The following is a 72,089-nucleotide window of genomic DNA, read 5'->3' on the forward strand; positions in this document are numbered from 1 at the left end:
GAAATCCCGCCATTTCCCGTAACCCCGGACTCGGTCCGTATAATCAAAAGTATACAAAGAAAGTACCCAGGGAGTAAACTCATTTCCCGAACGATTTTTTAAATTATATTTTCACCACTAAAACGCATGAGACTTGTAGTTTTCAAAAATGTTTTCATTTTTGATGAGACGCTGAATGAAAGAAGTTTAATCGCCGGCAAACGAAAACCTGCGATTTCCCGTAATTCCCGGACTCGGCCCGTATAGTCAAAAGTATAATAAGAAAGTACCCAGGGTGTAAACTCATTTCCAGAAAGATTTTTTAAATTATTATTTCACCACTAAAGCCCATGAGACTTGTAGTTTTTAAAAATGTTTTCATTTTTGATGAGACGCTGAATAAAAGAAGTTTAATCGCCGGCAAACGAAAACCCGCCATTTCCCGTAAACCCTGGACTCGGCCCGTATAATCAAAAGTATACAAAGAAAGTACCCAGGGAGTAAACTTATTTCCCTAACGAATTTTTAAATTATTTTTTCACCACTAAAACGCATGAGACTTGTAGTTTTCAAAAATGTTTTCATTTTTGATGAGACGCTGAATAAAAGAACTTTAATCGCCGGCAAACGAAAACCTGCGATTTCCCGTAAATTCCGGACTCGGCCCGTATAGTCAAAAGTATACAAAGAAAATACCCAGGGAGTTAACTCATTTCCCGAACGATTTTTTAAATTATATTTTCACCACTGAAACGCATGAGACTTGTAGTTTTCAAAAATGTTTTCATTTTTGATGAGACGCTGAATGAAAGAAGTTTAATCGTCGGCAAACGAAAACCTGCGATTTCCCGTAAATCCCGGACTCGGCCCGTATAGTCAAAAGTATAATAAGAAAGTACCCAGGGTGTAAACTCATTTCCCGAACGATTTTTTAAATTATTATTTCACCACTAAAGCCCATGAGACTTGTAGTTTTTAAAAATGTTTTCATTTTTGATGAGACGCTGAATAAAAGAAGTTTAATCGCCGGCAAACGAAAACCTGCGATTTCCCGTAAATCCCGGACTCGGCCCGTATAGTCAAAAGTATACAAAGAAAGTACCCAGGGTGTAAACTCATTTCCCGAACGATTTTTTAAACTATTTTTTCACCACTAAAACGCATGAGACTTGTAGTTTTCAAAAATGTTTTCATTTTTGATGAGACGCTGAATAAAAGAAGTTTAATCGCCGGCAAACGAAAACCTGTGATTTCCCGTAAATCCCGTACTCGGCCCGTATAGTCAAAAGTATACAAAGAAAGTATCCAGGGTGTAAACTCATTTCCCGAACGATTTTTTAAATTATTATTTCACCACTAAAACGCATGAGACTTGTAGTTTTCAAAAATATTTTCATATTTGATGGGACGCTGAATAAAAGAAGTTTATTCGCCGGCAAACGAAAATCCGCGATTTCCCGTAAATCCCGCACTCGGCCCGTATAGTAAAAAGCATACAAAGAAAGTACCCAGGGAGTAAACTCATTTCCCGAACGATTTTTTAAATTATTTTTTCACCACTAAAACGCATGAGACTTGTAGTTTTCAAAAATGTTTTCATTTTTGATGAGACGCTTAATGAAAGAGGTTTAATCGCCGGCAAAGGAAATCCCGCCATTTCCCGTAACCCCGGACTCGGTCCGTATAATCAAAAGTATACAAAGAAAGTACCCAGGGAGTAAACTCATTTCCCGAACGATTTTTTAAATTATATTTTCACCACTAAAACGCATGAGACTTGTAGTTTTCAAAAATGTTTTCATTTTTGATGAGACGCTGAATGAAAGAAGTTTAATCGCCGGCAAACGAAAACCTGCGATTTCCCGTAATTCCCGGACTCGGCCCGTATAGTCAAAAGTATAATAAGAAAGTACCCAGGGTGTAAACTCATTTCCAGAAAGATTTTTTAAATTATTATTTCACCACTAAAACGCATGAGACTTGTAGTTTTCGAAAATGTTTTCATTTTTGATGAGACGCTGAATGAAAGAAGTTTAATCGCCGGCAAACGAAAACCTGCGATTTCCCGTAAATTCCGGACTCGGCCCGTATAGTCAAAAGTATACAAAGAAAGTACCCAGGGAGTAAACTCATTTCCCGAACGATTTTTTATATTATTTTTTTACCACTAAACGCATGAGACTTGTAGTTTTCAAAAATATTTTCATATTTGATGGGACGCTGAATAAAAGAAGTTTATTCGCCGGCAAACGAAAATCCGCGATTTCCCGTAAATCCCGCACTCGGCCCGTATAGTAAAAAGCATACAAAGAAAGTACCCAGGGAGTAAACTCATTTCCCGAACGATTTTTTAAATTATTTTTTCACCACTAAAACGCATGAGACTTGTAGTTTTCAAAAATGTTTTCATTTTTGATGAGACGCTTAATGAAAGAGGTTTAATCGCCGGCAAAGGAAATCCCGCCATTTCCCGTAACCCCGGACTCGGTCCGTATAATCAAAAGTATACAAAGAAAGTACCCAGGGAGTAAACTCATTTCCCGAACGATTTTTTAAATTATATTTTCACCACTAAAACGCATGAGACTTGTAGTTTTCAAAAATGTTTTCATTTTTGATGAGACGCTGAATGAAAGAAGTTTAATCGCCGGCAAACGAAAACCTGCGATTTCCCGTAATTCCCGGACTCGGCCCGTATAGTCAAAAGTATAATAAGAAAGTACCCAGGGTGTAAACTCATTTCCAGAAAGATTTTTTAAATTATTATTTCACCACTAAAACGCATGAGACTTGTAGTTTTCGAAAATGTTTTCATTTTTGATGAGACGCTGAATGAAAGAAGTTTAATCGCCGGCAAACGAAAACCTGCGATTTCCCGTAAATTCCGGACTCGGCCCGTATAGTCAAAAGTATACAAAGAAAGTACCCAGGGAGTAAACTCATTTCCCGAACGATTTTTTATATTATTTTTTTACCACTAAACGCATGAGACTTGTAGTTTTCAAAAATATTTTCATATTTGATGGGACGCTGAATAAAAGAAGTTTATTCGCCGGCAAACGAAAATCCGCGATTTCCCGTAAATCCCGCACTCGGCCCGTATAGTAAAAAGCATACAAAGAAAGTACCCAGGGAGTAAACTCATTTCCCGAACGATTTTTTAAATTATTTTTTCACCACTAAAACGCATGAGACTTGTAGTTTTCAAAAATGTTTTCATTTTTGATGAGACGCTTAATGAAAGAGGTTTAATCGCCGGCAAAGGAAATCCCGCCATTTCCCGTAACCCCGGACTCGGTCCGTATAATCAAAAGTATACAAAGAAAGTACCCAGGGAGTAAACTCATTTCCCGAACGATTTTTTAAATTATATTTTCACCACTAAAACGCATGAGACTTGTAGTTTTCAAAAATGTTTTCATTTTTGATGAGACGCTGAATGAAAGAAGTTTAATCGCCGGCAAACGAAAACCTGCGATTTCCCGTAATTCCCGGACTCGGCCCGTATAGTCAAAAGTATAATAAGAAAGTACCCAGGGTGTAAACTCATTTCCAGAAAGATTTTTTAAATTATTATTTCACCACTAAAGCCCATGAGACTTGTAGTTTTTAAAAATGTTTTCATTTTTGATGAGACGCTGAATAAAAGAAGTTTAATCGCCGGCAAACGAAAACCCGCCATTTCCCGTAAACCCTGGACTCGGCCCGTATAATCAAAAGTATACAAAGAAAGTACCCAGGGAGTAAACTTATTTCCCTAACGAATTTTTAAATTATTTTTTCACCACTAAAACGCATGAGACTTGTAGTGTTCAAAAATGTTTTCATTTTTGATGAGACGCTGAATAAAAGAACTTTAATCGCCGGCAAACGAAAACCTGCGATTTCCCGTAAATTCCGGACTCGGCCCGTATAGTCAAAAGTATACAAAGAAAATACCCAGGGAGTTAACTCATTTCCCGAACGATTTTTTAAATTATATTTTCACCACTAAAACGCATGAGACTTGTAGTTTTCAAAAATGTTTTCATTTTTGATGAGACGCTGAATGAAAGAAGTTTAATCGTCGGCAAACGAAAACCTGCGATTTCCCGTAAATCCCGGACTCGGCCCGTATAGTCAAAAGTATAATAAGAAAGTACCCAGGGTGTAAACTCATTTCCCGAACGATTTTTTAAATTATTATTTCACCACTAAAGCCCATGAGACTTGTAGTTTTTAAAAATGTTTTCATTTTTGATGAGACGCTGAATAAAAGAAGTTTAATCGCCGGCAAACGAAAACCCGCCATTTCCCGTAAACCCTGGACTCGGCCCGTATAATCAAAAGTATACAAAGAAAGTACCCAGGGAGTAAACTCATTTCCCGAACGATTTTTTAAATTATTTTTTCACCACTAAAACGCATGAGACTTGTAGTTTAAAAAATATTTTCATTTTTGATGAGACGCTGAATAAAAGAAGTTTATTCGCCGGCAAACGAAAATCCGCGATTTCCCGTAAATCCCGGACTCGGCCCGTATAGTAAAAAGTATAATAAGAAAGTACCCAGGGTGTAAACTCATTTCCCGAACGATTTTTTAAATTATTATTTCACCACTAAAACGCATGAGACTTGTAGTTTTCGAAAATGTTTTCATTTTTGAATGAGACGCTGAATGAAAGAAGTTTAATCGCCGGCAAACGAAAACCTGCGATTTCCCGTAAATTCCGGACTCGGCCCGTATAGTCAAAAGTATACAAAGAAAGTACCCAGGAAGTAAACTCATTTCCCGAACGATTTTTTATATTATTTTTTTACCACTAAACGCATGAGACTTGTAGTTTTCAAAAATATTGTCATATTTGATGGGACGCTGAATAAAAGAAGTTTATTCGCCGGCAAACGAAAATCCGCGATTTCCCGTAAATCCCGGACTCGGCCCGTATAGTAAAAAGCATACAAAGAAAGTACCCAGGGAGTAAACTCATTTCCCGAACGATTTTTTAAATTATTTTTTCACCACTAAAACGCATGAGACTTGTAGTTTTCAAAAATGTTTTCATTTTTGATGAGACGCTTAATGAAAGAGGTTTAATCGCCGGCAAAGGAAATCCCGCCATTTCCCGTAACCCCGGACTCGGTCCGTATAATCAAAAGTATACAAAGAAAGTACCCAGGGAGTAAACTCATTTCCCGAACGATTTTTTAAATTATATTTTCACCACTAAAACGCATGAGACTTGTAGTTTTCAAAAATGTTTTCATTTTTGATGAGACGCTGAATGAAAGAAGTTTAATCGCCGGCAAACGAAAACCTGCGATTTCCCGTAATTCCCGGACTCGGCCCGTATAGTCAAAAGTATAATAAGAAAGTACCCAGGGTGTAAACTCATTTCCAGAAAGATTTTTTAAATTATTATTTCACCACTAAAGCCCATGAGACTTGTAGTTTTTAAAAATGTTTTCATTTTTGATGAGACGCTGAATAAAAGAAGTTTAATCGCCGGCAAACGAAAACCCGCCATTTCCCGTAAACCCTGGACTTGGCCCGTATAATCAAAAGTATACAAAGAAAGTACCCAGGGAGTAAACTTATTTCCCTAACGAATTTTTAAATTATTTTTTCACCACTAAAACGCATGAGACTTGTAGTTTTCAAAAATGTTTTCATTTTTGATGAGACGCTGAATAAAAGAACTTTAATCGCCGGCAAACGAAAACCTGCGATTTCCCGTAAATTCCGGACTCGGCCCGTATAGTCAAAAGTATACAAAGAAAGTACCCAGGGAGTAAACTTATTTCCCTAACGAATTTTTAAATTATTTTTTCACCACTAAAACGCATGAGACTTGTAGTGTTCAAAAATGTTTTCATTTTTGATGAGACGCTGAATAAAAGAACTTTAATCGCCGGCAAACGAAAACCTGCGATTTCCCGTAAATTCCGGACTCGGCCCGTATAGTCAAAAGTATACAAAGAAAATACCCAGGGAGTTAACTCATTTCCCGAACGATTTTTTAAATTATATTTTCACCACTAAAACGCATGAGACTTGTAGTTTTCAAAAATGTTTTCATTTTTGATGAGACGCTGAATGAAAGAAGTTTAATCGTCGGCAAACGAAAACCTGCGATTTCCCGTAAATCCCGGACTCGGCCCGTATAGTCAAAAGTATAATAAGAAAGTACCCAGGGTGTAAACTCATTTCCCGAACGATTTTTTAAATTATTATTTCACCACTAAAGCCCATGAGACTTGTAGTTTTTAAAAATGTTTTCATTTTTGATGAGACGCTGAATAAAAGAAGTTTAATCGCCGGCAAACGAAAACCCGCCATTTCCCGTAAACCCTGGACTCGGCCCGTATAATCAAAAGTATACAAAGAAAGTACCCAGGGAGTAAACTCATTTCCCGAACGATTTTTTAAATTATTTTTTCACCACTAAAACGTATGAGACTTGTAGTTTAAAAAATATTTTCATTTTTGATGAGACGCTGAATAAAAGAAGTTTATTCGCCGGCAAACGAAAATCCGCGATTTCCCGTAAATCCCGGACTCGGCCCGTATAGTAAAAAGTATAATAAGAAAGTACCCAGGGTGTAAACTCATTTCCCGAACGATTTTTTAAATTATTATTTCACCACTAAAACGCATGAGACTTGTAGTTTTCGAAAATGTTTTCATTTTTGATGAGACGCTGAATGAAAGAAGTTTAATCGCCGGCAAACGAAAACCTGCGATTTCCCGTAAATTCCGGACTCGGCCCGTATAGTCAAAAGTATACAAAGAAAGTACCCAGGAAGTAAACTCATTTCCCGAACGATTTTTTATATTATTTTTTTACCACTAAACGCATGAGACTTGTAGTTTTCAAAAATATTTTCATATTTGATGGGACGCTGAATAAAAGAAGTTTATTCGCCGGCAAACGAAAATCCGCGATTTCCCGTAAATCCCGGACTCGGCCCGTATAGTAAAAAGCATACAAAGAAAGTACCCAGGGAGTAAACTCATTTCCCGAACGATTTTTTAAATTATTTTTTCACCACTAAAACGCATGAGACTTGTAGTTTTCAAAAATGTTTTCATTTTTGATGAGACGCTTAATGAAAGAGGTTTAATCGCCGGCAAAGGAAATCCCGCCATTTCCCGTAACCCCGGACTCGGTCCGTATAATCAAAAGTATACAAAGAAAGTACCCAGGGAGTAAACTCATTTCCCGAACGATTTTTTAAATTATATTTTCACCACTAAAACGCATGAGACTTGTAGTTTTCAAAAATGTTTTCATTTTTGATGAGACGCTGAATGAAAGAAGTTTAATCGCCGGCAAACGAAAACCTGCGATTTCCCGTAATTCCCGGACTCGGCCCGTATAGTCAAAAGTATAATAAGAAAGTACCCAGGGTGTAAACTCATTTCCAGAAAGATTTTTTAAATTATTATTTCACCACTAAAGCCCATGAGACTTGTAGTTTTTAAAAATGTTTTCATTTTTGATGAGACGCTGAATAAAAGAAGTTTAATCGCCGGCAAACGAAAACCCGCCATTTCCCGTAAACCCTGGACTTGGCCCGCATAATCAAAAGTATACAAAGAAAGTACCCAGGGAGTAAACTTATTTCCCTAACGAATTTTTAAATTATTTTTTCACCACTAAAACGCATGAGACTTGTAGTTTTCAAAAATGTTTTCATTTTTGATGAGACGCTGAATAAAAGAACTTTAATCGCCGGCAAACGAAAACCTGCGATTTCCCGTAAATTCCGGACTCGGCCCGTATAGTCAAAAGTATACAAAGAAAGTACCCAGGGAGTAAACTCATTTCCCGAACGATTTTTTAAATTATATTTTCACCACTAAAACGCATGAGACTTGTAGTTTTCAAAAATGTTTTCATTTTTGATGAGACGCTGAATGAAAGAAGTTTAATCGTCGGCAAACGAAAACCTGCGATTTCCCGTAAATCCCGGACTCGGCCCGTATAGTCAAAAGTATAATAAGAAAGTACCCAGGGTGTAAACTCATTTCCCGAACGATTTTTTAAATTATTATTTCACCACTAAAGCCCATGAGACTTGTAGTTTTTAAAAATGTTTTCATTTTTGATGAGACGCTGAATAAAAGAAGTTTAATCGCCGGCAAACGAAAACCCGCCATTTCCCGTAAACCCTGGACTCGGCCCGTATAATCAAAAGTATACAAAGAAAGTACCCAGGCAGTAAACTCATTTCCCGAACGATTTTTTAAATTATTTTTTCACCACTAAAACGTATGAGACTTGTAGTTTAAAAAATATTTTCATTTTTGATGAGACGCTGAATAAAAGAATTTTATTCGCCGGCAAACGAAAATCCGCGATTTCCCGTAAATCCCGGACTCGGCCCGTATAGTAAAAAGTATAATAAGAAAGTACCCAGGGTGTAAACTCATTTCCCGAACGATTTTTTAAATTATTATTTCACCACTAAAGCCCATGAGACTTGTAGTTTTTAAAAATGTTTTCATTTTTGATGAGACGCTGAATAAAAGAAGTTTAATCGCCGGCAAACGAAAACCGCCATTTCCCGTAAAACCTGGACTCGGCCCGTATAATCAAAGGTATACAAAGAAAGTACCCAGGAAGTAAACTCATTTCCCGAACGATTTTTTAAATTATTTTTTCACCACTAAAACGCATGAGACTTGTAGTTTTCAAGAATGTTTTCATTTTTGATGAGACGCTGAATAAAAGAAGTTTAATCGCCGGCAAACGAAAACCTGCGATTTCCCGTAAATCCTGGACTCGGCCCGTATAGTCAAAAGTATACAAAGAAAGTACCCAGGGAGTAAACTCATTTCCCAAACGATTTTTTAAGTTATTATTTCACCACTAAAACGCATGAGACTTGTAGTTTTCAAGAATGTTTTCATTTTTGATGAGACGCTGAATAAAAGCAGTTTAATCGCCGGCAAACGAAAACCTGCGATTTCCCGTAAATCCCGGACTCGGCCCGTATAGTCAAAAGTATACAAAGAAAGTACCCAGGGAGTAAACTCATTTCCCGAACGATTTTTTAAATTATATTTTCACCACTAAAACGCATGAGACTTGTAGTTTTCAAAAATGTTTTCATTTTTGATGAGACGCTGAATGAAAGAAGTTTAATCGTCGGCAAACGAAAACCTGCGATTTCCCGTAAATCCCGGACTCGGCCCGTATAGTCAAAAGTATAATAAGAAAGTACCCAGGGTGTAAACTCATTTCCCGAACGATTTTTTAAATTATTATTTCACCACTAAAGCCCATGAGACTTGTAGTTTTTAAAAATGTTTTCATTTTTGATGAGACGCTGAATAAAAGAAGTTTAATCGCCGGCAAACGAAAACCCGCCATTTCCCGTAAACCCTGGACTCGGCCCGTATAATCAAAAGTATACAAAGAAAGTACCCAGGCAGTAAACTCATTTCCCGAACGATTTTTTAAATTATTTTTTCACCACTAAAACGTATGAGACTTGTAGTTTAAAAAATATTTTCATTTTTGATGAGACGCTGAATAAAAGAATTTTATTCGCCGGCAAACGAAAATCCGCGATTTCCCGTAAATCCCGGACTCGGCCCGTATAGTAAAAAGTATAATAAGAAAGTACCCAGGGTGTAAACTCATTTCCCGAACGATTTTTTAAATTATTATTTCACCACTAAAGCCCATGAGACTTGTAGTTTTTAAAAATGTTTTCATTTTTGATGAGACGCTGAATAAAAGAAGTTTAATCGCCGGCAAACGAAAACCGCCATTTCCCGTAAAACCTGGACTCGGCCCGTATAATCAAAGGTATACAAAGAAAGTACCCAGGAAGTAAACTCATTTCCCGAACGATTTTTTAAATTATTTTTTCACCACTAAAACGCATGAGACTTGTAGTTTTCAAGAATGTTTTCATTTTTGATGAGACGCTGAATAAAAGAAGTTTAATCGCCGGCAAACGAAAACCTGCGATTTCCCGTAAATCCTGGACTCGGCCCGTATAGTCAAAAGTATACAAAGAAAGTACCCAGGGAGTAAACTCATTTCCCAAACGATTTTTTAAGTTATTATTTCACCACTAAAACGCATGAGACTTGTAGTTTTCAAGAATGTTTTCATTTTTGATGAGACGCTGAATAAAAGCAGTTTAATCGCCGGCAAACGAAAACCTGCGATTTCCCGTAAATCCCGGACTCGGCCCGTATAGTCAAAAGTATACAAAGAAAGTACCCAGGGAGTAAACTCATTTCCAGAACGAATTTTTAAATTATTTTTTCACCACTAAAACGCATGAGACTTGTAGTTTTTAAAAATGTTTTCATTTTTGATGAGACGCGGAATAAAAGAAGTTTAATCGCCGGCAAACGAAAACCTACGATTTCCCGTAAATCCTGGACTCGGCCCGTATAGTCAAAAGTATACAAAGAAAGTACCCAGGGAGTAAACTCATCTCCCAAACGATTTTTTAAATTATTATTTCACCACTAAAGCCCATGAGACTTGTAGTTTTTAAAAATGTTTTCATTTTTGATGAGACGCTGAATAAAAGAAGTTTAATCGCCGGCAAACGAAAACCCGTGATTTCCCGTAAATCCCGGACTCGGCCCGTATAGTTAAAAGTATACAAGGAAAGTACCCAGTGAGTAAACTCATTTCCCGAACGAATTTTTAAATTATTTTTTCACCACTAAAACGTATGAGACTTGCAGTTTTCAAAAATGTTTTCATTTTTGATGAGACGCTGAATAAAAGAAGTTTAATCGCCGGCAAACGAAAACCTGCGATTTCCCGTAAATCCCGGACTCGGCCCGTATAGTCAAAAGTATACAAAGAAAGTACCCAGGGTGTAAACTCATTTCCCGAACAATTTTTTAAATTCTTTTTTCACCACTAAAACGCATGAGACTTGTAGTTTTCAAAAATGTTTTCATTTTTGATGAGACGCTGAATAAAAGAAGTTTAATCGCCGGCAAACGAAAACCTGTGATTTCCCGTAAATCCCGTACTCGGCCCGTATAGTGAAAAGTATAATAAGAAAGTACCCAGGGTGTAAACTCATTTCCCGAACGATTTTTTAAATTATTATTTCACCACTAAAGCCCATTAGACTTGTAGTTTTTAAAAATGTTTTCATTTTTGATGAGACGCTGAATAAAAGAGGTTTAATCGCCGGCAAAGGAAATCCCGCCATTTCCCGTAACCCCGGACTCGGTCCGTATAATCAAAAGTATACAAAGAAAGTACCCAGGGAGTAAACTCATTTCCCGAACGATTTTTTAAATTATATTTTCACCACTAAAACGCATGAGACTTGTAGTTTTCAAAAATGTTTTCATTTTTGATGAGACGCTGAATGAAAGAAGTTTAATCGCCGGCAAACGAAAACCTGCGATTTCCCGTAATTCCCGGACTCGGCCCGTATAGTCAAAAGTATAATAAGAAAGTACCCAGGGTGTAAACTCATTTCCAGAAAGATTTTTTAAATTATTATTTCACCACTAAAGCCCATGAGACTTGTAGTTTTTAAAAATGTTTTCATTTTTGATGAGACGCTGAATAAAAGAAGTTTAATCGCCGGCAAACGAAAACCCGCCATTTCCCGTAAACCCTGGACTTGGCCCGTATAATCAAAAGTATACAAAGAAAGTACCCAGGGAGTAAACTTATTTCCCTAACGAATTTTTAAATTATTTTTTCACCACTAAAACGCATGAGACTTGTAGTTTTCAAAAATGTTTTCATTTTTGATGAGACGCTGAATAAAAGAACTTTAATCGCCGGCAAACGAAAACCTGCGATTTCCCGTAAATTCCGGACTCGGCCCGTATAGTCAAAAGTATACAAAGAAAGTACCCAGGGAGTAAACTCATTTCCCGAACGATTTTTTAAATTATATTTTCACCACTAAAACGCATGAGACTTGTAGTTTTCAAAAATGTTTTCATTTTTGATGAGACGCTGAATGAAAGAAGTTTAATCGTCGGCAAACGAAAACCTGCGATTTCCCGTAAATCCCGGACTCGGCCCGTATAGTCAAAAGTATAATAAGAAAGTACCCAGGGTGTAAACTCATTTCCCGAACGATTTTTTAAATTATTATTTCACCACTAAAGCCCATGAGACTTGTAGTTTTTAAAAATGTTTTCATTTTTGATGAGACGCTGAATAAAAGAAGTTTAATCGCCGGCAAACGAAAACCCGCCATTTCCCGTAAACCCTGGACTCGGCCCGTATAATCAAAAGTATACAAAGAAAGTACCCAGGCAGTAAACTCATTTCCCGAACGATTTTTTAAATTATTTTTTCACCACTAAAACGTATGAGACTTGTAGTTTAAAAAATATTTTCATTTTTGATGAGACGCTGAATAAAAGAATTTTATTCGCCGGCAAACGAAAATCCGCGATTTCCCGTAAATCCCGGACTCGGCCCGTATAGTAAAAAGTATAATAAGAAAGTACCCAGGGTGTAAACTCATTTCCCGAACGATTTTTTAAATTATTATTTCACCACTAAAGCCCATGAGACTTGTAGTTTTTAAAAATGTTTTCATTTTTGATGAGACGCTGAATAAAAGAAGTTTAATCGCCGGCAAACGAAAACCGCCATTTCCCGTAAAACCTGGACTCGGCCCGTATAATCAAAGGTATACAAAGAAAGTACCCAGGAAGTAAACTCATTTCCCGAACGATTTTTTAAATTATTTTTTCACCACTAAAACGCATGAGACTTGTAGTTTTCAAGAATGTTTTCATTTTTGATGAGACGCTGAATAAAAGAAGTTTAATCGCCGGCAAACGAAAACCTGCGATTTCCCGTAAATCCTGGACTCGGCCCGTATAGTCAAAAGTATACAAAGAAAGTACCCAGGGAGTAAACTCATTTCCCAAACGATTTTTTAAGTTATTATTTCACCACTAAAACGCATAAGACTTGTAGTTTTCAAGAATGTTTTCATTTTTGATGAGACGCTGAATAAAAGCAGTTTAATCGCCGGCAAACGAAAACCTGCGATTTCCCGTAAATCCCGGACTCGGCCCGTATAGTCAAAAGTATACAAAGAAAGTACCCAGGGAGTAAACTCATTTCCAGAACGAATTTTTAAATTATTTTTTCACCACTAAAACGCATGAGACTTGTAGTTTTTAAAAATGTTTTCATTTTTGATGAGACGCGGAATAAAAGAAGTTTAATCGCCGGCAAACGAAAACCTACGATTTCCCGTAAATCCTGGACTCGGCCCGTATAGTCAAAAGTATACAAAGAAAGTACCCAGGAAGTAAACTCATCTCCCAAACGATTTTTTAAATTATTATTTCACCACTAAAGCCCATGAGACTTGTAGTTTTTAAAAATGTTTTCATTTTTGATGAGACGCTGAATAAAAGAAGTTTAATCGCCGGCAAACGAAAACCCGTGATTTCCCGTAAATCCCGGACTCGGCCGTATAGTTAAAAGTATACAAGGAAAGTACCCAGTGAGTAAACTCATTTCCCGAACGAATTTTTAAATTATTTTTTCACCACTAAAACGTATGAGACTTGCAGTTTTCAAAAATGTTTTCATTTTTGATGAGACGCTGAATAAAAGAAGTTTAATCGCCGGCAAACGAAAACCTGCGATTTCCCGTAAATCCCGGACTCGGCCCGTATAGTCAAAAGTATACAAAGAAAGTACCCAGGGTGTAAACTCATTTCCCGAACGATTTTTTAAATTCTTTTTTCACCACTAAAACGCATGAGACTTGTAGTTTTCAAAAATGTTTTCATTTTTGATGAGACGCTGAATAAAAGAAGTTTAATCGCCGGCAAACGAAAACCTGTGATTTCCCGTAAATCCCGTACTCGGCCCGTATAGTGAAAAGTATAATAAGAAAGTACCCAGGGTGTAAACTCATTTCCCGAACGATTTTTTAAATTATTATTTCACCACTAAAGCCCATTAGACTTGTAGTTTTTAAAAATGTTTTCATTTTTGATGAGACGCTGAATAAAAGAAGTTAAATCGCCGGCTAACGAAAACCCGCCATTTCCCGTAAACCCTGGACTCAGCCCGTATAATCAAAAGTATACAAAGAAAGTACCCAGGGAGTAAACTCATTTCCCGAACGATTTTTTAAATTATTTTTTCACCACTAAAACGCATGACACTTGTAGTTTTCAAAAATGTTTTCATTTTTGATGAGACGCTGAATAAAAGAAGTTTAATCGCCGGCAAACGAAAACCCGCCATTTCCCGTAAACCCCAGACTCGGCCCGCATAGTCAAAAGTATACAAAAAAAGTACCCAGGGAGTAAACTCATTTCCCGAACGATTTTTTAAATTATTTTTTCACCACTAAAACGCATGAGACTTGTAGTTTGTAAAAATGTTTTCATTTTTGATGAGACGGTGAATAAAAGAAGTTTAATCACCGGCAAACGAAAACCTGCGATTTCCTGTAAATCCTGGACTCGGCCCGTATAGTCAAAAGTATACAAAGAAAGTACCCAGGGAGTAAACTCATTTCCCAAACGATTTTTTAAGTTATTATTTCACCACTAAAACGCATGAGACTTGTAGTTTTCAAGAATGTTTTCATTTTTGATGAGACGCTGAATAAAAGCAGTTTAATCGCCGGCAAACGAAAACCTGCGATTTCCCGTAAATCCCGGACTCGGCCCGTATAGTCAAAGGTATACAAAGAAAGTACCCAGGGAGTAAACTCATTTCCAGAACGATTTTTTAAATTATTTTTGCACCACTAAAACGCATGAGACTTGTAGTTTTTAAAAATGTTTTCATTTTTGATGAGACGCTGAATAAAAGAAGTTTAATCGCCGGCAAACGAAAACCTGCGATTTCCCGTAAATTTTGGACTCGGCCCGTATAGTCAAAAGTATACAAAAAAAGTACCCAGGGAGTAAACTCATTTCCCAAACGATTTTTTAAGTTATTATTTCACCACTAAAGCCCATGAGACTTGTAGTTTTTAAAAATGTTTTCATTTTTGATGAGACGCTGAATAAAAGAAGTTTAATCGCCGGCAAACGAAAACCCGCGATTTCCCGTAAATCCCGGACTCGGCCCGTATAGTTAAAAGTATACAAGGAAAGTACCCAGTGAGTAAACTCATTTCCCGAACGAATTCTTAAATTATTTTTTCACTACTAAAACGTATGAGACTTGTAGTTTTCAAAAATGTTTTCATTTTTGATGAGACGCTGAATAAAAGAAGTTTAATCGCCGGCAAACGAAAAACCGTGATTTCCCGTAAATCCCGGACTCGGCCCGTATAGTTAAAAGTATACAAGGAAAGTACCCAGTGAGTAAACTCATTTCCCGAACGAATTTTTAAATTATTTTTTCACCACTAAAAGGTATGAGACTTGTAGTTTTCAAAAATGTTTTCATTTTTGATGAGACGCTGAATAAAAGAAGTTTAATCGCCGGCAAACGAAAACCTGCGATTTCCCGTAAATCCCGGACTCCGCCCGTATAGTCAAAAGTGTACAAAGAAAGTACCCAGGGTGTAAACTCATTTCCCGAACGATTTTTTAAATTATTTTTTCACCACTAAAACGCATGAGACTTGTAGTTTTTAAAAATGTTTTCATTTTTGATGAGACGCTGAATAAAAGAAGTTTAATCGCCGGCAAACGAAAACCTGTGATTTCCCGTAAATCCCGTAGTCGGCCCGTATAGTCAAAAGTATAATAAGAAAGTACCCAGGGTGTAAACTCATTTCCTGAACGATTTTTTAAATTATTATTTCACCACTAAAGCCCATTAGACTTGTAGTTTTTAAAAATGTTTTCATTTTTGATGAGACGCTGAATAAAAGAAGTTAAATCGCCGGCAAACGAAAACCCGCCATTCCCCGTAAACCCTGGACTCAGCCCGTATAATCAAAAGTATACAAAGAAAGTACCCAGGGAGTAAACTCATTTCCCGAACGATTTTTTTAATTATTTTTTCACCACTAAAACGCATGACACTTGTAGTTTTCAAAAATGTTTTCATTTTTGATGAGACGCTGAATAAAAGAAGTTTAATCGCCGGCTAACGAAAACCCGCCATTTCCCGTAAACCCCAGACTCGGCCCGCATAGTCAAAAGTATACAAAAAAAGTACCCAGGGAGTAAACTCATTTCCCGAACGATTTTTTAAATTATTTTTTCAGCACTAAAACGCATGAGACTTGTAGTTTGTAAAAATGTTTTCATTTTTGATGAGACGGTGAATAAAAGAAGTTTAATCACCGGCAAACGAAAACCTGCGATTTCCTGTAAATCCTGGACTCGGCCCGTATAGTCAAAAGTATACAAAAAAGTATCCAGGGAGTAAACTCATTTCCCAAACGATTTTTTAAGTTATTATTTCATCACTAAAACGCATGAGACTTGTAGTTTTCAAGAATGTTTTCATTTTTGATAAGACGCTGAATAAAAGCAGTTTAATCGCCGGCAAACGAAAACCTGCGATTTCCCGTAAATCCCGGACTCGGCCCGTATAGTCAAAAGTATACAAAGAAAGTACCCAGGGAGTAAACTCATTTCCAGAACGAATTTTTAAATTATTTTTTCACCACTAAAACGCATGAGACTTGTAGTTTTTAAAAATGTTTTCATTTTTGATGAGACGCGGAATAAAAGAAGTTTAATCGCCGGCAAACGAAAACCTACGATTTCCCGTAAATCCTGGACTCGGCCCGTATAGTCAAAAGTATACAAAGAAAGTACCCAGGAAGTAAACTCATCTCCCAAACGATTTTTTAAATTATTATTTCACCACTAAAGCCCATGAGACTTGTAGTTTTTAAAAATGTTTTCATTTTTGATGAGACGCTGAATAAAAGAAGTTTAATCGCCGGCAAACGAAAACCCGTGATTTCCCGTAAATCCCGGACTCGGCCCGTATAGTTAAAAGTATACAAGGAAAGTACCCAGTGAGTAAACTCATTTCCCGAACGAATTTTTAAATTATTTTTTCACCACTAAAACGTATGAGACTTGCAGTTTTCAAAAATGTTTTCATTTTTGATGAGACGCTGAATAAAAGAAGTTTAATCGCCGGCAAACGAAAACCTGCGATTTCCCGTAAATCCCGGACTCGGCCCGTATAGTCAAAAGTATACAAAGAAAGTACCCAGGGTGTAAACTCATTTCCCGAACGATTTTTTAAATTCTTTTTTCACCACTAAAACGCATGAGACTTGTAGTTTTCAAAAATGTTTTCATTTTTGATGAGACGCTGAATAAAAGAAGTTTAATCGCCGGCAAACGAAAACCTGTGATTTCCCGTAAATCCCGTACTCGGCCCGTATAGTGAAAAGTATAATAAGAAAGTACCCAGGGTGTAAACTCATTTCCCGAACGATTTTTTAAATTATTATTTCACCACTAAAGCCCATTAGACTTGTAGTTTTTAAAAATGTTTTCATTTTTGATGAGACGCTGAATAAAAGAAGTTAAATCGCCGGCTAACGAAAACCCGCCATTTCCCGTAAACCCTGGACTCAGCCCGTATAATCAAAAGTATACAAAGAAAGTACCCAGGGAGTAAACTCATTTCCCGAACGATTTTTTAAATTATTTTTTCACCACTAAAACGCATGACACTTGTAGTTTTCAAAAATGTTTTCATTTTTGATGAGACGCTGAATAAAAGAAGTTTAATCGCCGGCAAACGAAAACCCGCCATTTCCCGTAAACCCCAGACTCGGCCCGCATAGTCAAAAGTATACAAAAAAAGTACCCAGGGAGTAAACTCATTTCCCGAACGATTTTTTAAATTATTTTTTCACCACTAAAACGCATGAGACTTGTAGTTTGTAAAAATGTTTTCATTTTTGATGAGACGGTGAATAAAAGAAGTTTAATCACCGGCAAACGAAAACCTGCGATTTCCTGTAAATCCTGGACTCGGCCCGTATAGTCAAAAGTATACAAAGAAAGTACCCAGGGAGTAAACTCATTTCCCAAACGATTTTTTAAGTTATTATTTCACCACTAAAACGCATGAGACTTGTAGTTTTCAAGAATGTTTTCATTTTTGATGAGACGCTGAATAAAAGCAGTTTAATCGCCGGCAAACGAAAACCTGCGATTTCCCGTAAATCCCGGACTCGGCCCGTATAGTCAAAGGTATACAAAGAAAGTACCCAGGGAGTAAACTCATTTCCAGAACGATTTTTTAAATTATTTTTGCACCACTAAAACGCATGAGACTTGTAGTTTTTAAAAATGTTTTCATTTTTGATGAGACGCTGAATAAAAGAAGTTTAATCGCCGGCAAACGAAAACCTGCGATTTCCCGTAAATTTTGGACTCGGCCCGTATAGTCAAAAGTATACAAAAAAAGTACCCAGGGAGTAAACTCATTTCCCAAACGATTTTTTAAGTTATTATTTCACCACTAAAGCCCATGAGACTTGTAGTTTTTAAAAATGTTTTCATTTTTGATGAGACGCTGAATAAAAGAAGTTTAATCGCCGGCAAACGAAAACCCGCGATTTCCCGTAAATCCCGGACTCGGCCCGTATAGTTAAAAGTATACAAGGAAAGTACCCAGTGAGTAAACTCATTTCCCGAACGAATTCTTAAATTATTTTTTCACTACTAAAACGTATGAGACTTGTAGTTTTCAAAAATGTTTTCATTTTTGATGAGACGCTGAATAAAAGAAGTTTAATCGCCGGCAAACGAAAAACCGTGATTTCCCGTAAATCCCGGACTCGGCCCGTATAGTTAAAAGTATACAAGGAAAGTACCCAGTGAGTAAACTCATTTCCCGAACGAATTTTTAAATTATTTTTTCACCACTAAAAGGTATGAGACTTGTAGTTTTCAAAAATGTTTTCATTTTTGATGAGACGCTGAATAAAAGAAGTTTAATCGCCGGCAAACGAAAACCTGTGATTTCCCGTAAATCCCGTACTCGGCCCGTATAGTGAAAAGTATAATAAGAAAGTACCCAGGGTGTAAACTCATTTCCCGAACGATTTTTTAAATTATTATTTCACCACTAAAGCCCATTAGACTTGTAGTTTTTAAAAATGTTTTCATTTTTGATGAGACGCTGAATAAAAGAGGTTTAATCGCCGGCAAAGGAAATCCCGCCATTTCCCGTAACCCCGGACTCGGTCCGTATAATCAAAAGTATACAAAGAAAGTACCCAGGGAGTAAACTCATTTCCCGAACGATTTTTTAAATTATATTTTCACCACTAAAACGCATGAGACTTGTAGTTTTCAAAAATGTTTTCATTTTTGATGAGACGCTGAATGAAAGAAGTTTAATCGCCGGCAAACGAAAACCTGCGATTTCCCGTAATTCCCGGACTCGGCCCGTATAGTCAAAAGTATAATAAGAAAGTACCCAGGGTGTAAACTCATTTCCCGAACGATTTTTTAAATTATTATTTCACCACTAAAGCCCATTAGACTTGTAGTTTTTAAAAATGTTTTCATTTTTGATGAGACGCTGAATAAAAGAGGTTTAATCGCCGGCAAAGGAAATCCCGCCATTTCCCGTAACCCCGGACTCGGTCCGTATAATCAAAAGTATACAAAGAAAGTACCCAGGGAGTAAACTCATTTCCCGAACGATTTTTTAAATTATATTTTCACCACTAAAACGCATGAGACTTGTAGTTTTCAAAAATGTTTTCATTTTTGATGAGACGCTGAATGAAAGAAGTTTAATCGCCGGCAAACGAAAACCTGCGATTTCCCGTAATTCCCGGACTCGGCCCGTATAGTCAAAAGTATAATAAGAAAGTACCCAGGGTGTAAACTCATTTCCAGAAAGATTTTTTAAATTATTATTTCACCACTAAAGCCCATGAGACTTGTAGTTTTTAAAAATGTTTTCATTTTTGATGAGACGCTGAATAAAAGAAGTTTAATCGCCGGCAAACGAAAACCCGCCATTTCCCGTAAACCCTGGACTTGGCCCGTATAATCAAAAGTATACAAAGAAAGTACCCAGGGAGTAAACTTATTTCCCTAACGAATTTTTAAATTATTTTTTCACCACTAAAACGCATGAGACTTGTAGTTTTCAAAAATGTTTTCATTTTTGATGAGACGCTGAATAAAAGAACTTTAATCGCCGGCAAACGAAAACCTGCGATTTCCCGTAAATTCCGGACTCGGCCCGTATAGTCAAAAGTATACAAAGAAAGTACCCAGGGAGTAAACTCATTTCCCGAACGATTTTTTAAATTATATTTTCACCACTAAAACGCATGAGACTTGTAGTTTTCAAAAATGTTTTCATTTTTGATGAGACGCTGAATGAAAGAAGTTTAATCGTCGGCAAACGAAAACCTGCGATTTCCCGTAAATCCCGGACTCGGCCCGTATAGTCAAAAGTATAATAAGAAAGTACCCAGGGTGTAAACTCATTTCCCGAACGATTTTTTAAATTATTATTTCACCACTAAAGCCCATGAGACTTGTAGTTTTTAAAAATGTTTTCATTTTTGATGAGACGCTGAATAAAAGAAGTTTAATCGCCGGCAAACGAAAACCCGCCATTTCCCGTAAACCCTGGACTCGGCCCGTATAATCAAAAGTATACAAAGAAAGTACCCAGGCAGTAAACTCATTTCCCGAACGATTTTTTAAATTATTTTTTCACCACTAAAACGTATGAGACTTGTAGTTTAAAAAATATTTTCATTTTTGATGAGACGCTGAATAAAAGAATTTTATTCGCCGGCAAACGAAAATCCGCGATTTCCCGTAAATCCCGGACTCGGCCCGTATAGTAAAAAGTATAATAAGAAAGTACCCAGGGTGTAAACTCATTTCCCGAACGATTTTTTAAATTATTATTTCACCACTAAAGCCCATGAGACTTGTAGTTTTTAAAAATGTTTTCATTTTTGATGAGACGCTGAATAAAAGAAGTTTAATCGCCGGCAAACGAAAACCGCCATTTCCCGTAAAACCTGGACTCGGCCCGTATAATCAAAGGTATACAAAGAAAGTACCCAGGAAGTAAACTCATTTCCCGAACGATTTTTTAAATTATTTTTTCACCACTAAAACGCATGAGACTTGTAGTTTTCAAGAATGTTTTCATTTTTGATGAGACGCTGAATAAAAGAAGTTTAATCGCCGGCAAACGAAAACCTGCGATTTCCCGTAAATCCTGGACTCGGCCCGTATAGTCAAAAGTATACAAAGAAAGTACCCAGGGAGTAAACTCATTTCCCAAACGATTTTTTAAGTTATTATTTCACCACTAAAACGCATAAGACTTGTAGTTTTCAAGAATGTTTTCATTTTTGATGAGACGCTGAATAAAAGCAGTTTAATCGCCGGCAAACGAAAACCTGCGATTTCCCGTAAATCCCGGACTCGGCCCGTATAGTCAAAAGTATACAAAGAAAGTACCCAGGGAGTAAACTCATTTCCAGAACGAATTTTTAAATTATTTTTTCACCACTAAAACGCATGAGACTTGTAGTTTTTAAAAATGTTTTCATTTTTGATGAGACGCGGAATAAAAGAAGTTTAATCGCCGGCAAACGAAAACCTACGATTTCCCGTAAATCCTGGACTCGGCCCGTATAGTCAAAAGTATACAAAGAAAGTACCCAGGAAGTAAACTCATCTCCCAAACGATTTTTTAAATTATTATTTCACCACTAAAGCCCATGAGACTTGTAGTTTTTAAAAATGTTTTCATTTTTGATGAGACGCTGAATAAAAGAAGTTTAATCGCCGGCAAACGAAAACCCGTGATTTCCCGTAAATCCCGGACTCGGCCGTATAGTTAAAAGTATACAAGGAAAGTACCCAGTGAGTAAACTCATTTCCCGAACGAATTTTTAAATTATTTTTTCACCACTAAAACGTATGAGACTTGCAGTTTTCAAAAATGTTTTCATTTTTGATGAGACGCTGAATAAAAGAAGTTTAATCGCCGGCAAACGAAAACCTGCGATTTCCCGTAAATCCCGGACTCGGCCCGTATAGTCAAAAGTATACAAAGAAAGTACCCAGGGTGTAAACTCATTTCCCGAACGATTTTTTAAATTCTTTTTTCACCACTAAAACGCATGAGACTTGTAGTTTTCAAAAATGTTTTCATTTTTGATGAGACGCTGAATAAAAGAAGTTTAATCGCCGGCAAACGAAAACCTGTGATTTCCCGTAAATCCCGTACTCGGCCCGTATAGTGAAAAGTATAATAAGAAAGTACCCAGGGTGTAAACTCATTTCCCGAACGATTTTTTAAATTATTATTTCACCACTAAAGCCCATTAGACTTGTAGTTTTTAAAAATGTTTTCATTTTTGATGAGACGCTGAATAAAAGAAGTTAAATCGCCGGCTAACGAAAACCCGCCATTTCCCGTAAACCCTGGACTCAGCCCGTATAATCAAAAGTATACAAAGAAAGTACCCAGGGAGTAAACTCATTTCCCGAACGATTTTTTAAATTATTTTTTCACCACTAAAACGCATGACACTTGTAGTTTTCAAAAATGTTTTCATTTTTGATGAGACGCTGAATAAAAGAAGTTTAATCGCCGGCAAACGAAAACCCGCCATTTCCCGTAAACCCCAGACTCGGCCCGCATAGTCAAAAGTATACAAAAAAAGTACCCAGGGAGTAAACTCATTTCCCGAACGATTTTTTAAATTATTTTTTCACCACTAAAACGCATGAGACTTGTAGTTTGTAAAAATGTTTTCATTTTTGATGAGACGGTGAATAAAAGAAGTTTAATCACCGGCAAACGAAAACCTGCGATTTCCTGTAAATCCTGGACTCGGCCCGTATAGTCAAAAGTATACAAAGAAAGTACCCAGGGAGTAAACTCATTTCCCAAACGATTTTTTAAGTTATTATTTCACCACTAAAACGCATGAGACTTGTAGTTTTCAAGAATGTTTTCATTTTTGATGAGACGCTGAATAAAAGCAGTTTAATCGCCGGCAAACGAAAACCTGCGATTTCCCGTAAATCCCGGACTCGGCCCGTATAGTCAAAGGTATACAAAGAAAGTACCCAGGGAGTAAACTCATTTCCAGAACGATTTTTTAAATTATTTTTGCACCACTAAAACGCATGAGACTTGTAGTTTTTAAAAATGTTTTCATTTTTGATGAGACGCTGAATAAAAGAAGTTTAATCGCCGGCAAACGAAAACCTGCGATTTCCCGTAAATTTTGGACTCGGCCCGTATAGTCAAAAGTATACAAAAAAAGTACCCAGGGAGTAAACTCATTTCCCAAACGATTTTTTAAGTTATTATTTCACCACTAAAGCCCATGAGACTTGTAGTTTTTAAAAATGTTTTCATTTTTGATGAGACGCTGAATAAAAGAAGTTTAATCGCCGGCAAACGAAAACCCGCGATTTCCCGTAAATCCCGGACTCGGCCCGTATAGTTAAAAGTATACAAGGAAAGTACCCAGTGAGTAAACTCATTTCCCGAACGAATTCTTAAATTATTTTTTCACTACTAAAACGTATGAGACTTGTAGTTTTCAAAAATGTTTTCATTTTTGATGAGACGCTGAATAAAAGAAGTTTAATCGCCGGCAAACGAAAAACCGTGATTTCCCGTAAATCCCGGACTCGGCCCGTATAGTTAAAAGTATACAAGGAAAGTACCCAGTGAGTAAACTCATTTCCCGAACGAATTTTTAAATTATTTTTTCACCACTAAAAGGTATGAGACTTGTAGTTTTCAAAAATGTTTTCATTTTTGATGAGACGCTGAATAAAAGAAGTTTAATCGCCGGCAAACGAAAACCTGCGATTTCCCGTAAATCCCGGACTCCGCCCGTATAGTCAAAAGTGTACAAAGAAAGTACCCAGGGTGTAAACTCATTTCCCGAACGATTTTTTAAATTATTTTTTCACCACTAAAACGCATGAGACTTGTAGTTTTTAAAAATGTTTTCATTTTTGATGAGACGCTGAATAAAAGAAGTTTAATCGCCGGCAAACGAAAACCTGTGATTTCCCGTAAATCCCGTAGTCGGCCCGTATAGTCAAAAGTATAATAAGAAAGTACCCAGGGTGTAAACTCATTTCCTGAACGATTTTTTAAATTATTATTTCACCACTAAAGCCCATTAGACTTGTAGTTTTTAAAAATGTTTTCATTTTTGATGAGACGCTGAATAAAAGAAGTTAAATCGCCGGCAAACGAAAACCCGCCATTCCCCGTAAACCCTGGACTCAGCCCGTATAATCAAAAGTATACAAAGAAAGTACCCAGGGAGTAAACTCATTTCCCGAACGATTTTTTTAATTATTTTTTCACCACTAAAACGCATGACACTTGTAGTTTTCAAAAATGTTTTCATTTTTGATGAGACGCTGAATAAAAGAAGTTTAATCGCCGGCTAACGAAAACCCGCCATTTCCCGTAAACCCCAGACTCGGCCCGCATAGTCAAAAGTATACAAAAAAAGTACCCAGGGAGTAAACTCATTTCCCGAACGATTTTTTAAATTATTTTTTCAGCACTAAAACGCATGAGACTTGTAGTTTGTAAAAATGTTTTCATTTTTGATGAGACGGTGAATAAAAGAAGTTTAATCACCGGCAAACGAAAACCTGCGATTTCCTGTAAATCCTGGACTCGGCCCGTATAGTCAAAAGTATACAAAAAAGTATCCAGGGAGTAAACTCATTTCCCAAACGATTTTTTAAGTTATTATTTCATCACTAAAACGCATGAGACTTGTAGTTTTCAAGAATGTTTTCATTTTTGATAAGACGCTGAATAAAAGCAGTTTAATCGCCGGCAAACGAAAACCTGCGATTTCCCGTAAATCCCGGACTCGGCCCGTATAGTCAAAAGTATACAAAGAAAGTACCCAGGGAGTAAACTCATTTCCAGAACGAATTTTTAAATTATTTTTTCACCACTAAAACGCATGAGACTTGTAGTTTTTAAAAATGTTTTCATTTTTGATGAGACGCGGAATAAAAGAAGTTTAATCGCCGGCAAACGAAAACCTACGATTTCCCGTAAATCCTGGACTCGGCCCGTATAGTCAAAAGTATACAAAGAAAGTACCCAGGAAGTAAACTCATCTCCCAAACGATTTTTTAAATTATTATTTCACCACTAAAGCCCATGAGACTTGTAGTTTTTAAAAATGTTTTCATTTTTGATGAGACGCTGAATAAAAGAAGTTTAATCGCCGGCAAACGAAAACCCGTGATTTCCCGTAAATCCCGGACTCGGCCCGTATAGTTAAAAGTATACAAGGAAAGTACCCAGTGAGTAAACTCATTTCCCGAACGAATTTTTAAATTATTTTTTCACCACTAAAACGTATGAGACTTGCAGTTTTCAAAAATGTTTTCATTTTTGATGAGACGCTGAATAAAAGAAGTTTAATCGCCGGCAAACGAAAACCTGCGATTTCCCGTAAATCCCGGACTCGGCCCGTATAGTCAAAAGTATACAAAGAAAGTACCCAGGGTGTAAACTCATTTCCCGAACGATTTTTTAAATTCTTTTTTCACCACTAAAACGCATGAGACTTGTAGTTTTCAAAAATGTTTTCATTTTTGATGAGACGCTGAATAAAAGAAGTTTAATCGCCGGCAAACGAAAACCTGTGATTTCCCGTAAATCCCGTACTCGGCCCGTATAGTGAAAAGTATAATAAGAAAGTACCCAGGGTGTAAACTCATTTCCCGAACGATTTTTTAAATTATTATTTCACCACTAAAGCCCATTAGACTTGTAGTTTTTAAAAATGTTTTCATTTTTGATGAGACGCTGAATAAAAGAAGTTAAATCGCCGGCTAACGAAAACCCGCCATTTCCCGTAAACCCTGGACTCAGCCCGTATAATCAAAAGTATACAAAGAAAGTACCCAGGGAGTAAACTCATTTCCCGAACGATTTTTTAAATTATTTTTTCACCACTAAAACGCATGACACTTGTAGTTTTCAAAAATGTTTTCATTTTTGATGAGACGCTGAATAAAAGAAGTTTAATCGCCGGCAAACGAAAACCCGCCATTTCCCGTAAACCCCAGACTCGGCCCGCATAGTCAAAAGTATACAAAAAAAGTACCCAGGGAGTAAACTCATTTCCCGAACGATTTTTTAAATTATTTTTTCACCACTAAAACGCATGAGACTTGTAGTTTGTAAAAATGTTTTCATTTTTGATGAGACGGTGAATAAAAGAAGTTTAATCACCGGCAAACGAAAACCTGCGATTTCCTGTAAATCCTGGACTCGGCCCGTATAGTCAAAAGTATACAAAGAAAGTACCCAGGGAGTAAACTCATTTCCCAAACGATTTTTTAAGTTATTATTTCACCACTAAAACGCATGAGACTTGTAGTTTTCAAGAATGTTTTCATTTTTGATGAGACGCTGAATAAAAGCAGTTTAATCGCCGGCAAACGAAAACCTGCGATTTCCCGTAAATCCCGGACTCGGCCCGTATAGTCAAAGGTATACAAAGAAAGTACCCAGGGAGTAAACTCATTTCCAGAACGATTTTTTAAATTATTTTTGCACCACTAAAACGCATGAGACTTGTAGTTTTTAAAAATGTTTTCATTTTTGATGAGACGCTGAATAAAAGAAGTTTAATCGCCGGCAAACGAAAACCTGCGATTTCCCGTAAATTTTGGACTCGGCCCGTATAGTCAAAAGTATACAAAAAAAGTACCCAGGGAGTAAACTCATTTCCCAAACGATTTTTTAAGTTATTATTTCACCACTAAAGCCCATGAGACTTGTAGTTTTTAAAAATGTTTTCATTTTTGATGAGACGCTGAATAAAAGAAGTTTAATCGCCGGCAAACGAAAACCCGCGATTTCCCGTAAATCCCGGACTCGGCCCGTATAGTTAAAAGTATACAAGGAAAGTACCCAGTGAGTAAACTCATTTCCCGAACGAATTCTTAAATTATTTTTTCACTACTAAAACGTATGAGACTTGTAGTTTTCAAAAATGTTTTCATTTTTGATGAGACGCTGAATAAAAGAAGTTTAATCGCCGGCAAACGAAAAACCGTGATTTCCCGTAAATCCCGGACTCGGCCCGTATAGTTAAAAGTATACAAGGAAAGTACCCAGTGAGTAAACTCATTTCCCGAACGAATTTTTAAATTATTTTTTCACCACTAAAAGGTATGAGACTTGTAGTTTTCAAAAATGTTTTCATTTTTGATGAGACGCTGAATAAAAGAAGTTTAATCGCCGGCAAACGAAAACCTGCGATTTCCCGTAAATCCCGGACTCCGCCCGTATAGTCAAAAGTGTACAAAGAAAGTACCCAGGGTGTAAACTCATTTCCCGAACGATTTTTTAAATTATTTTTTCACCACTAAAACGCATGAGACTTGTAGTTTTTAAAAATGTTTTCATTTTTGATGAGACGCTGAATAAAAGAAGTTTAATCGCCGGCAAACGAAAACCTGTGATTTCCCGTAAATCCCGTAGTCGGCCCGTATAGTCAAAAGTATAATAAGAAAGTACCCAGGGTGTAAACTCATTTCCTGAACGATTTTTTAAATTATTATTTCACCACTAAAGCCCATTAGACTTGTAGTTTTTAAAAATGTTTTCATTTTTGATGAGACGCTGAATAAAAGAAGTTAAATCGCCGGCAAACGAAAACCCGCCATTCCCCGTAAACCCTGGACTCAGCCCGTATAATCAAAAGTATACAAAGAAAGTACCCAGGGAGTAAACTCATTTCCCGAACGATTTTTTTAATTATTTTTTCACCACTAAAACGCATGACACTTGTAGTTTTCAAAAATGTTTTCATTTTTGATGAGACGCTGAATAAAAGAAGTTTAATCGCCGGCTAACGAAAACCCGCCATTTCCCGTAAACCCCAGACTCGGCCCGCATAGTCAAAAGTATACAAAAAAAGTACCCAGGGAGTAAACTCATTTCCCGAACGATTTTTTAAATTATTTTTTCAGCACTAAAACGCATGAGACTTGTAGTTTGTAAAAATGTTTTCATTTTTGATGAGACGGTGAATAAAAGAAGTTTAATCACCGGCAAACGAAAACCTGCGATTTCCTGTAAATCCTGGACTCGGCCCGTATAGTCAAAAGTATACAAAAAAGTATCCAGGGAGTAAACTCATTTCCCAAACGATTTTTTAAGTTATTATTTCATCACTAAAACGCATGAGACTTGTAGTTTTCAAGAATGTTTTCATTTTTGATAAGACGCTGAATAAAAGCAGTTTAATCGCCGGCAAACGAAAACCTGCGAATTCCCGTAAATCCCGGACTCGGCCCGTATAGTCAAAGGTATACAAAGAAAGTACCCATGAGTAAACACATTTCCAGAACGATTTTTTAAATTATTTTTTCACCACTAAAACGCATGAGACTTGTAGTTTTTAAAAATGTTTTCATTTTTGATGAGACGCTGAATAAAAGAAGTTTAATCGCCGGCAAACGAAAACCCGCGATTTCCCGTAAACCCCAGACTCGGCCTGCATAGTCAAAAGTATACAAAAAAAGTACCCAGGGAGTAAACTCATTTCCCGAACGATTTTTTAAATTATTTTTTCAGCACTAAAACGCATGAGACTTGTAGTTTGTAAAAATGTTTTATTTTTGATGAGACGCTGAATAAAAGAAGTTTAATCACCGGCAAACGAAAACCTGCGATTTCCCGTAAATCCTGGACTCGGCCCGTATAGTCAAAAGTATACAAAGAAAGTACCCAGGGAGTAAACTCATTTCCCAAACGATTTTTTAAATTATTATTTCACCACTAAAGCCCATGAGACTTGTAGTTTTTAAAAATGTTTTCATTTTTGATGAGACGCTGAATAAAAGAAGTTTAATCGCCGGCAAACGAAAACCTGCGATTTCCCGTAAATCCCGGACTCGGCCCGTATAGTTAAAAGTATACAAGGAAAGTACCCAGTGAGTAAACTCATTTCCCGAACGAATTTTTAAATTATTTTTTCACCACTAAAACGTATGAGACTTGTAGTTTTCAAAAATGTTTTCATTTTTGATGAGACGCGGAATAAAAGAAGTTTAATCGCCGGCAAACGAAAACCTGCGATTTCCCGTAAATCCCGGACTCGGCCCGTATAGTCAAAGGTATACAAAGAAAGTACCCAGGGAGTAAACTCATTTCCAGAACGATTTGTTAAATTATTTTTTCACCACTAAAACGCATGAGACTTGTAGTTTTTAAAAATGTTTTCATTTTTGATGAGACGCTGAATAAAAGAAGTTTAATCGCCGGCAAACGAAAACCTGCGATTTCCCGTAAATCCTGGACTCGGCCCGTATAGTCAAAAGTATACAAAGAAAGTACCCAGGGAGTAAACTCATTTCCCAAACGATTTTTTAAATTATTATTTCACCACTAAAGCCCATGAGACTTGTAGTTTTTAAAAATGTTTTCATTTTTGATGAGACGCTGAATAAAAGCAGTTTAATCGCCGGCAAACGAAAACCTGTGATTTCCCGTAAATCCCGTACTCGGCCCGTATAGTCAAAAGTATACAAAGAAAGTATCCAGGGTGTAAACTCACTTCCCGAACGATTTTTTAAATTATTATTTCACCACTAAAACGCATGAGACTTGTAGTTTTCGAAAATGTTTTCATTTTTGATGAGACGCTGAATGAAAGAAGTTTAATCGCCGGCAAACGAAAACCTGCGATTTCCCGTAAATCCCGGACTCGGCCCGTATAATCAAAAGTACACAAAGAAAGTACCCAGGGAGTAAACTCACTTCCCGAACGATTTTTTAAATTATTTTTTCACCACTAAAACGCATGACACTTGTAGTTTTCAAAAATGTTTTCATTTTTGATGAGACGCTGAATAAAAGAAGTTTAATCGCCGGCAAACGAAAACCTGTGATTTCCCGTAAATCCCGTAGTCGGCCCGTATAGTCAAAAGTATAATAAGAAAGTACCCAGGGTGTAAACTCATTTCCTGAACGATTTTTTAAATTATTATTTCACCACTAAAGCCCATTAGACTTGTAGTTTTTAAAAATGTTTTCATTTTTGATGAGACGCTGAATAAAAGAAGTTAAATCGCCGGCAAACGAAAACCCGCCATTCCCCGTAAACCCTGGACTCAGCCCGTATAATCAAAAGTATACAAAGAAAGTACCCAGGGAGTAAACTCATTTCCCGAACGATTTTTTTAATTATTTTTTCACCACTAAAACGCATGACACTTGTAGTTTTCAAAAATGTTTTCATTTTTGATGAGACGCTGAATAAAAGAAGTTTAATCGCCGGCTAACGAAAACCCGCCATTTCCCGTAAACCCCAGACTCGGCCCGCATAGTCAAAAGTATACAAAAAAAGTACCCAGGGAGTAAACTCATTTCCCGAACGATTTTTTAAATTATTTTTTCAGCACTAAAACGCATGAGACTTGTAGTTTGTAAAAATGTTTTCATTTTTGATGAGACGGTGAATAAAAGAAGTTTAATCACCGGCAAACGAAAACCTGCGATTTCCTGTAAATCCTGGACTCGGCCCGTATAGTCAAAAGTATACAAAAAAGTATCCAGGGAGTAAACTCATTTCCCAAACGATTTTTTAAGTTATTATTTCATCACTAAAACGCATGAGACTTGTAGTTTTCAAGAATGTTTTCATTTTTGATAAGACGCTGAATAAAAGCAGTTTAATCGCCGGCAAACGAAAACCTGCGAATTCCCGTAAATCCCGGACTCGGCCCGTATAGTCAAAGGTATACAAAGAAAGTACCCATGAGTAAACACATTTCCAGAACGATTTTTTAAATTATTTTTTCACCACTAAAACGCATGAGACTTGTAGTTTTTAAAAATGTTTTCATTTTTGATGAGACGCTGAATAAAAGAAGTTTAATCGCCGGCAAACGAAAACCCGCGATTTCCCGTAAACCCCAGACTCGGCCTGCATAGTCAAAAGTATACAAAAAAAGTACCCAGGGAGTAAACTCATTTCCCGAACGATTTTTTAAATTATTTTTTCAGCACTAAAACGCATGAGACTTGTAGTTTGTAAAAATGTTTTATTTTTGATGAGACGCTGAATAAAAGAAGTTTAATCACCGGCAAACGAAAACCTGCGATTTCCCGTAAATCCTGGACTCGGCCCGTATAGTCAAAAGTATACAAAGAAAGTACCCAGGGAGTAAACTCATTTCCCAAACGATTTTTTAAATTATTATTTCACCACTAAAGCCCATGAGACTTGTAGTTTTTAAAAATGTTTTCATTTTTGATGAGACGCTGAATAAAAGAAGTTTAATCGCCGGCAAACGAAAACCTGCGATTTCCCGTAAATCCCGGACTCGGCCCGTATAGTTAAAAGTATACAAGGAAAGTACCCAGTGAGTAAACTCATTTCCCGAACGAATTTTTAAATTATTTTTTCACCACTAAAACGTATGAGACTTGTAGTTTTCAAAAATGTTTTCATTTTTGATGAGACGCGGAATAAAAGAAGTTTAATCGCCGGCAAACGAAAACCTGCGATTTCCCGTAAATCCCGGACTCGGCCCGTATAGTCAAAGGTATACAAAGAAAGTACCCAGGGAGTAAACTCATTTCCAGAACGATTTGTTAAATTATTTTTTCACCACTAAAACGCATGAGACTTGTAGTTTTTAAAAATGTTTTCATTTTTGATGAGACGCTGAATAAAAGAAGTTTAATCGCCGGCAAACGAAAACCTGCGATTTCCCGTAAATCCTGGACTCGGCCCGTATAGTCAAAAGTATACAAAGAAAGTACCCAGGGAGTAAACTCATTTCCCAAACGATTTTTTAAATTATTATTTCACCACTAAAGCCCATGAGACTTGTAGTTTTTAAAAATGTTTTCATTTTTGATGAGACGCTGAATAAAAGCAGTTTAATCGCCGGCAAACGAAAACCTGTGATTTCCCGTAAATCCCGTACTCGGCCCGTATAGTCAAAAGTATACAAAGAAAGTATCCAGGGTGTAAACTCACTTCCCGAACGATTTTTTAAATTATTATTTCACCACTAAAACGCATGAGACTTGTAGTTTTCGAAAATGTTTTCATTTTTGATGAGACGCTGAATGAAAGAAGTTTAATCGCCGGCAAACGAAAACCTGCGATTTCCCGTAAATCCCGGACTCGGCCCGTATAATCAAAAGTACACAAAGAAAGTACCCAGGGAGTAAACTCACTTCCCGAACGATTTTTTAAATTATTTTTTCACCACTAAAACGCATGACACTTGTAGTTTTCAAAAATGTTTTCATTTTTGATGAGACGCTGAATAAAAGAAGTTTAATCGCCGGCAAACGAAAACCTGTGATTTCCCGTAAATCTCGTACTCGGCCCGTATAGTCAAAAGTATACAAAGAAAGTATCCAGGGTGTAAACTCATTTCCCGAACGATTTTTTAAATTATTATTTCACCACTAAAACGCATGAGACTTGTAGTTTTCAAAAATGTTTTCATTTTTGATGAGACGCTGAATGAAAGAAGTTTAATCGCCGGCAAACGAAAACCTGCGATTTCCCGTAAATCCCGGACTCGGCCCGTATAGTCAAAAGTATAATAAGAAAGTACCCAGGGTGTAAACTCATTTCCCGAACGATTTTTTAAATTATTATTTCACCACTAAAGCCCATGTGACTTGTAGTTTTTAAAAATGTTTTCATTTTTGATGAGACGCTGAATAAAAGAAGTTAAATCGCCGGCAAACGAAAACCCGCCATTTCCCGTAAACCCTGGACTCAGCCCGCATAATCAAAAGTATTCAAATAAAGTACCCAGGGAGTAAACTGATTTTCCGAACGATTTTTTAAATTATTTTTTCACCACTAAAACGCATGACACTTGTAGTTTTCAAAAATGTTTTCATTTTTGATGAGACGCTGAATAAAAGACGTTTAATCGCCGGCAAACGAAAACCCGCTATTTTCCGTAAACCCCAGACTCGGCCCGCATAGTCAAAAGTATACAAAGAAAGTACCCAGGGAGTAAACTCATTTCCCGAACGATTTTTTAAATTATTTTTTCAGCACTAAAACGCATGAGACTTGTAGCTTTTAAAAATGTTTTCATTTTTGATGAGACGGTGTATAAAAGAAGTTTAATTGCCGGCAAACGAAAACCTGCGATTTCCCGTAAATCCTGGACTCGGCCCGTATAGTCAAAAGTATACAAAGAAAGTACCCAGGGAGTAAACTCATTTCCCAAACGATTTTTTAAATTATTATTTCACCACTAAAACGCATGAGACTTGTAGTTTTCAAGAATGTTTTCATTTTTGATGAGACGCTGAATAAAAGAAGTTTAATCGCCGGCAAACGAAAACCCGCCATTTCCCGTAAACCCTGGACTCGGCCCGTATAATCAAAAGTATACAAAGAAAGTACCCAGGGAGTAAACTCATTTCCCGAACGATTTTTTAAATTATTTTTTCACCACTAAAACGCATGACACTTGTAGTTTTCAAAAATGTTTTCATTTTTGATGAGACGCTGAATAAAAGAAGTTTAATCGCCGGCAAACGAAAACCTGTGATTTCCCGTAAATCCCGTACTCGGCCCGTATAGTCAAAAGTATACAAAGAAAGTACCCAGGGAGTAAACTGATTTCCCGAACGATTTTTTAAATTATTTTTTCACCACTAAAACGCATGACACTTGTAGTTTTCAAAAATGCTTTCATTTTTGATGAGACGCTGAATAAAAGACGTTTAATCGCCGGCAAACAAAAACCCGCTATTTTCCGTAAACCCCAGACTCGGCCCGCATAGTCAAAAGTATACAAAGAAAGTACCCAGGGAGTAAACTCATTTCCAGAACGATTTTTTAAATTATTTTTTCAGCACTAAAACGCATGAGACTTGTAGTTTTTAAAAATGTTTTCATTTTTGATGAGACGGTGAATAAAAGAAGTTTAATTGCCGGCAAACGAAAACCTGCGATTTCCCGTAAATCCTGGACTCGGCCCGTATAGTCAAAAGAATACAAAGAAAGTACCCAGGGAGTAAACTCATTTCCCAAACGATTTTTTAAATTATTATTTCACCACTAAAACGCATGAGACTTGTAGTTTTCAAGAATGTTTTCATTTTTGATGAGACGCTGAATAAAAGCAGTTTAATCGCCGGCAAACGAAAACCTGCGATTTCCCGTAAATCCCGGACTCGGCCCGTATAGTCAAATTTATACAAAGAAAGTACCCAGGGAGTAAACTCATTTCCGGAACGATTTTTTAAATTATTTTTTCACCACTAAAACGCATAAGACTTGTAGTTTTTAAAAATCTTTTCATTTTTGATGAGACGCTGAATAAAAGAAGTTTAATCGCCGGCAAACGAAAACCCGCGATTTCCCGTAAATCCCGGGCTTGGCCCGTATAGTCAAAAGTATACAAAGAAAGTACCCAGGGAGTAAACTCATTTACCGAACGATTTTTTAAATTACTTTTTCACCACTAAAACGCATGACACTTGTAGTTTTTAAAAATGTTTTCATTTTTGATGAGACGCTGAATAAAAGAAGTTTAATCGCCGGCAAACGAAAACCTGCGATTTCCCGTAAATCCCGGACTCGGCCCGTATAGTCAAAAGTATACAAAGAAAGTACCCAGGGTGTAAACTCATTTCCCAAACGATTTTTTAAATTATTTCTTCACCACTAAAACGCATGAGACTTGTAATTTTCAAAAATGTTTTTATTTTTGATGAGACGCTGAATAAAAGAAGTTTAATCGCCGGCAAACGAAAACCTGTGATTTCCCGTAAATCCCGTACTCGGCCCGTATAGTCAAAAGTATAATAAGAAAGTACCCATGGTGTAAACTCATTTCCCGAACGATTTTTTAAATTATTATTTCACCACTAAAGCCCATGAGACTTGTAGTTTTTAAAAATGTTTTCATTTTTGATGAGACGCTGAATAAAAGAAGTTAAATCGCTGGCAAACGAAAACCCGCCATTTCCCATAAACCCTGGACTCAGCCCGTATAATCAAAAGTATACAAAGAAAGTACCCAGGGAGTAAACTCATTTCCCGAACGATTTTTTAAATTATTTTTTCACCACTAAAACGCATGACACTTGTAGTTTCCAAAAATGTTTTCATTTTTGATGAGACGCTGAATAAAGGAAGTTTAATCGCCGGCAAACGAAAACCCGCCATTTCCCGTAAACCCCAGACTCGGCCCGCATAGTCAAAAGTATACAAAGAAAGTACCCAGGGTGTAAACTCATTTCCCAAACGATTTTTTAAATTATTTCTTCACCACTAAAACGCCTGAGACTTGTAATTTTCAAAAATGTTTTCATTTTTGATGAGACGCTGAATAAAAGAAGTTTAATCGCCGGCAAACGAAAACCTGTGATTTCCCGTAAATCCCGTACTCGGCCCGTATAGTCAAAAGTATAATAAGAAAGTACCCATGGTGTAAACTCATTTCCCGAACGATTTTTTAAATTATTATTTCACCACTAAAGCCCATGAGACTTGTAGTTTTTAAAAATGTTTTCATTTTTGATGAGACGCTGAATAAAAGAAGTTAAATCGCTGGCAAACGAAAACCCGCCATTTCCCATAAACCCTGGACTCAGCCCGTATAATCAAAAGTATACAAAGAAAGTACCCAGGGAGTAAACTCATTTCCCGAACGATTTTTTAAATTATTTTTTCACCACTAAAACGCATGACACTTGTAGTTTCCAAAAATGTTTTCATTTTTGATGAGACGCTGAATAAAGGAAGTTTAATCGCCGGCAAACGAAAACCCGCCATTTCCCGTAAACCCCAGACTCGGCCCGCATAGTCAAAAGTATACAAAGAAAGTCCCCAGGGAGTAAACTCATTTCCCGAACGATTTTTTAAATTATTTTTTCAGCACTAAAACGCATGAGACTTGTAGTTTTCAAGAATGTTTTCATTTTTGATGAGACGCTGAATAAAAGCAGTTTAATCGCCGGCAAACGAAAACCTGCGATTTCCCGTAAATCCCGGACTCGGCCCGTATAGTCAAAAGTATACAAAGAAAGTACCCAGGGAGTAAACTCATTTCCAGAACGATTTTTTAAATTATTTTTTCACCACTAAAACGCATAAGACTTGTAGTTTTTAAAAATGTTTTCATTTTTGATGAGACGCTGAATAAAAGAAGTTTAATCGCCGGCAAACGAAAACCCGCGATTTCCCGTAAATCCCGGGCTTGGCCGTATAGTCAAAAGTATACAAATAAAGTACCCAGGGAGTAAACTCATTTCCCGAACGATTTTTTAAATTACTTTTTCACCACTAAAACGCATGAGACTTGTAGTTTTTAAAAATGTTTTCATTTTTGATGAGACGCTGAATGAAAGAAGTTTAATCGCCGGCAAACGAAAACCTGCGATTTCCCGTAAATCCTGGAGTCGGCCCGTATGGTCAAAAGTATACAAAGAAAGTACCCAGGGAGTAAACTCATTTCCCAAACGATTTTTTAAATTATTATTTCACCACTAAAGCCCATGAGACTTGTAGTTTTTAAAAATGTTTTCATTTTTGATGAGACGCTGAATAAAAGAAGTTTAATCGCCGGCAAACGAAAACCCGCGATTTCCCGTAAATCCCGGACTCGGCCCGTATAGTTAAAAGTATACAAGGAAAGTACCCAGTGAGTAAACTCATTTCCCGAACGAATTTTTAAATTATTTTTTCACCACTAAAACGTATGAGACTTGTAGTTTTCAAAAATGTTTTCATTTTTGATGAGACGCTGAATAAAAAAAGTTTAATCGCCGGCAAACGGAAACCTGCGATTTCCCGTAAATCCCGGACTCGGCCCGTATAGTCAAAAGTATACAAAGAAAGTACCCAGGGAGTAAACTCATTTCCCGAACGATTTTTTAATTTACTTTTTCACCCCTAAAACGCATGAGACTTGTAGTTTTTAAAAATGTTTTCATTTTTGATGAGATGCTGAATAAAAGAAGTTTAATCGCCGGCAAACGAAAACCTGCGATTTCCCGTAAATCCCGGACTCGGCCCGTATAGTCAAAAGTATACAAAGAAAGTACCCAGGGTGTAAACTCATTTCCCAAACGATTTTTTAAATTATTTTTTCACCACTAAAACGCATGAGACTTGTAGTTTTCAAAAATGTTTTCATTTTTGATGAGACGCTGAATAAAAGAAGTTTAATCGCCGGCAAACGAAAACCTGTGATTTCCCGTAAATCCCGTACTCGGCCCGTATAGTCAAAAGTATAATAAGAAAGTACCCAGGGTGTAAACTCATTTCCCGAACGATTTTTTAAATTATTATTTCACCACTAAAGCCCATGAGACTTGTAGTTTTTAAAAATGTTTTCATTTTTGATGAGAGGCTGAATAAAAGAAGTTAAATCGCCGGCAAACGAAAACCCGCCATTTCCCGTAAACCCTGGACTCAGCCCGTATAATAAAAAGTATACAAAGAAAGTACCCAGGGAGTAAACTGATTTTCCGAACGATTTTTTAAATTATTTTTTCACCACTAAAACGCATGACACTTGTAGTTTTCAAAAATGTTTTCATTTTTGATGAGACGCTGAATAAAAGAAGTTTAATCGCCGGCAAACAAAAACCCGCCATTTCCCGTAAACCCCAGACTCGGCCCGCATAGTCAAAAGTATACAAAGAAAGTCCCCAGGGAGTAAACTCATTTCCCGAACGATTTTTTAAATTATTTTTTCAGCACTAAAACGCATGAGACTTGTAGTTTTCAAGAATGTTTTCATTTTTGATGAGACGCTGAATAAAAGCAGTTTAATCGCCGGCAAACGAAAACCTGCGATTTCCCGTAAATCCCGGACTCGGCCCGCATAGTCAAAAGTATACAAAGAAAGAACCCAGGGAGTAAACTCATTTCCAGAACGATTTTTTAAATTATTTTTTCACCACTAAAACGCATAAGACTTGTAGTTTTTAAAAATGTTTTCATTTTTGATGAGACGCTGAATAAAAGAAGTTTAATCGCCGGCAAACGAAAACCCGCGATTTCCCGTAAATCCCGGGCTTGGCCGTATAGTGAAAAGTATACAAAGAAAGTACCCAGGGAGTAAACTCATTTCCCGAACGATTATTTAAATTACTTTTTCACCACTAAAACGCATGAGACTTGTAGTTTTTAAAAATGTTTTCATTTTTGATGAGACGCTGAATGAAAGAATTTTAATCGCCGGCAAACGAAAACCTGCGATTTCCCGTAAATCCTGGACTCGGCCCGTATAGTCAAAAGTATACAAAGAAAGTACCCAGGGAGTAAACTCATTTCCCAAACGATTTTTTAAATTATTTTTTCACCACTAAAACGCATGAGACTTGTAGTTTTCAAAAATGTTTTCATTTTTGATGAGACGCTGAATAAAAGAAGTTTAATCGCCGGCAAACGAAAACCTGTGATTTCCCGTAAATCCCGGGCTTGGCCGTATAGTCAAAAGTATACAAAGAAAGTACCCAGGGAGTAAACTCATTTCCCGAACGATTTTTTAATTTACTTTTTCACCCCTAAAACGCATGAGACTTGTAGTTTTTAAAAATGTTTTCATTTTTGATGAGACGCTGAATAAAAGAAGTTTAATCGCCGGCAAACGAAAACCTGCGATTTCCCGTAAATCCCGGACTCGGCCCGTATAGTCAAAAGTATACAAAGAAAGTACCCAGGGTGTAAACTCATTTCCCGAACGATTTTTTAAATTATTTTTTCACCACTAAAACGCATGAGACTTGTAGTTTTCAAAAATGTTTTCATTTTTGATGAGACGCTGAATAAAAGAAGTTTAATCGCCGGCAAACGAAAACCTGTGATTTCCCGTAAATCCCGTACTCGGCCCGTATAGTCAAAAGTATAATAAGAAAGTACCCAGGGTGTAAACTCATTTCCCGAACGATTTTTTAAATTATTATTTCACCACTAAAGCCCATGAGACTTGTAGTTTTTAAAAATGTTTTCATTTTTGATGAGAGGCTGAATAAAAGAAGTTAAATCGCCGGCAAACGAAAACCCGCCATTTCCCGTAAACCCTGGACTCAGCCCGTATAATAAAAAGTATACAAAGAAAGTACCCAGGGAGTAAACTCATTTTCCGAACGATTTTTTAAATTATTTTTTCACCACTAAAACGCATGACACTTGTAGTTTTCAAAAATGTTTTCATTTTTGATGAGACGCTGAATAAAAGAAGTTTAATCGCCGGCAAACAAAAACCCGCCATTTCCCGTAAACCCCAGACTCGGCCCGCATAGTCAAAAGTATACAAAGAAAGTCCCCAGGGAGTAAACTCATTTCCCGAACGATTTTTTAAATTATTTTTTCAGCACTAAAACGCATGAGACTTGTAGTTTTCAAGAATGTTTTCATTTTTGATGAGACGCTGAATAAAAGCAGTTTAATCGCCGGCAAACGAAAACCTGCGATTTCCCGTAAATCCCGGACTCGGCCCGCATAGTCAAAAGTATACAAACAAAGAACCCAGGGAGTAAACTCATTTCCAGAACGATTTTTTAAATTATTTTTTCACCACTAAAACGCATAAGACTTGTAGTTTTTAAAAATGTTTTCATTTTTGATGAGACGCTGAATAAAAGAAGTTTAATCGCCGGCAAACGAAAACCCGCGATTTCCCGTAAATCCCGGGCTTGGCCGTATAGTGAAAAGTATACAAAGAAAGTACCCAGGGAGTAAACTCATTTCCCGAACGATTATTTAAATTACTTTTTCACCACTAAAACGCATGAGACTTGTAGTTTTTAAAAATGTTTTCATTTTTGATGAGACGCTGAATGAAAGAAGTTTAATCGCCGGCAAACGAAAACCTGCGATTTCCCGTAAATCCTGGACTCGGCCCGTATAGTCAAAAGTATACAAAGAAAGTACCTAGGGAGTAAACTCATTTCCCAAACGATTTTTTAAATTATTATTTCACCACTAAAGCCCATGAGACTTGTAGTTTTTAAAAATGTTTTCATTTTTGATGAGACGCTGAATAAAAGAAGTTTAATCGCCGGCAAACGAAAACCCGCGATTTCCCGTAAATCCCGGACTCGGCCCGTATAGTTAAAAGTATACAAGGAAAGTACCCAGTGAGTAAACTCATTTCCCAAACGATTTTTTAAATTATTATTTCACCACTAAAGCCCATGAGACTTGTAGTTTTTAAAAATGTTTTCATTTTTGATGAGACGCTGAATAAAAGAAGTTTAATCGCCGGCAAACGAAAACCCGCGATTTCCCGTAAATCCCGCACTCGGCCCGTATAGTTAAAAGTATACAAGGAAAGTACCCAGTGAGTAAACTCATTTCCCGAACGATTTTTTAAATTATTTTTTCACCACTAAAACGCATGAGACTTGTAGTTTTCAAAAATGTTTTCATTTTTGATGAGACGCTGAATAAAAGAAGTTTAATCGCCGGCAAACGAAAACCTGTGATTTCCCGTAAATCCCGTACTCGGTCCGTATAGTCAAAAGTATACAAAGAAAGTATCCAGGGTGTAAACTCATTTCCCGAACGATTTTTTAAATTATTATTTCACCACTAAAATGCATGAGACTTGTAGTTTTTAGAAATGTTTTCATTTTTGATGAGACGCTGAATAAAAGAAGTTTAATCGCCGGCAAACGAAAACCCGCCATTTCCTGTAAACCCCAGACTCGGCCCGCATAGTCAAAAGTATACAAAGAAAGTCCCCAGGGAGTAAACTCATTTCACGAACGATTTTTTAAATTATTTTTTCAGCACTAAAACGCATGAGACTTGTAGTTTTCAAGAATGTTTTCATTTTTGATGAGACGCTGAATAAAAGCAGTTTAATCGCCGGCAAACGAAAACCTGCGATTTCCCGTAAATCCCGGACTCGGCCCGTATAGTCAATAGTATACAAAGAAAGTACCCAGGGAGTAAACTCATTTCCCGAACGATTTTTTAAATTACTTTTTCACCACTAAAACGCATGAGACTTGTAGTTTTTAAAAATGTTTTCATTTTTGATGAGACGCTGAATGAAAGAAGTTTAATCGCCGGCAAACGAAAACCTGCGATTTCCCGTAAATCCTGGACTCGGCCCGTATAGTCAAAAGTATACAAAGAAAGTACCCAGGGAGTAAACTCATTTCCCAAACGATTTTTTAAATTATTATTTCACCACTAAAGCCCATGAGACTTGTAGTTTTTAAAAATGTTTTCATTTTTGATGAGACGCTGAATAAAAGAAGTTGAATCGCCGGCAAACGAAAACCCGCGATTTCCCGTAAATCCCGGACTCGGCCCGTATAGTCAAAAGTATACAAAGAAAGTACCCAGGGAGTAAACTCATTTCCAGAACGATTTTTTAAATTATTTTTTCACCACTAAAACGCATAAGACTTGTAGTTTTTAAAAATGTTTTCATTTTTGATGAGACGCTGAATAAAAGAAGTTTAATCGCCGGCAAACAAAAACCCGCGATTTACCGTAAATCCCGGGCTTGGCCCGTATAGTCAAAAGTATACAAAGAAAGTACCCAGGGAGTAAGCTCATTTCCCGAACGATTTTTTAAATTACTTTTTCACCACTAAAACGCATGAGACTTGTAGTTTTTAAAAATGTTTTCATTTTTGATGAGACGCTGAATAAAAGAAGTTTAATCGCCGGCAAACGAAAACCCGCGATTTCCCGTAAATCCCGGACTCGGCCCGTATAGTTAAAAGTATACAAGGAAAGTACTCAGTGAGTAAACTCATTTCCCGAACGAATTTTTAAATTATTTTTTCACCACTAAAACGCATGAGACTTGTAGGTTTTAAAAATGTTTTCATTTTTGATGAGACGCTGAATGAAAGAAGTTTAATCGCCGGCAAACGAAAACCTGCGATTTCCCGTAAATCCTGGACTCGGCCCGTATAGTCAAAAGTATACAAAGAAAGTACCTAGGGAGTAAACTCATTTCCCAAACGATTTTTTAAATTATTATTTCACCACTAAAGCCCATGAGACTTGTAGTTTTTAAAAATGTTTTCATTTTTGATGAGACGCTGAATAAAAGAAGTTTAATCGCCGGCAAACGAAAACCCGCGATTTCCCGTAAATCCCGGACTCGGCCCGTATAGTTAAAAGTATACAAAGAAAGTACCCAGGGAGTAAACTCATTTCCCAAACGATTTTTTAAATTATTATTTCACCACTAAAGCCCATGAGACTTGTAGTTTTTAAAAATGTTTTCATTTTTGATGAGACGCTGAATAAAAGAAGTTTAATCGCCGGCAAACGAAAACCCGCGATTTCCCGTAAATCCCGGACTCGGCCCGTATAGTTAAAAGTATACAAGGAAAGTACTCAGTGAGTAAACTCATTTCCCGAACGAATTTTTAAATTATTTTTTCACCACTAAAACGCATGAGACTTGTAGTTTTTAAAAATGTTTTCATTTTTGATGAGACGCTGAATGAAAGAAGTTTAATCGCCGGCAAACGAAAACCTGCGATTTCCCGTAAATCCTGGACTCGGCCCGTATAGTCAAAAGTATACAAAGAAAGTACACAGGGAGTAAACTCATTTCCCAAACGATTTTTTAAATTATTATTTCACCACTAAAGCCCATGAGACTTGTAGTTTTTAAAAATGTTTTCATTTTTGATGAGACGCTGAATAAAAGAAGTTTAATCGCCGGCAAACGAAAACCCGCGATTTCCCGTAAATGCCGGACTCGGCCCGTATAGTTAAAAGTATACAAGGAAAGTACCCAGTGAGTAAACTCATTTCCCGAACGAATTTTTAAATTATTTTTTCACCACTAAAACGTATGAGACTTGTAGTTTTCAAAAATGTTTTCATTTTTGATGAGACGCTGAATAAAAGAAGTTTAATCGCCGGCAAACGGAAACCTGCGATTTCCCGTAAATCCCGGACTCGGCCCGTATAGTCAAAAGTATACAAAGAAAGTACCCAGGGTGTAAACTCATTTCCCGAACGATATTTTAAATTATTTTTTCACCACTAAAACGCATGAGACTTGTAGTTTTCAAAAATGTTTTCATTTTTGATGAGACGCTGAATAAAAGAAGTTTAATCGCCGGCAAACGAAAACCTGTGATTTCCCGTAAATCCCGTACTCGGCCCGTATAGTCAAAAGTATACAAAGAAAGTATCCAGGGTGTAAACTCATTTCCCGAACGATTTTTTAAATTATTATTTCACCACTAAAACGCATGAGACTTGTAGTTTTCAAAAATGTTTTCATTTTTGATGAGACGCTGAATAAAAGAAGTTTAATCGCCGGCAAACGAAAACCCGCCATTTCCCGTAAACCCCAGACTCGGCCCGCATAGTCAAAAGTATACAAAGAAAGTCCCCAGGGAGTAAACTCATTTCCCGAACGATTTTTTAAATTATTTTTTCAGCACTAAAACGCATGAGACTTGTAGTTTTCAAGAATGTTTTCATTTTTGATGAGACGCTGAATAAAAGAAGTTTAATCGCCGGCAAACGAAAACCCGCGATTTCCCGTAAATGCCGGACTCGGCCCGTATAGTTAAAAGTATACAAGGAAAGTACCCAGTGAGTAAACTCATTTCCCGAACGAATTTTTAAATTATTTTTTCACCACTAAAACGTATGAGACTTGTAGTTTTCAAAAATGTTTTCATTTTTGATGAGACGCTGAATAAAAGAAGTTTAATCGCCGGCAAACGGAAACCTGCGATTTCCCGTAAATCCCGGACTCGGCCCGTATAGTCAAAAGTATACAAAGAAAGTACCCAGGGTGTAAACTCATTTCCCGAACGATATTTTAAATTATTTTTTCACCACTAAAACGCATGAGACTTGTAGTTTTCAAAAATGTTTTCATTTTTGATGAGACGCTGAATAAAAGAAGTTTAATCGCCGGCAAACGAAAACCTGTGATTTCCCGTAAATCCCGTACTCGGCCCGTATAGTCAAAAGTATACAAAGAAAGTATCCAGGGTGTAAACTCATTTCCCGAACGATTTTTTAAATTATTATTTCACCACTAAAACGCATGAGACTTGTAGTTTTCAAAAATGTTTTCATTTTTGATGAGACGCTGAATAAAAGAAGTTTAATCGCCGGCAAACGAAAACCCGCCATTTCCCGTAAACCCCAGACTCGGCCCGCATAGTCAAAAGTATACAAAGAAAGTCCCCAGGGAGTAAACTCATTTCCCGAACGATTTTTTAAATTATTTTTTCAGCACTAAAACGCATGAGACTTGTAGTTTTCAAGAATGTTTTCATTTTTGATGAGACGCTGAATAAAAGCAGTTTAATCGCCGGCAAACGAAAACCTGCGATTTCCCGTAAATCCCGGACTCGGCCCGTATAGTCAAAAGTATACAAAGAAAGTACCCAGGGAGTAAACTCATTTCCCAAACGATTTTTTAAATTATTATTTCACCACTAAAGCCCATGAGACTTGTAGTTTTTAAAAATGTTTTCATTTTTGATGAGACGCTGAATAAAAGAAGTTTAATCGCCGGCAAACGAAAACCCGCGATTTCCCGTAAATCCCGGACTCGGCCCGTATAGTCAAAAGTATACAAAGAAAGTACCCAGGGAGTAAACTCATTTCCAGAACGATTTTTTAAATTATTTTTTCACCACTAAAACGCATAAGACTTGTAGTTTTTAAAAATGTTTTCATTTTTGATGAGACGCTGAATAAAAGAAGTTTAATCGCCGGCAAACGAAAACCCGCGATTTCCCGTAAATCCCGGGCTTGGCCCGTATAGTCAAAAGTATACAAAGAAAGTACCCAGGGAGTAAGCTCATTTCCCGAACGATTTTTTAAATTACTTTTTCACCACTAAAACGCATGAGACTTGTAGTTTTTAAAAATGTTTTCATTTTTGATGAGACGCTGAATAAAAGAAGTTTAATCGCCGGCAAACGAAAACCTGCGATTTCCCGTAAATCCCGGACTCGGCCCGTATAGTCAAAAGTATACAAAGAAAGTACCCAGGGTTTAAACTCATTTCCCGAACGATTTTTTAAATTATTTTTTCACCACTAAAAAGCATGAGACTTGTAGTTTTCAAAAATGTTTTCATTTTTGATGAGACGGTGAATAAAAGAAGTTTAATCGCCGGCAAACGAAAACCTGTGATTTCCCGTAAATCCCGTACTCGGCCCGTATAGTCAAAAGTATAATAAGAAAGTACCCAGGGTGTAAACTCATTTCCCGAACGATTTTTTAAATTATTATTTCACCACTAAAGCCCATGAGACTTGTAGTTTTTAAAAATGTTTTCATTTTTGATGAGACGCTGAATAAAAGAAGTTAAATCGCCGGCAAACGAAAACCCGCCATTTCCCGTAAACCCTGGACTCAGCCCGTATAATAAAAAGCATACAAAGAAAGTACCCAGGGAGTAAACTCATTTCCCGAACGATTTTTTAAATTATTTTTTCACCACTAAAACGCATGACACTTGTAGTTTTCAAAAATGTTTTCATTTTTGATGAGACGCTGAATAAAAGAAGTTAAATCGCCGGCAAACGAAAACCCGCCATTTCCCGTAAACCCTGGACTCAGCCCGTATAATAAAAAGCATACAAAGAAAGTACCCAGGGAGTAAACTCATTTCCCGAACGATTTTTTAAATTATTTTTTCACCACTAAAACGCATGACACTTGTAGTTTTCAAAAATGTTTTCATTTTTGATGAGACGCTGAATAAAAGAAGTTTAATCGCCGGCAAACAAAAACCCGCCATTTCCCGTAAACCCCAGACTCGGCCCGCATAGTCAAAAGTATACAAAGAAAGTACCCAGGGAGTAAGCTCATTTCCCGAACGATTTTTTAAATTACTTTTTCACCACTAAAACGCATGAGACTTGTAGTTTTTAAAAATGTTTTCATTTTTGATGAGACGCTGAATAAAAGAAGTTTAATCGCCGGCAAACGAAAACCTGCGATTTCCCGTAAATCCCGGACTCGGCCCGTATAGTCAAAAGTATACAAAGAAAGTACCCAGGGTGTAAACTCATTTCCCGAACGATTTTTTAAATTATTATTTCACCACTAAAACGCATGACACTTGTAGTTTTCAAAAATGTTTTCATTTTTGATGAGACGCTGAATAAAAGAAGTTTAATCGCCGGCAAACAAAAACCCGCCATTTCCCGTAAACCCCAGACTCGGCCCGCATAGTCAAAAGTATACAAAGAAAGTCCCCAGGGAGTAAACTCATTTCCCGAACGATTTTTTAAATTATTTTTTCAGCACTAAAACGCATGAGACTTGTAGTTTTCAAGAATGTTTTCATTTTTGATGAGACGCTGAATAAAAGCAGTTTAATCGCCGGCAAACGAAAACCTGCGATTTCCCGTAAATCCCGGACTCGGCCCGTATAGTCAAAAGTATACAAAGAAAGTACCCAGGGAGTAAACTCATTTCCAGAACGATTTTTTAAATTATTTTTTCACCACTAAAACGCATAAGACTTGTAGTTTTTAAAAATGTTTTCATTTTTGATGAGACGCTGAATAAAAGAAGTTTAATCGCCGGCAAACGAAAACCCGCGATTTCCCGTAAATCCCGGGATTGGCCGTATAGTCAAAAGTATACAAAGAAAGTACCCAGGGAGTAAACTCATTTCCCGAACGATTTTTTAAATTACTTTTTCACCACTAAAACGCATGAGACTTGTAGTTTTTAAAAATGTTTTCATTTTTGATGAGACACTGAATGAAAGAAGTTTAATCGCCGGCAAACGAAAACCTGCGATTTCCCGTAAATCCTGGACTCGGCCCGTATAGTCAAAAGTATACAAAGAAAGTACCCAGGAAGTAAACTCATTTCCCAAACGATTTTTTAAATTATTATTTCACCACTAAAGCCCATGAGACTTGTAGTTTTTAAAAATGTTTTCATTTTTGATGAGACGCTGAATAAAAGAAATTTAATCGCCGGCAAACGAAAACCCGCGATTTCCCGTAAATCCCGGACTCGGCCCGTATAGTTAAAAGTATACAAGGAAAGTACCCAGTGAGTAAACTCATTTCCCGAACGAATTTTTAAATTATTTTTTCACCACTAAAACGTATGAGACTTGTAGTTTTCAAAAATGTTTTCATTTTGGATGAGACGCTGAATAAAAGAAGTTTAATCGCCGGCAAACGGAAACCTGCGATTTCCCGTAAATCCCCGACTCGGCCCGTATAGTCAAAAGTATACAAAGAAAGTACCCAGGGTGTAAACTCATTTCCCGAACGATTTTTTAAATTATTTTTTCACCACTAAAACGCATGAGACTTGTAGTTTTCAAAAATGTTTTCATTTTTGATGAGACGCTGAATAAAAGAAATTTAATCGCCGGCAAACGAAAACCCGCGATTTCCCGTAAATCCCGGACTCGGCCCGTATAGTTAAAAGTATACAAGGAAAGTACCCAGTGAGTAAACTCATTTCTCGAACGAATTTTTAAATTATTTTTTCACCACTAAAACGTATGAGACTTGTAGTTTTCAAAAATGTTTTCATTTTGGATGAGACGCTGAATAAAAGAAGTTTAATCGCCGGCAAACGGAAACCTGCGATTTCCCGTAAATCCCCGACTCGGCCCGTATAGTCAAAAGTATACAAAGAAAGTACCCAGGGTTTAAACTCATTTCCCGAACGATTTTTTAAATTATTTTTTCACCACTAAAAAGCATGAGACTTGTAGTTTTCAAAAATGTTTTCATTTTTGATGAGACGGTGAATAAAAGAAGTTTAATCGCCGGCAAACGAAAACCTGTGATTTCCCGTAAATCCCGTACTCGGCCCGTATAGTCAAAAGTATAATAAGAAAGTACCCAGGGTGTAAACTCATTTCCCGAACGATTTTTTAAATTATTATTTCACCACTAAAGCCCATGAGACTTGTAGTTTTTAAAAATGTTTTCATTTTTGATGAGACGCTGAATAAAAGAAGTTAAATCGCCGGCAAACGAAAACCCGCCATTTCCCGTAAACCCTGGACTCAGCCCGTATAATAAAAAGCATACAAAGAAAGTACCCAGGGAGTAAACTCATTTCCCGAACGATTTTTTAAATTATTTTTTCACCACTAAAACGCATGACACTTGTAGTTTTCAAAAATGTTTTCATTTTTGATGAGACGCTGAATAAAAGAAGTTAAATCGCCGGCAAACGAAAACCCGCCATTTCCCGTAAACCCTGGACTCAGCCCGTATAATAAAAAGCATACAAAGAAAGTACCCAGGGAGTAAACTCATTTCCCGAACGATTTTTTAAATTATTTTTTCACCACTAAAACGCATGACACTTGTAGTTTTCAAAAATGTTTTCATTTTTGATGAGACGCTGAATAAAAGAAGTTTAATCGCCGGCAAACAAAAACCCGCCATTTCCCGTAAACCCCAGACTCGGCCCGCATAGTCAAAAGTATACAAAGAAAGTACCCAGGGAGTAAGCTCATTTCCCGAACGATTTTTTAAATTACTTTTTCACCACTAAAACGCATGAGACTTGTAGTTTTTAAAAATGTTTTCATTTTTGATGAGACGCTGAATAAAAGAAGTTTAATCGCCGGCAAACGAAAACCTGCGATTTCCCGTAAATCCCGGACTCGGCCCGTATAGTCAAAAGTATACAAAGAAAGTACCCAGGGTGTAAACTCATTTCCCGAACGATTTTTTAAATTATTATTTCACCACTAAAACGCATGACACTTGTAGTTTTCAAAAATGTTTTCATTTTTGATGAGACGCTGAATAAAAGAAGTTTAATCGCCGGCAAACAAAAACCCGCCATTTCCCGTAAACCCCAGACTCGGCCCGCATAGTCAAAAGTATACAAAGAAAGTCCCCAGGGAGTAAACTCATTTCCCGAACGATTTTTTAAATTATTTTTTCAGCACTAAAACGCATGAGACTTGTAGTTTTCAAGAATGTTTTCATTTTTGATGAGACGCTGAATAAAAGCAGTTTAATCGCCGGCAAACGAAAACCTGCGATTTCCCGTAAATCCCGGACTCGGCCCGTATAGTCAAAAGTATACAAAGAAAGTACCCAGGGAGTAAACTCATTTCCAGAACGATTTTTTAAATTATTTTTTCACCACTAAAACGCATAAGACTTGTAGTTTTTAAAAATGTTTTCATTTTTGATGAGACGCTGAATAAAAGAAGTTTAATCGCCGGCAAACGAAAACCCGCGATTTCCCGTAAATCCCGGGATTGGCCGTATAGTCAAAAGTATACAAAGAAAGTACCCAGGGAGTAAACTCATTTCCCGAACGATTTTTTAAATTACTTTTTCACCACTAAAACGCATGAGACTTGTAGTTTTTAAAAATGTTTTCATTTTTGATGAGACACTGAATGAAAGAAGTTTAATCGCCGGCAAACGAAAACCTGCGATTTCCCGTAAATCCTGGACTCGGCCCGTATAGTCAAAAGTATACAAAGAAAGTACCCAGGAAGTAAACTCATTTCCCAAACGATTTTTTAAATTATTATTTCACCACTAAAGCCCATGAGACTTGTAGTTTTTAAAAATGTTTTCATTTTTGATGAGACGCTGAATAAAAGAAATTTAATCGCCGGCAAACGAAAACCCGCGATTTCCCGTAAATCCCGGACTCGGCCCGTATAGTTAAAAGTATACAAGGAAAGTACCCAGTGAGTAAACTCATTTCCCGAACGAATTTTTAAATTATTTTTTCACCACTAAAACGTATGAGACTTGTAGTTTTCAAAAATGTTTTCATTTTGGATGAGACGCTGAATAAAAGAAGTTTAATCGCCGGCAAACGGAAACCTGCGATTTCCCGTAAATCCCCGACTCGGCCCGTATAGTCAAAAGTATACAAAGAAAGTACCCAGGGTGTAAACTCATTTCCCGAACGATTTTTTAAATTATTTTTTCACCACTAAAACGCATGAGACTTGTAGTTTTCAAAAATGTTTTCATTTTTGATGAGACGCTGAATAAAAGAAATTTAATCGCCGGCAAACGAAAACCCGCGATTTCCCGTAAATCCCGGACTCGGCCCGTATAGTTAAAAGTATACAAGGAAAGTACCCAGTGAGTAAACTCATTTCTCGAACGAATTTTTAAATTATTTTTTCACCACTAAAACGTATGAGACTTGTAGTTTTCAAAAATGTTTTCATTTTGGATGAGACGCTGAATAAAAGAAGTTTAATCGCCGGCAAACGGAAACCTGCGATTTCCCGTAAATCCCCGACTCGGCCCGTATAGTCAAAAGTATACAAAGAAAGTACCCAGGGTGTAAACTCATTTCCCGAACGATTTTTTAAATTATTATTTCACCACTAAAACGCATGAGACTTGTAGTTTTCAAAAATGTTTTCATTTTTGATGAGACGCTGAATAAAAGAAGTTTAATCGCCGGCAAACGAAAACCCGCCATTTCCTGTAAACCCCAGACTCGGCCCGTATAGTCAATGGTATACAAAGAAAGTACCCAGGGAGTAAACTCATTTCCAGAACGATTTTTTAAATTATTTTTTCACCACTAAAACGCATAAGACTTGTAGTTTTTAAAAATGTTTTCATTTTTGATGAGACGCTGAATAAAAGCAGTTTAATCGCCGGCAAACGAAAACCTGCGATTTCCCGTAAATCCCGGACTCGGCCCGTATAGTCAATAGTATACAAAGAAAGTACCCAGGGAGTAAACTCATTTCCAGAACGATTTTTTAAATTATTTTTTCACCACTAAAACGCATAAGACTTGTAGTTTTTAAAAATGTTTTCATTTTTGATGAGACGCTGAATAAAAGAAGTTTAATCGCCGGCAAACGAAAACCCGCGATTTCCCGTAAATCCCGGGCTTGGCCGTATAGTCAAAAGTATACAAAGAAAGTACCCAGGGAGTAAACTCATTTCCCGAACGATTTTTTAAATTACTTTTTCACCACTAAAACGCATGAGACTTGTAGTTTTTAAAAATGTTTTCATTTTTGATGAGACGCTGAATGAAAGAAGTTTAATCGCCGGCAAACGAAAACCTGCGATTTCCCGTAAATCCTGGACTCGGCCCGTATAGTTAAAAGTATACAAAGAAAGTACCCAGGGAGTAAACTCATTTCCCAAACGATTTTTTAAATTATTATTTCACCACTAAAGCCCATGAGACTTGTAGTTTTTAAAAATGTTTTCATTTTTGATGAGACGCTGAATAAAAGAAGTTTAATCGCCGGCAAACGAAAACCTGCGATTTCCCGTAAATCCCGGACTCGGCCCGTATAGTCAAACGTATACAAGGAAAGTACCCAGGGTGTAAACTCATTTCCCAAACGATTTTTTAAATTATTTTTTCACCACTAAAACGCATGAGACTTGTAGTTTTCAAAAATGTTTTCATTTTTGATGAGACGCTGAATAAAAGAAGTTTAATCGCCGGCAAACGAAAACCTGTGATTTCCCGTAAATCCCGTACTCGGTCCGTATAGTCAAAAGTATACAAAGAAAGTATCCAGGGTGTAAACTCATTTCCCGAACGATTTTTTAAATTATTATTTCACCACTAAAACGCATGAGACTTGTAGTTTTCAAAAATGTTTTCATTTTTGATGAGACGCTGAATAAAAGAAGTTTAATCGCCGGCAAACGAAAACCCGCCATTTCCTGTAAACCCCAGACTCGGCCCGCATAGTCAAAAGTATACAAAGAATGTCCCCAGGGAGTAAACTCATTTCCCGAACGATTTTTTAAATTATTTTTTCAGCACTAAAACGCATGAGACTTGTAGTTTTCAAGAATGTTTTCATTTTTGATGAGACACTGAATAAAAGCAGTTTAATCGCCGGCAAACGAAAACCTGCGATTTCCCGTAAATCCCGGACTCGGCCCGTATAGTCAATAGTATACAAAGAAAGTACCCAGGGAGTAAACTCATTTCCAGAACGATTTTTTAAATTATTTTTTCACCACTAAAACGCATGAGACTTGTAGTTTTCAAAACTGTTTTCATTTTTGATGAGACGCTGAATAAAAGAAGTTTAATCGCCGGCAAACGAAAACCTGTGATTTCCCGTAAATCCCGTACTCGGTCCGTATAGTCAAAAGTATACAAAGAAAGTATCCAGGGTGTAAACTCATTTCCCGAACGATTTTTTAAATTATTATTTCACCACTAAAATGCATGAGACTTGTAGTTTTTAGAAATGTTTTCATTTTTGATGAGACGCTGAATAAAAGAAGTTTAATCGCCGGCAAACGAAAACCCGCCATTTCCTGTAAACCCCAGACTCGGCCCGCATAGTCAAAAGTATACAAAGAAAGTCCCCAGGGAGTAAACTCATTTCCCGAACGATTTTTTAAATTATTTTTTCAGCACTAAAACGCATGAGACTTGTAGTTTTCAAGAATGTTTTCATTTTTGATGAGACGCTGAATAAAAGCAGTTTAATCGCCGGCAAACGAAAACCTGCGATTTCCCGTAAATCCCGGACTCGGCCCATATAGTCAATAGTATACAAAGAAAGTACCCAGGGAGTAAACTCATTTCCAGAACGATTTTTTAAATTATTTTTTCACCACTAAAACGCATAAGACTTGTAGTTTTTAAAAAAGTTTTCATTTTTGATGAGACGCTGAATAAAAGAAGTTTAATCGCCGGCAAACGAAAACCCACGATTTCCCGTAAATCCCGGGCTTGGCCGTATAGTCAAAAGTATACAAAGAAAGTACCCAGGGAGTAAACTCATTTCCCGAACGATTTTTTAAATTACTTTTTCACCACTAAAACGCATGAGACTTGTAGTTTTTAAAAATGTTTTCATTTTTGATGAGACGCTGAATGAAAGAAGTTTAATCGCCGGCAAACGAAAACCTGCGATTTCCCGTAAATCCTGGACTCGGCCCGTATAGTCAAAAGTATACAAAGAAAGTACCCAGGGAGTAAACTCATTTCCCAAACGATTTTTTAAATTATTATTTCACCACTAAAGCCCATGAGACTTGTAGTTTTTAAAAATGTTTTCATTTTTGATGAGACGCTGAATAAAAGAAGTTTAATCGCCGGCAAACGAAAACCCGCGATTTCCCGTAAATCCCGGACTCGGCCCGTATAGTCAAAAGTATACAAAGAAAGTACCCAGGGAGTACACTCATTTCCAGAACGATTTTTTAAATTATTTTTTCACCACTAAAACGCATAAGACTTGTAGTTTTTAAAAATGTTTTCATTTTTGATGAGACGCTGAATAAAAGAAGTTTAATCGCCGGCAAACAAAAACCCGCGATTTCCCGTAAATCCCGGGCTTGGCCCGTATAGTCAAAAGTATACAAAGAAAGTACCCAGGGAGTAAGCTCATTTCCCGAACGATTTTTTAAATTACTTTTTCACCACTAAAACGCATGAGACTTGTAGTTTTTAAAAATGTTTTCATTTTTGATGAGACGCTGAATAAAAGAAGTTTAATCGCCGGCAAACGAAAACCTGCGATTTCCCGTAAATCCCTGACTCGGCCCGTATAGTCAAAAGTATACAAAGAAAGTACCCAGGGTGTAAACTCATTTCCCGAACGATTTTTTAAATTATTTTTTCACCACTAAAACGCATGAGACTTGTAGTTTTCAAAAATGTTTTCATTTTTGATGAGACGCTGAATAAAAGAAGTTTAATCGCCGGCAAACGAAAACCTGTGATTTCCCGTAAATCCCGTACTCGGCCCGTATAGTCAAAAGTATAATAAGAAAGTACCCAGGGTGTAAACTCATTTCCCGAACGATTTTTTAAATTATTATTTCACCACTAAAGCCCATGAGACTTGTAGTTTTTAAAAATGTTTTCATTTTTGATGAGACGCTGAATAAAAGAAGTTAAATCGCCGGCAAACGAAAAACCGCCATTTTCCGTAAACCCTGGACTCAGCCCGTATAATAAAAAGTATACAAAGAAAGTACCCAGGAAGTAAACTCATTTCCCGAACGATTTTTTAAATTATTTTTTCACCACTAAAACGCATGACACTTGTAGTTTTTAAAAATGTTTTCATTTTTGATGAGACGCTGAATAAAAGAAGTTTATTCGCCGGCAAACAAAAACCCGCCATTTCCCGTAAACCCCAGACTCGGCCCGCATAGTCAAAAGTATACAAAGAAAGTCCCCAGGGAGTAAACTCATTTCCCGAACGATTTTTTAAATTATCTTTTCAGCACTAAAACGCATGAGACATGTAGTTTTCAAGAATGTTTTCATTTTTGATGAGACGCTGAATAAAAGCAGTTTAATCGCCGGCAAACGAAAACCTGCGATTTCCCGTAAATCCCGGACTCGGCCCGTATAGTCAAAAGTATACAAAGAAAGTACCCAGGGAGTAAACTCATTTCCAGAACGATTTTTTAAATTATTTTTTCACCACTAAAACGCATAAGACTTGTAGTTTTTAAAAATGTTTTCATTTTTGATGAGACGCTGAATAAAAGAAGTTTAATCGCCGGCAAACGAAAACATGCCATTTCCCGTAAATCCCGGGCTTGGCCGTATAGTCAAAAGTATACAAAGAAAGTACCCAGGGAGTAAACTCATTTCCCGAACGATTTTTTAAATTACTTTTTCACCACTAAAACGCATGAGACTTGTAGTTTTTAAAAATGTTTTCATTTTTGATGAGACGCTGAATGAAAGAAGTTTAATCGCCGGCAAACGAAAACCTGCGATTTCCCGTAAATCCTGGACTCGGCCCGTATAGTCAAAAGTATACAAAGAAAGTACCCAGGGAGTAAACTCATTTCCCAAACGATTTTTTAAATTATTATTTCACCACTAAAGCCCATGAGACTTGTAGTTTTTAAAAATGTTTTCATTTTTGATGAGACGCTGAATAAAAGAAGTTTAATCGCCGGCAAACAAAAACCCGCGATTTCCCGTAAATCCCGGGCTTGGCCCGTATAGTCAAAAGTATACAAAGAAAGTACCCAGGGAGTAAGCTCATTTCCCGAACGATTTTTTAAATTACTTTTTCACCACTAAAACGCATGAGACTTGTAGTTTTTAAAAATGTTTTCATTTTTGATGAGACGCTGAATAAAAGAAGTTTAATCGCCGGCAAACGAAAACCTGCGATTTCCCGTAAATCCCGGACTCGGCCCGTATAGTCAAAAGTATACAAAGAAAGTACCCAGGGTGTAAACTCATTTCCCGAACGATTTTTTAAATTATTTTTTCACCACTAAAACGCATGAGACTTGTAGTTTTCAAAAATGTTTTCATTTTTGATGAGACGCTGAATAAAAGAAGTTTAATCGCCGGCAAACAAAAACCTGTGATTTCCCGTAAATCCCGTACTCGGCCCGTATAGTCAAAAGTATAATAAGAAAGTACCCAGGGTGTAAACTCATTTCCCGAACGATTTTTTAAATTATTATTTCACCACTAAAGCCCATGAGACTTGTAGTTTTTAAAAATGTTTTCATTTTTGATGAGACGCTGAATAAAAGAAGTTAAATCGCCGGCAAACGAAAACCCGCCATTTTCCGTAAACCCTGGACTCAGCCCGTATAGTCAAAAGTATACAAAGAAAGTACCCAGGGAGTAAACTCATTTCCCGAACGATTTTTTAAATTATTTTTTCACCACTAAAACGCATGACACTTGTAGTTTTTAAAAATGTTTTCATTTTTGATGAGACGCTAAATAAAAGAAGTTTAATCGCCGGCAAACAAAAACCCGCCATTTCCCGTAAACCCCAGACTCGGCCCGCATAGTCAAAAGTATACAAAGAAAGTCCCCAGGGAGTAAACTCATTTCCCGAACGATTTTTTAAATTATCTTTTCAGCACTAAAACGCATGAGACTTGTAGTTTTCAAGAATGTTTTCATTTTTGATGAGACGCTGAATAAAAGCAGTTTAATCGCCGGCAAACGAAAACCTGCGATTTCCCGTAAATCCCGGACTCGGCCCGTATAGTCAAAAGTATACAAAGAAAGTACCCAGGGAGTAAACTCATTTCCAGAACGATTTTTTAAATTATTTTTTCACCACTAAAACGCATAAGACTTGTAGTTTTTAAAAATGTTTTCATTTTTGATGAGACGCTGAATAAAAGAAGTTTAATCGCCGGCAAACGAAAACCCGCCATTTCCCGTAAATCCCGGGCTTGGCCGTATAGTCAAAAGTATACAAAGAAAGTACCCAGGGAGTAAACTCATTTCCCGAACGATTTTTTAAATTACTTTTTCACCACTAAAACGCATGAGACTTGTAGTTTTTAAAAATGTTTTCATTTTTGATGAGACGCTGAATGAAAGAAGTTTAATCGCCGGCAAACGAAAACCTGCGATTTCCCGTAAATCCTGGACTCGGCCCGTATAGTCAAAAGTATACAAAGAAAGTACCCAGGGAGTAAACTCATTTCCCAAACGATTTTTTAAATTATTATTTCACCACTAAAGCCCATGAGACTTGTAGTTTTTAAAAATGTTTTCATTTTTGATGAGACGCTGAATAAAAGAAGTTTTATCGCCGGCAAACGAAAACCCGCGATTTCCCGTAAATCCCGGACTCGGCCCGTATAGTTAAAAGTATACAAGGAAAGTACCCAGTGAGTAAACTCATTTCCCGAACGAATTTTTAAATTATTTTTTCACCACTAAAACGTATGAGACTTGTAGTTTTCAAAAATGTTTTCATTTTGGATGAGACGCTGAATAAAAGAAGTTTAATCGCCGGCAAACGGAAACCTGCGATTTCCCGTAAATCCCGGACTCGGCCCGTATAGTCAAAAGTATACAAAGAAAGTACCCAGGGTGTAAACTCATTTCCCGAACGATTTTTTAAATTATTTTTTCACCGCAAAAACGCATGAGACTTGTAGTTTTCAAAAATGTTTTCATTTTTGATGAGACGGAGAATAAAAGAAGTTTAATTGCCGGCAAACGAAAACCTGTGATTTCCCGTAAATCCCGTACTCGGTCCGTATAGTCAAAAGTATACAAAGAAAGTATCCAGGGTGTAAACTCATTTCCCGAACGATTTTTTAAATTATTATTTCACCACTAAAACGCATGAGACTTGTAGTTTTCAAAAATGTTTTCACTTTTGATGAGACGCTGAATAAAAGAAGTTTAATCGCCGGCAAACGAAAACCGGCCATTTCCTGTAAACCCCAGACTCGGCCCGCATAGTCAAAAGTATACAAAGAAAGTCCCCAGGCAGTAAACTCATTTCCCGAACGATTTTTTAAATTATTTTTCAGCACTAAAACGCATGAGACTTGTAGTTTTCAAGAATGTTTTCATTTTTGATGAGACGCTGAATAAAAGCAGTTTAATCGCCGGCAAACGGAAACCTGCGATTTCCCGTAAATCCCGGACTCGGCCCGTATAGTCAATAGTATACAAAGAAAGTACCCAGGGAGTAAACTCAATTCCAGAACGATTTTTTAAATTATTTTTTCACCACTAAAACGCATAAGACTTGTAGTTTTTAAAAATGTTTTCATTTTTGATGAGACGCTGAATAAAAGAAGTTTAATCGCCGGCAAACGAAAACCCGCGATTTCCCGTAAATCCCGGGCTTGGCCGTATAGTCAAAAGTATACAAAGAAAGTACCCAGGGAATAAACTCATTTCCCGAACGATTTTTTAAATTACTTTTTCACCACTAAAACGCATGAGACTTGTAGTTTTTAAAAATGTTTTCATTTTTGATGAGACGCTGAATGAAAGAAGTTTAATCGCCGGCAAACGAAAACCTGCGATTTCCCGTAAATCCTGGACTCGGCCCGTATAGTCAAAAGTATACAAAGAAAGTACCCAGGGAGTAAACTCATTTCCCAAACGATTTTTTAAATTATTATTTCACCACTAAAGCCCATGAGACTTGTAGTTTTTAAAAATGTTTTCATTTTTGATGAGACGCTGAATAAAAGAAGTTTAATCGCCGGCAAACGAAAACCCGCGATTTCCCGTAAATCCCGGACTCGGCCCGTATAGTTAAAAGTATACAAGGAAAGTACCCAGTGAGTAAACTCATTTCCCGAACGAATTTTTAAATTATTTTTTTAACACTAAAACGTATGAGACTTGTAGTTTTCAAAAATGTTTTCATTTTTGATGAGACGCTGAATAAAAGAGGTTTAATCGCCGGCAAACGAAAACCCGCGATTTCCCGTAAATCCCGGACTCAGCCCGTATAGTCAAAAGTATACAAAGAAAGTCCTCAGGGAGTAAACTCATTTCCCGAACGATTTTTTAAATTACTTTTTCACCACTAAAACGCATGAGACTTGTAGTTTTCAAAAATGTTTTCATTTTTGATGAGACGCTGAATAAAAGAAGTTTAATCGCCGGCAAACGAAAACCTGTGATTTCCCGTAAATCCCGTACTCGGTCCGTATAGTCAAAAGTATACAAAGAAAGTATCCAGGGTGTAAACTCATTTCCCGAACGATTTTTTAAATTATTATTTCACCACTAAAACGCATGAGACTTGTAGTTTTCAAAAATGTTTTCATTTTTGATGAGACGCTGAATAAAAGAAGTTTAATCGCCGGCAAACGAAAACCCGCCATTTCCTGTAAACCCCAGACTCAACCCGCATAGTCAAAAGTATACAAAGAAAGTCCCCAGGGAGTAAACTCATTTCCCGAACGATTTTTTAAATTATTTTTTCAGCACTAAAACGCATGAGACTTGTAGTTTTCAAGAATGTTTTCATTTTTGATGAGACACTGAATAAAAGCAGTTTAATCGCCGGCAAACGAAAACCTGCGATTTCCCGTAAATCCCGGACTCGGCCTGTATAGTCAAAAGTATACAAAGAAAGTACCCAGGGTGTAAACTCATTTCCCAAACGATTTTTTAAATTATTTTTTCACCACTAAAACGCATAAGACTTGTAGTTTTTAAAAATGTTTTCATTTTTGATGAGACGCTGAATCAAAGAAGTTTAATCGCCGGCAAACGAAAACCCGCGATTTCCCGTAAATCCCGGGCTTGGCCGTATAGTCAAAAGAATACAAAGAAAGAACCCAGGGAGTAAACTCATTTCCCGAACGATTTTTTAAATTACTTTTTCACCACTAAAACGCATGAGACTTGTAGTTTTTAAAAATGTTTTCATTTTTGATGAGACGCTGAATGAAAAAAGTTTAATCGCCGGCAAACGAAAACCTGCGATTTCCCGTAAGTCCTGGACTCGGCCCGTATAGTCAAAAGTATACAAAGAAAGTACCCAGGGAGTAAACTCATTTCCCAAACGATTTTTTAAATTATTATTTCACCACTAAAGCCCATGAGACTTGTAGTTTTTAAAAATGTTTTCATTTTTGATGAGACGCTGAATAAAAGAAGTTTAATCGCCGGCAAACGAAAACCCGCGATTTCCCGTAAATCCCGGACTCGGCCCGTATAGTCAAAAGTATACAAAGAAAGTCCCCAGGGAGTAAACTCATTTCCCGAACGATTTTTTAAATTACTTTTTCACCACTAAAACGCATGAGACTTGTAGTTTTTAAAAATGTTTTCATTTTTGATGAGACGCTGAATAAAAGAAGTTTAATCGCCGGCAAACGAAAACCCGCGATTTCCCGTAAATCCCGGACTCGGCCCGTATAGTCAAAAGTATACAAAGAAAGTCCCCAGGGAGTAAACTCATTTCCCGAACGATTTTTAAAATTACTTTTTCACCACTAAAACGCATGAGACTTGTAGTTTTTAAAAATGTTTTCATTTTTGATGAGACGCTGAATAAAAGAAGTTTAATCGCCGGCAAACCAAAACCTGCGATTTCCCGTGAATCCCGGACTCGGCCCGTATAGTCAAAAGTATACAAAGAAAGTACCCAGGGTGTAAACTCATTTCCCGAACGATTTTTTAAATTATTTTTTCACCACTAAAACGCATGAGACTTGTAGTTTTCAAAAATGTTTTCATTTTTGATGAGACGCTGAATAAAAGAAGTTTAATCGCCGGCAAACGAAAACCTGTGATTTCCCGTAAATCCCGTACTCGGCCCGTATAGTCAAAAGTATAATAAGAAAGTACCCAGGGTGTAAACTCATTTCCCGAACGATTTTTTAAATTATTATTTCACCACTAAAGCCCATGAGACTTGTAGTTTTTAAAAATGTTTTCATTTTTGATGAGACGCTGAATAAAAGCAGTTTAATCGCCGGCAAACGAAAACCTGCGATTTCCCGTAAATCCCGGACTCGGCCCGTATAGTCAAAAGTATACAAAGAAAGTACCCAGGGAGTAAACTCATTTCCAGAACGATTTTTTAAATTATTTTTTCACCACTAAAACGCATAAGACTTGTAGTTTTTAAAAATGTTTTCATTTTTGATGAGACGCTGAATAAAAGAAGTTTAATCGCCGGCAAACGAAAACCCGCGATTTCCCGTAAATCCCGGGCTTGGCCGTATAGTCAAAAGTATACAAAGAAAGTACCCAGGGAGTAAACTCATTTCCCGAACGATTTTTTAAATTACTTTTTCACCACTAAAACGCATGAGACTTGTAGTTTTTAAAAATGTTTTCATTTTTGATGAGACGCTGAATGAAAGAAGTTTAATCGCCGGCAAACGAAAACCTGCGATTTCCCGTAAATCCTGGACTCGGCCCGTATAGTCAAAAGTATACAAAGAAAGTCCCCAGGGAGTAAACTCATTTCCCGAACGATTTTTTAAATTACTTTTTCACCACTAAAACGCATGAGACTTGTAGTTTTTAAAAATGTTTTCATTTTTGATGAGACGCTGAATAAAAGAAGTTTAATCGCCGGCAAACGAAAACCCGCGATTTCCCGTAAATCCCGGACTCGGCCCGTATAGTCAAAAGTATACAAAGAAAGTCCCCAGGGAGTAAACTCATTTCCCGAACGATTTTTAAAATTACTTTTTCACCACTAAAACGCATGAGACTTGTAGTTTTTAAAAATGTTTTCATTTTTGATGAGACGCTGAATAAAAGAAGTTTAATCGCCGGCAAACCAAAACCTGCGATTTCCCGTGAATCCCGGACTCGGCCCGTATAGTCAAAAGTATACAAAGAAAGTACCCAGGGTGTAAACTCATTTCCCGAACGATTTTTTAAATTATTTTTTCACCACTAAAACGCATGAGACTTGTAGTTTTCAAAAATGTTTTCATTTTCGATGAGACGCTGAATAAAAGAAGTTTAATCGCCGGCAAACGAAAACCTGTGATTTCCCGTAAATCCCGTACTCGGCCCGTATAGTCAAAAGTATAATAAGAAAGTACCCAGGGTGTAAACTCATTTCCCGAACGATTTTTTAAATTATTATTTCACCACTAAAGCCCATGAGACTTGTAGTTTTTAAAAATGTTTTCATTTTTGATGAGACGCTGAATAAAAGCAGTTTAATCGCCGGCAAACGAAAACCTGCGATTTCCCGTAAATCCCGGACTCGGCCCGTATAGTCAAAAGTATACAAAGAAAGTACCCAGGGAGTAAACTCATTTCCAGAACGATTTTTTAAATTATTTTTTCACCACTAAAACGCATAAGACTTGTAGTTTTTAAAAATGTTTTCATTTTTGATGAGACGCTGAATAAAAGAAGTTTAATCGCCGGCAAACGAAAACCCGCGATTTCCCGTAAATCCCGGGCTTGGCCGTATAGTCAAAAGTATACAAAGAAAGTACCCAGGGAGTAAACTCATTTCCCGAACGATTTTTTAAATTACTTTTTCACCACTAAAACGCATGAGACTTGTAGTTTTTAAAAATGTTTTCATTTTTGATGAGACGCTGAATGAAAGAAGTTTAATCGCCGGCAAACGAAAACCTGCGATTTCCCGTAAATCCTGGACTCGGCCCGTATAGTCAAAAGTATACAAAGAAAGTACCCAGGGAGTAAACTCATTTCCCAAACGATTTTTTAAATTATTATTTCACCACTAAAGCCCATGAGACTTGTAGTTTTTAAAAATGTTTTCATTTTTGATGAGACGCTGAATAAAAGAAGTTTAATCGCCGGCAAACGAAAACCCGCGATTTCCCGTAAATCCCGGACTCGGCCCGTATAGTTAAAAGTATACAAGGAAAGTACCCAGTGAGTAAACTCATTTCCCGAACGAATTTTTAAATTATTTTTTCACCACTAAAACGTATGAGACTTGTAGTTTTCAAAAATGTTTTCATTTTTGATGAGACGCTGAATAAAAGAAGTTTAATCGCCGGCAAACGGAAACCTGCGATTTCCCGTAAATCCCGGACTCGGCCCGTATAGTCAAAAGTATACAAAGAAAGTACCCAGGGTGTAAACTCATTTCCCGAACGATTTTTTAAATTATTTTTTCACCACTAAAACGCATGAGACTTGTAGTTTTCAAAAATGTTTTCATTTTTGATGAGACGCTGAATAAAAGAAGTTTAATCGTCGGCAAACGAAAACCTGTGATTTCCCGCAAATCCCGTACTCGGCCCGTATAGTCAAAAGTATACAAGGAAAGTACCCAGTGAGTAAACTCATTTCCCGAACGAATTTTTAAATTATTTTTTCACCACTAAAACGTATGAGACTTGTAGTTTTCAAAAATGTTTTCATTTTTGATGAGACGCTGAATAAAAGAAGTTTAATCGCCGGCAAACGGAAACCTGCGATTTCCCGTAAATCCCGGACTCGGCCCGTATAGTCAAAAGTATACAAAGAAAGTACCCAGGGTGTAAACTCATTTCCCGAACGATTTTTTAAATTATTTTTTCACCACTAAAACGCATGAGACTTGTAGTTTTCAAAAATGTTTTCATTTTTGATGAGACGCTGAATAAAAGAAGTTTAATCGTCGGCAAACGAAAACCTGTGATTTCCCGTAAATCCCGTACTCGGCCCGTATAGTCAAAAGTATACAAAGAAAGTATCCAGGGTGTAAACTCATTTCCCGAACGATTTTTTAAATTATTATTTCACCACTAAAACGCATGAGACTTGTAGTTTTCAAAAATGTTTTCATTTTTGATGAGACGCTGAATAAAAGAAGTTTAATCGCCGGCAAACGAAAACCCGCGATTTCCCGTAAATCCCGGGCTTGGCCGTATAGTCAAAATTATACAAAGAAAGAACCCAGGGAGTAAACTCATTTCCCGAACGATTTTTTAAATTACTTTTTCACCACTAAAACGCATGAGACTTGTAGTTTTTAAAAATGTTTTCATTTTTGATGAGACGCTGAATGAAAGAAGTTTAATCGCCGGCAAACGAAAACCTGCGATTTCCCGTAAATCCTGGACTCGGCCCGTATAGTCAAAAGTATACAAAGAAAGTACCCAGGGAGTAAACTCATTTCCCAAACGATTTTTTAAATTATTATTTCACCACTAAAGCCCATGAGACTTGTAGTTTTTAAAAATGTTTTCATTTTTGATGAGACGCTGAATAAAAGAAGTTTATTCGCCGGCAAACGAAAACCCGCGGTTTCCCGTAAATCCCGGACTCGGCCCGTATAGTCAAAAGTATACAAAGAAAGTCCCCAGGGAGTAAACTCATTTCCCGAACGATTTTTTAAATTACTTTTTCACCACTAAAACGCATGAGACTTGTAGTTTTTAAAAATGTTTTCATTTTTGATGAGACGCTGAATAAAAGAAGTTTAATCGCCGGCAAACGAAAACCCGCGATTTCCCGTAAATCCCGGACTCGGCCCGTATAGTCAAAAGTATACAAAGAAAGTCCCCAGGGAGTAAACTCATTTCCCGAACGATTTTTAAAATTACTTTTTCACCACTAAAACGCATGAGACTTGTAGTTTTTAAAAATGTTTTCATTTTTGATGAGACGCTGAATAAAAGAAGTTTAATCGCCGGCAAACCAAAACCTGCGATTTCCCGTGAATCCCGGACTCGGCCCGTATAGTCAAAAGTATACAAAGAAAGTACCCAGGGTGTAAACTCATTTCCCGAACGATTTTTTAAATTATTTTTTCACCACTAAAACGCATGAGACTTGTAGTTTTTAAAAATGTTTTCATTTTTGATGAGACGCTGAATAAAAGAAGTTTAATCGCCGGCAAACGAAAACCTGTGATTTCCCGTAAATCCCGTACTCGGCCCGTATAGTCAAAAGTATAATAAGAAAGTACCCAGGGTGTAAACTCATTTCCCGAACGATTTTTTAAATTATTATTTCACCACTAAAGCCCATGAGACTTGTAGTTTTTAAAAATGTTTTCATTTTTGATGAGACGCTGAATAAAAGCAGTTTAATCGCCGGCAAACGAAAACCTGCGATTTCCCGTAAATCCCGGACTTGGCCCGTATAGTCAAAAGTATACAAAGAAAGTACCCAGGGAGTAAACTCATTTCCAGAACGATTTTTTAAATTATTTTTTCACCACTAAAACGCATAAGACTTGTAGTTTTTAAAAATGTTTTCATTTTTGATGAGACGCTGAATAAAAGAAGTTTAATCGCCGGCAAACGAAAACCCGCGATTTCCCGTAAATCCCGGGCTTGGCCGTATAGTCAAAAGTATACAAAGAAAGTACCCAGGGAGTAAACTCATTTCCCGAACGATTTTTTAAATTACTTTTTCACCACTAAAACGCATGAGACTTGTAGTTTTTAAAAATGTTTTCATTTTTGATGAGACGCTGAATGAAAGAAGTTTAATCGCCGGCAAACGAAAACCTGCAATTTCCCGTAAATCCTGGACTCGGCCCGTATAGTCAAAAGTATACAAAGAAAGTACCCAGGGAGTAAACTCATTTCCCAAACGATTTTTTAAATTATTATTTCACCACTAAAGCCCATGAGACTTGTAGTTTTTAAAAATGTTTTCATTTTTGATGAGACGCTGAATAAAAGAAGTTTAATCGCCGGCAAACGAAAACCCGCGATTTCCCGTAAATCCCGGACTCGGCCCGTATAATTAAAAGTATACAAGGAAAGTACTCAGTGAGTAAACTCATTTCCCGAACGAATTTTTAAATTATTTTTTCACCACTAAAACGCATGAGACTTGTAGTTTTTAAAAATGTTTTCACTTTTGATGAGACGCTGAATGAAAGAAGTTTAATCGCCGGCAAACGAAAACCTGCGATTTCCCGTAAATCCTGGACTCGGCCCGTATAGTCAAAAGTATACAAAGAAAGTACCCAGGGAGTAAACTCATTTCCCAAACGATTTTTTAAATTATTATTTCACCACTAAAGCCCATGAGACTTGTAGTTTTTAAAAATGTTTTCATTTTTGATGAGACGCTGAATAAAAGAAGTTTAATCGCCGGCAAACGAAAACCCGCGATTTCCCGTAAATACCGGACTCGGCCCGTATAGTTAAAAGTATACAAGGAAAGTACCCAGTGAGTAAACTCATTTCCCGAACGAATTTTTAAATTATTTTTTCACCACTAAAACGTATGAGACTTGTAGTTTTCAAAAATGTTTTCATTTTTGATGAGACGCTGAATAAAAGAAGTTTAATCGCCGGCAAACGGAAACCTGCGATTTCCCGTAAATCCCGGACTCGGCCCGTATAGTCAAAAGTATACAAAGAAAGTACCCAGGGTGTAAACTCATTTCCCGAACGATATTTTAAATTATTTTTTCACCACTAAAACGCATGAGACTTGTAGTTTTCAAAAATGTTTTCATTTTTGATGAGACGCTGAATAAAAGAAGTTTAATCGTCGGCAAACGAAAACCTGTGATTTCCCGTAAATCCCGTACTCGGCCCGTATAGTCAAAAGTATACAAAGAAAGTATCCAGGGTGTAAACTCATTTCCCGAACGATTTTTTAAATTATTATTTCACCACTAAAACGCATGAGACTTGTAGTTTTCAAAAATGTTTTCATTTTTGATGAGACGCTGAATAAAAGAAGTTTAATCGCCGGCAAACGAAAACCTGCAATTTCCCGTAAATCCTGGACTCGGCCCGTATAGTCAAAAGTATACAAAGAAAGTACCCAGGGAGTAAACTCATTTCCCAAACGATTTTTTAAATTATTATTTCACCACTAAAGCCCATGAGACTTGTAGTTTTTAAAAATGTTTTCATTTTTGATGAGACGCTGAATAAAAGAAGTTTAATCGCCGGCAAACGAAAACCCGCGATTTCCCGTAAATCCCGGACTCGGCCCGTATAGTTAAAAGTATACAAGGAAAGTACTCAGTGAGTAAACTCATTTCCCGAACGAATTTTTAAATTATTTTTTCACCACTAAAACGCATGAGACTTGTAGTTTTTAAAAATGTTTTCACTTTTGATGAGACGCTGAATGAAAGAAGTTTAATCGCCGGCAAACGAAAACCTGCGATTTCCCGTAAATCCTGGACTCGGCCCGTATAGTCAAAAGTATACAAAGAAAGTACCCAGGGAGTAAACTCATTTCCCAAACGATTTTTTAAATTATTATTTCACCACTAAAGCCCATAAGACTTGTAGTTTTTAAAAATGTTTTCATTTTTGATGAGACACTGAATAAAAGAAGTTTAATCGCCGGCAAACGAAAACCCGCGATTTCCCGTAAATCCCGGACTCGGCCCGTATAGTTAAAAGTATACAAGGAAAGTACCCAGTGAGTAAACTCATTTCCCGAACGAATTTTTAAATTATTTTTTCACCACTAAAACGTATGAGACTTGTAGTTTTCAAAAATGTTTTCATTTTTGATGAGACGCTGAATAAAAGAAGTTTAATCGCCGGCAAACGGAAACCTGCGATTTCCCGTAAATCCCGGACTCGGCCCGTATAGTCAAAAGTATACAAAGAAAGTACCCAGGGTGTAAACTCATTTCCCGAACGATATTTTAAATTATTTTTTCACCACTAAAACGCATGAGACTTGTAGTTTTCAAAAATGTTTTCATTTTTGATGAGACGCTGAATAAAAGAAGTTTAATCGTCGGCAAACGAAAACCTGTGATTTCCCGTAAATCCCGTACTCGGCCCGTATAGTCAAAAGTATACAAAGAAAGTATCCAGGGTGTAAACTCATTTCCCGAACGATTTTTTAAATTATTATTACACCACTAAAACGCATGAGACTTGTAGTTTTCAAAAATGTTTTCATTTTTGATGAGACGCTGAATAAAAGAAGTTTAATCGCCGGCAAACGAAAACCCGCCATTTCCCGTAAACCCCAGACTCGGCCCGCATAGTCAAAAGTATACAAAGAAAGTCCCCAGGGAGTAAACTCATTTCCCGAACGATTTTTTAAATTATTTTTTCAGCACTAAAACGCATGAGACTTGTAGTTTTCAAGAATGTTTTCATTTTTGATGAGACGCCGAATAAAAGCAGTTTAATCGCCGGCAAACGAAAACCTGCGATTTCCCGTAAATCCCGGACTCGGCCTGTATAGTCAAAAGTATACAAAGAAAGTACCCAGGGAGTAAACTCATTTCCAGAACGATTTTTTAAATTATTTTTTCACCACTAAAACGCATAAGACTTGTAGTTTTTAAAAATGTTTTCATTTTTGATGAGACGCTGAATAAAAGAAGTTTAATCGCCGGCAAACGAAAACCCGCGATTTCCCGTAAATCCCGGGCTTGGCCCGTATAGTCAAAAGTATACAAAGAAAGTACCCAGGGAGTAAGCTCATTTCCCGAACGATTTTTTAAATTACTTTTTCACCACTAAAACGCATGAGACTTGTAGTTTTTAAAAATGTTTTCATTTTTGATGAGACGCTGAATAAAAGAAGTTTAATCGCCGGCAAACGAAAACCTGCGATTTCCCGTAAATCCCGGACTCGGCCCGTATAGTCAAAAGTATACAAAGAAAGTACCCAGGGTGTAAACTCATTTCCCGAACGATTTTTTAAATTATTTTTTCACCACTAAAACGCATGAGACTTGTAGTTTTCAAAAATGTTTTCATTTTTGATGAGACGGTGAATAAAAGAAGTTTAACCGCCGGCAAACGAAAACCTGTGATTTCCCGTAAATCCCGTACTCGGCCCATATAGTCAAAAGTATAATAAGAAAGTACCCAGGGTGTAAACTCATTTCCCGAACGATTTTTTAAATTATTATTTCACCACTAAAGCCCATGAGACTTGTAGTTTTTAAAAATGTTTTCATTTTTGATGAGACGCTGAATAAAGAAAGTTAAATCGCCGGCAAACGAAAACCTGCGATTTCCCGTAAATCCCGGACTCGGCCCGTATAGTCAAAAGTATACAAAGAAAGTACCCAGGGAGTAAACTCATTTCCAGAACGATTTTTTAAATTATTTTTTCACCACTAAAACGCATAAGACTTGTAGTTTTTAAAAATGTTTTCATTTTTGATGAGACGCTGAATAAAAGAAGTTTAATCGCCGGCAAACGAAAACCCGCGATTTCCCGTAAATTCCGGGCTTGGCCGTATAGTCAAAAGTATACAAAGAAAGTACCCAGGGAGTAAACTCATTTCCCGAACGATTTTTTAAATTACTTTTTCACCACTAAAACGCATGAGACTTGTAGTTTTTAAAAATGTTTTCATTTTTGATGAGACGCTGAATGAAAGAAGTTTAATCGCCGGCAAACGAAAACCTGCGATTTCCCGTAAATCCTGGACTCGGCCCGTATAGTCAAAAGTATACAAAGAAAGTACCCAGGGAGTAAACTCATTTCCCAAACGATTTTTTAAATTAGTATTTCACCACTAAAGCCCATGAGACTTGTAGTTTTTAAAAATGTTTTCATTTTTGATGAGACGCTGAATGAAAGAAGTTTAATCGCCGGCAAACGAAAACCTGCGATTTCCCGTAAATCCTAGACTCGGCCCGTATAGTCAAAAGTATACAAAGAAAGTCCCCAGGGAGTAAACTCATTTCCCAAACGATTTTTTAAATTACTTTTTCACCACTAAAACGCATGAGACTTGTAGTTTTTAAAAATGTTTTCATTTTTGATGAGACGCTGAATAAAAGAAGTTTAATCGCCGGCAAACGAAAACCCGCGATTTCCCGTAAATCCCGGACTCGGCCCGTATAGTTAAAAGTATACAAAGAAAGTCCCCAGGGAGTAAACTCATTTCCCGAACGATTTTTAAAATTACTTTTTCACCACTAAAACGCATGAGACTTGTAGTTTTTAAAAATGTTTTCATTTTTGATGAGACGCTGAATAAAAGAAGTTTAATCGCCGGCAAACCAAAACCTGCGATTTCCCGTGAAACCCGGACTCGGCCCGTATAGTCAAAAGTATACAAAGAAAGTACCCAGGGTGTAAACTCATTTCCCGAACGATTTTTTAAATTATTTTTTCACCACTAAAACGCATGAGACTTGTAGTTTTTAAAAATGTTTTCATTTTTGATGAGACGCTGAATAAAAGAAGTTTAATCGCCGGCAAACGAAAACCTGTGATTTCCCGTAAATCCCGTACTCGGCCCGTATAGTCAAAAGTATAATAAGAAAGTACCCAGGGTGTAAACTCATTTCCCGAACGATTTTTTAAATTATTATTTCACCACTAAAGCCCATGAGACTTGTAGTTTTTAAAAATGTTTTCATTTTTGATGAGACGCTGAATAAAAGCAGTTTAATCGCCGGCAAACGAAAACCTGCGATTTCCCGTAAATCCCGGACTCGGCCCGTATAGTCAAAAGTATACAAAGAAAGTACCCAGGGAGTAAACTCATTTCCAGAACGATTTTTTAAATTATTTTTTCACCACTAAAACGCATAAGACTTGTAGTTTTTAAAAATGTTTTCATTTTTGATGAGACGCTGAATAAAAGAAGTTTAATCGCCGGCAAACGAAAACCCGCGATTTCCCGTAAATCCCGGGCTTGGCCGTATAGTCAAAAGTATACAAAGAAAGTACCCAGGGAGTAAACTCATTTCCCGAACGATTTTTTAAATTACTTTTTCACCACTAAAACGCATGAGACTTGTAGTTTTTAAAAATGTTTTCATTTTTGATGAGACGCTGAATGAAAGAAGTTTAATCGCCGGCAAACGAAAACCTGCAATTTCCCGTAAATCCTGGACTCGGCCCGTATAGTCAAAAGTATACAAAGAAAGTACCCAGGGAGTAAACTCATTTCCCAAACGATTTTTTAAATTATTATTTCACCACTAAAGCCCATGAGACTTGTAGTTTTTAAAAATGTTTTCATTTTTGATGAGACGCTGAATAAAAGAAGTTTAATCGCCGGCAAACGAAAACCCGCGATTTCCCGTAAATCCCGGACTCGGCCCGTATAGTTAAAAGTATACAAGGAAAGTACTCAGTGAGTAAACTCATTTCCCGAACGAATTTTTAAATTATTTTTTCACCACTAAAACGCATGAGACTTGTAGTTTTTAAAAATGTTTTCATTTTTGATGAGACGCTGAATGAAATAAGTTTAATCGCCGGCAAACGAAAACCTGCAATTTCCCGTAAATCCTGGACTCGGCCCGTATAGTCAAAAGTATACAAAGAAAGTACCCAGGGAGTAAACTCATTTCCCAAACGATTTTTTAAATTATTATTTCACCACTAAAGCCCATGAGACTTGTAGTTTTTAAAAATGTTTTCATTTTTGATGAGACGCTGAATAAAAGAAGTTTAATCGCCGGCAAACGAAAACCCGCGATTTCCCGTAAATCCCGGACTCGGCCCGTATAGTTAAAAGTATACAAGGAAAGTACTCAGTGAGTAAACTCATTTCCCGAACGAATTTTTAAATTATTTTTTCACCACTAAAACGCATGAGACTTGTAGTTTTTAAAAATGTTTTCATTTTTGATGAGACGCTGAATGAAAGAAGTTTAATCGCCGGCAAACGAAAACCTGCGATTTCCCGTAAATCCTGGACTCGGCCCGTATAGTCAAAAGTATACAAAGAAAGTACCCAGGGAGTAAACTCATTTCCCAAACGATTTTTTAAATTATTATTTCACCACTAAAGCCCATGAGACTTGTAGTTTTTAAAAATGTTTTCATTTTTGATGAGACGCTGAATAAAAGAAGTTTAATCGCCGGCAAACGAAAACCCGCGATTTCCCGTAAATCCCGGACTCGGCCCGTATAGTTAAAAGTATACAAGGAAAGTACCCAGTGAGTAAACTCATTTCCCGAACGAATTTTTAAATTATTTTTTCACCACTAAAACGTATGAGACTTGTAGTTTTCAAAAATGTTTTCATTTTTGATGAGACGCTGAATAAAAGAAGTTTAATCGCCGGCAAACGGAAACCTGCGATTTCCCGTAAATCCCGGACTCGGCCCGTATAGTCAAAAGTATACAAAGAAAGTACCCAGGGTGTAAACTCATTTCCCGAACGATATTTTAAATTATTTTTTCACCACTAAAACGCATGAGACTTGTAGTTTTCAAAAATGTTTTCATTTTTGATGAGACGCTGAATAAAAGAAGTTTAATAGTCGGCAAACGAAAACCTGTGATTTCCCGTAAATCCCGTACTCGGCCCGTATAGTCAAAAGTATACAAAGAAAGTATCCAGGGTGTAAACTCATTTCCCGAACGATTTTTTAAATTATTATTTCACCACTAAAACGCATGAGACTTGTAGTTTTCAAAAATGTTTTCATTTTTGATGAGACGCTGAATAAAAGAAGTTTAATCGCCGGCAAACGAAAACCCGCCATTTCCCGTAAACCCCAGACTCGGCCCGCATAGTCAAAAGTATACAAAGAAAGTCCCCAGGGAGTGAACTCATTCCCCGAACGATTTTTTAAATTATTTTTTCAGCACTAAAACGCATGAGACTTGTAGTTTTCAAGAATGTTTTCATTTTTGATGAGACGCTGAATAAAAGCAGTTTAATCGCCGGCAAACGAAAACCTGCGATTTCCCGTAAATCCCGGACTCGGCCCGTATAGTCAAAAGTATACAAAGAAAGTACCCAGGGAGTAAACTCATTTCCCAAACGATTTTTTAAATTATTATTTCACCACTAAAGCCCATGACACTTGTAGTTTTTAAAAATGTTTTCATTTTTGATGAGACGCTGAATAAAAGAAGTTTAATCGCCGGCAAACGAAAACCCGCGATTTCCCGTAAATCCCGGACTCGGCCCGTATAGTCAAAAGTATACAAAGAAAGTACCCAGGGAGTAAACTCATTTCCAGAACGATTTTTTAAATTATTTTTTCACCACTAAAACGCATAAGACTTGTAGTTTTTAAAAATGTTTTCATTTTTGATGAGACGCTGAATAAAAGAAGTTTAATCGCCGGCAAACGAAAACCCGCGATTTCCCGTAAATCCCGGGCTTGGCCCGTATAGTCAAAAGTATACAAAGAAAGTACCCAGGGAG

This window comes from Hydractinia symbiolongicarpus, chromosome 11 (assembly GCF_029227915.1).
Source record: "Hydractinia symbiolongicarpus strain clone_291-10 chromosome 11, HSymV2.1, whole genome shotgun sequence".
In the NCBI taxonomy this organism is placed as follows: domain Eukaryota; kingdom Metazoa; phylum Cnidaria; class Hydrozoa; order Anthoathecata; family Hydractiniidae; genus Hydractinia; species Hydractinia symbiolongicarpus.